Below are 72,089 nucleotides of genomic sequence, written 5' to 3'. Positions count from 1 at the left end.
ATCTTTATTACATAGGGACTTTATTGCTGATGAGATAAATGGCTTGTGCTCTCACTTAAACAAAAAAACTTAGATGGGAATATTTGACATTTCTCAGGTAATCGTCTTGTTCAGAGGTATCTAGTCCATCTTCCGATATATACTCTCCTGTTTGACCCTATTCCAGGTCCCATCTCGTCACACAAAATGGTCATTTAAACTAGAGTCCCCAACAAAATTAATTCTTTTCTTAGGAGAAATAGCAGATGTCATTTTATGAACAATTTTTAAATTTTTGTTTATTTGTTTAAGAGGCAGAGATAGAAAAAAAAGAGATAAGCAGAGAAGGAAAGCGTCCATCCTCTGGTTCTCTATCCAAATGCTTAAAAGCATTGTTAAAACACCTGGGGCTGGGCCAGTGCTGAAGACAGGAGCTGGGAACACTATCCGGGTCTCCTGCATGGGTAGCAGGAAACCAATTACCTCAGTCCTCACCACTGCTTGCCAGAATGTGCATTAATAGGATGCTGTAGTCAAGAACCAGAACAGGAATCAAACCTGAATACTCTGTTGTGGGATATGGGCATCTTAAAATTTAGGCTAAAGACTCATTCCCTTGGATTTTAAAAACACATTTTTAAGAAATAAGTTTTGTACAATAATCTATTAAGTCTTTTAAACTTCACCTGAAAAGTTTTGTTTTTTACAAATATCTTTTATATTTACATAAATGATAAAAATCTAAGCAGAGGCTTAGAGATAATTTGTAGAAATTTCACAAACTCTTTGTAATTACCAGGTGGGATGCAACGAACAGGATGACATGCTTTTTACATCAATTTCTGTGAAGGCAATCATTAAGAGGTGTTAAAAACCAAAGCGTAGGAAGAAAACATCATTTAAAAAAAAAAAAAAACATTTGATAGCAGACAAACCACTCTGGGACATAACAAGTAAGTGATAATTTATCATCAACCTCATTAACAACAAATGTTCACCAAGATCATGGATGGTGTCCAAATGCTTTATACAACGTTCTTTCCATTTCTTGACAATTTAAATCATCTGAGGACCCTATAGAGGGGGAGAGATTTATAAATATCTTAGACTCTGTGATATTATTGATTCAGAGATTTATAACACTTAGCACTCTAAGTAGGCCACAACTATTTCTGGTATATCCAGCAGGATGCACATTTCTTAACAATGAAAAAAGTTTCCTAAAGTTACCATTTAAATAATAACTTTAGTTGATGTCTGTATGTTGTTCATATTCAACAATTTGGGAAAATTTATTTTAACTCATCTTGGTTTATCTTACTTTATATTGTTTTGCCACTTCAAAAGAACTATATGAATACTAAGGTGCGTTACATAACTCAAGTTTGTAAAATCATATTTCCAATGTAATAATAAAATCAGAGCAACTCTTTAAAAGTGTATTGATAGTTGTTGGAGCTTTAATAATTACTCTTATAAAAATATAGTATTTTCACATAATTTTTATTTATTGGTATGATATCTTATATACTGTAAAATAAGTAAAATCATGCCTAGTACTATGCTTGGCTAATGATAGAAAGCTATTAGCATTTAAGTCCCAGAGTTGAATAGTTCTTTTGAAGTGGTAGTCTTAGATCAAAACTGGGAAATAGTGCAAAGGAAACTGAATTAGAGGATTTGTTAAACCTAAATTAATCATAGTTTTATCTAATATGTTCACCAATTTGTAGAACCTGACCATTTACATTGACTTCAAAAACTGGCTGGATAATGTTGAAGAAGAAGTATCAATACATTGGGAGTTAGAAAGTCTCAGTTCTAATTCTTGAGTCTGCTAATATGAGCAGTAGTAGCTTAATTGGAAAATTCCATGATTTCTATGACTTTTAATATCTCATCCAGAAAAATCAAAGTTTAAATTGCATTATTGTTATGCATATGGAGAGGATTCTCTTAAAAAAAGAAAGGTATAAGTGTCATCAGTGTCTTTAAGCGTTATCAGTAATTTGGACTTTTTGCCTCCTACATCTTATCATAAATTTTGTTTTGCTTTCTGCAGCTTTGTTGATGAATTCCCATATCAGCCCTACTTAGACTTGAACTTGTATCTTCATGCAGGATGATATCTTTTCTTCCAAGTTTTGCATAAGCAAAAGACTAAACATTATCATCTAATATCACAACTCTCAAGTCTTCCATCTTCATGTATGTGTGGTATGTTCCTGGTCTACCTATAACCAGCTCACCTCAGCTCCAGTAGGTCCAGACAAAATGTAACCAATAATTCTCCTTCTTGTTCTATTTTTATTTTTTTCTTCTCCATGATAGGGTGAGGGCTGCTATAGCCACAGAGTATTTAATGCACATGAGACTAAAGATTTTAAAATAAAAGCTTAACTGTCCTCAGAGAAAATTTAGCTATAAATCAGCCAAAACTTACAATTTTTCAGGACTCTAGTGGTCAATATAGAGTAGCGAAGAATATTTCAGTTTTATTCACAGAAAGTACTTATTTTGTTTCACTTGGGTTTTGCAAATGCCTACACCAACAGATAGTCCACATGGATAGGACATTACATATCACACAAACACAAGCTCACATTGAAATGAAATCAAGCAATGTTATTAGTCATGTTGGATCTTGACCCTCCAAAGAAATATGGTGCTATTTCTTAATGATAGGCACTCTATCAAAATGTGAAGACACACACATGAAAAATGTTTAACATCACTAGCTCTCAGATACATAAAAATCAAAACCACAATAGGCTACTTCACACATAGCAAGAAGCCTATAAGAAAAAAAGATGATGTTGAAGATGCACAGAAAATGATATCATGCACTTGGAAAACACTCTATAAGTTCCTTAGAAGATTAAACAGAATTATTTTGTAACTCATCAATTTTAAAACTAGAGAAATGAAATCATGTGTCCACAGAAAAATGTATGTATGTATGTGTGCTGATAACAATTTTTTCATAAAAGTCAGAAGGCAGAAGCAACCCAAATTTACAAAAGCAAGATCAATAAGACATGATAAATCCATACAATGTAATATTTTTGGCAATAAATGAAATTAAGTATTGATACATAACACAACACGAGCAAGCTTTACAAACATTGTGCTAAGTCAAAAGACATCAGTCTTCCAAACATATGTATTAGAAGGTTCTGTCTATTTGACATGTGCAAAATAGGCAAATCTAATGAGAAAGTTGATTAGTGGTATGGATTTGCAGTGAGGTGGGTTAGGGAGTAATGGAGAGTGATTTCTAATAAATACAGAGTTTCTTCTAATGGTAATGCAAATGTTTTTTTGTTTTTTTTTTTTGTTTTTTTTTTTTTGACAGGCAGAGTGGACAGTGAGAGAGAGAGACAGAGAGAAAGGTCTTCCTTTGCCGTTGGTTCACCCTCCAATGGCCGCCACGGCCGGCGCGCTGCGGCCGGCGCACCGCGTTGATCCGATGGCAGGAGCCAGGAGCCAGGTGCTTTTCCTGGTCTCCCATGGGGTGCAGGGCCCAAGCACCTGGGCCATCCTCCACTGCACTCCCTGGCCACAGCAGAGGGCTGGCCTGGAAGAGGGGCAACCGGGACAGAATCCGGCGCCCCGACCGGGACTAGAACCCGGTGTGCCGGCGCCGCAAGGCGGAGGATTAGCCTAGTGAGCCGCGGGGCCGGCCAATAATGCAAATGTTTTGAATTTATTTGTGCTAGTAGCTGCAGAACAATGTGACTGTTCTAAAATCCATTGAGTTACACACTTGAAATGGTTGAACTGTATGGTAAGTGATTATGTCTTAATAAAATTTTTATATATTTAAAAATAAAGGGGCCGGCGCCGCGGCTCACTAGGCTAATCCTCCACCTTGCTGCACCGGCACACCGGGTTCTAGTCCCGGTTGGGGCGCCGGATTCTGTCCCGGTTGCTCCTCTTCCAGGCCTTCTCTCTGCTGTGGCCCGGGAGTGCAGTGGAGGATGGCCCAAGTGCTTGGGCCCTGTACCCCATGGGAGACCAGGAGAAGCACCTGGCTCCTGGCTTGGGATCAGCGCGGTGCGCCGGCCACAGCGCGCTGGCCGCGGCGGCCATTGGAGGGTGAACCAATGGCAAAGGAAGACCTTTCTCTCTGTCTCTCTCTCTCACTGTCCACTCTGCCTGTCAAAACATAAAAATAAAAAATAAAAAAAAATAAAGGAAAAAACAAATGAAAAGAAAAGTAAAAAACTGCAAAACACACAGTTGGCAATTACCTCATTGCCTCTCTTGGATCTGGAAATACCAAAAACATTTTCACCACATTTTCATTTTCAGGGCTTCTATGAAATAAATCTTTATTCCTCGCAAACTCCACAAAGATTAAAGGAAGTAAAATGATGCTATGCTCAATTATTGTACTGCAGAAAAGGCAGGACTCACTGAAGCCTGATAGTGAAGAGCAAAATGACCAAATATGCGATTTCTTTAGAGTTTCAAACAATGAAAATGAGTGACCACTTATTTCCCATACACAAGGTTGTCAATTTAAGCACAACAAAAAACTGTAATGTTGGAGCTGCTTTGTTAGAAAATATAAATAGAAAATTTGAAACTGGTGCTTTAGAAAATTTTCAGGAAGATGCATATAGTGAAACTATGCTTCCCAAGATTGGCTAATGAGCAATCAGTAAATAGGATATTCGCCAGAGAAGTTGTTCACCCCTAATGTTTGTGTAGTTTTCCAAAATACCTCAGCATATCTGATTTAAGCTCAATCATGGCCTTTCATACTTGGAAAAACCTACTGCAAAATTTAGGTTGAAATACAAGCTAAGATTGGTATTTTTAGAATCTAAATACAGCTGCCATAAACTTGTATACTTTGCTGTGTACTATATAATAAACAATAACATAGATATTTTATGATAGCTGAATTTTTCCTTTTGTACATTTTTATAGTATTGGAACACTGATATTTATGCTATACAAGTCAATTTTCCTATGCTGAGAATATATTATGCGTTACAAGACCATCACCAGAAAACTAATGGAAATTGATCAAGAATATTTGCAAAACACTTTAAAATATCCTAGCATTTGGCACAAAAAATCTACATCATAATAGTTATAATAATATAAAATAATACATCTTAGGCTGAAGATCTATCTCTCTCTCTATATATATATATATATAGCAGTGCCTTTTAACATGTGTTAATTTGAGATATTATTAAAATGATAAAATGATTTGCTGAGAATAGCTGAGTTCAAGCCACAAAAATATTGTTTGCAGTTTAGTAAATAACAGTTGGTACATAATTATAATCAACAATCCTCAATATTTCACAAATACATTTTGATGCTAATATATGATTTCTCCTTCATAGGGAACTGGCATGATTTCTCACTTGTGCATTTAAGGTCCCAAGTTCTATTCTGTTTTGATATATTCCTCTTCTCCAATATTCTACTGTTCTACTTCTCTCCCATACCCACTGGTGCATCACTATCTGCCTTTGATGGATTCTTCTTATATTGAAACTCATTAGTATTTGTAGGAAATCATTAGTCTCCCTAAATTGATTTCTGTGAAAGTTTACTTTTTCCAATAAGCTCTGTAAATGTTGGCTGCCACTTATACTTGCTATAGCCAAGAAAATAACAATGAAAGTTACAGTAATCTCTCTTTGGTGAAAAAATTCCCTTTCTAATTGGCATGTAGACTGATGATCAAGTCTCTGTTGCCCAGGATATGCTACCACCTGTACTAAGCAAAATGACTCAGAAGCTTTACTCTTTAAACACTTTGTTCTTTTCTTGGCAAAGTTTTACTAACAAGTTAAGAATCATCAGTAACCACTTATTCAGATGGTTTTAATGATCATTTTTATACAAAGTAAGTATAGAACACTAATTTTAAAAGAAAAGAATATAGGAAATAAATGTCTAAATGAATCTGATATCTAGAAAGTTTTGATTATTTTGCATTGATTAAAACAATTGAAACTGCTATTCTTAAAAGATATCAACAGTACATGGTGTATTACTGAAGTAATAAAAATAAAATATTACACATTTAGTGGATTAAAACAGCACACACTTGTTATCTCACAGATTTCCTGGACTCAGCACAGGTTTTGAAGAAGACTTTGTGATGGTCTTGGCCAGGCAACATTCTCACCTGGGGGTTGGGGAAGATTTGTCTGCTTCTAGGTCTGTTTAGATTGCTGGAAGAATTCACTTCTTTGCAGCTGTTAAGACTGAAATCTGGCTTTTTGCTGTACCCTCAAGTCCCATGGACTGTCCACAGTTTTTTGCCATGGGGGCTTCCCCAACATGGCTATTGAGCTCACCAAAGCAGCAAAGCAACAGTAAAATAAGTTGGCTGACAAGACAGGGTCTGATGTAACACAATGAATTACAGAAATGATATCATATTATCTTTGCTGCAGTCTATTGGGGAGGAGCAATTCACAGGTATCACCTACACACAATGGAATGGACAATGCAAGGACATAAAAACCAGGAGATGGGGCTCATAATGGCCACTCTACAGTACCTCTTTCACATATGACCTTTAAGCAGATAGAAAAGTGCCATTATATTAAATATTGTAATATATAATTGTGATTAAGAACATAGCAACCAAAAGTAGCTGGGTATTATATATTTATGGCTGTATTTTTTTAAATATGTTCCATGTAACCCTCATTTGTTGTATGGTATATGGAGATATCATCTTCCTTGCTCCTCTTGCACTCCTACTGCTCTTTTTACAGAGCCATTTCTCAAAATTGTTTTTATAGTTATTAACCTTGAAAAGTTGTAAATCCCCCTTAGACATGTGAAGGATTACTTACTACTCTCAGTGAAAGCAATGAAATCCCCAAAATGAGTGATCCTTAGATATGACACAAGCACATTGCAAAGCCCCTGGGGGATATGCAATTAGGAGAGCTGACATAAATAGGATATCTGGCACCGTGCTACTTACTGTGCCATAAATAATACAACACTGTCTTTCAGACCCAGAACCCCATGCTATCTACCAGCATGTAAATAAGCTAATTTGCTAGCTTATAAGTAGTGTAAGATCAAATTCCAAATCCTTCACAATTCTCATCACTATATGACCTTTTTAGATTGAAAGACTAATTTGAAATTTACCCTGGTTTAAAATAACTAAACGTCTAATAACTATTTTTTTCATATCCTTTCAGTCTCTTTTAAGATACTTAAAATTTCACTAGCAAAAGCTAAATTAGTGAACAACGCTCATAGTAACTTCTACGGTTTACTAATTTGATCTTTGCACTGAATTTGAAATTGACCATTGCTGTTATGGTAGCCATGAATATATTAAAGCTTCTGGGATTTAATGGCATTTCTTGTGAAAGCTTCAAGTTGAGAATAAAAGTAAGGGGAAGTTCTTCATACGCAGTTTTGATGAAACAGATTTTGTGACAGGTTATTTAGGGTGCTCCAGGAACCATGATGAAGACAGGCAGAAGCTTTCCCATATGTAAAATTTTAAGCTGTGGTAGCTTATCCATTTCATACTGTATGATATATGAATTTCTGTACATTCCCAGGGCACATTGCTTTCTCAACAGAGGCTGTGATGTCCAGGTATCTTTCACAACATTGATTCTCCCAACCTATGATTTAAAAGCAATCATTCAACACAACCATTGGGGCTAGAAAACAAATGCAAATGACATCTATTAACATATCAATAATCATAATAATAGCATCACAAGGATACCTACTCTATACACCAGAAACAAAGGTAAACATTTATATACATTATCTCATTTACTTTATAGGGATTATGTTAGGAAGGTATTAAATTAGGAAATTTTAGGTTTAACAAGGTAAAGTCAAACACCCAAGATAATTCAGCCAAGTAGTGACAAGTTCAAGGGTTGAACCCATATCTGTTTGATTCTGAGATCCATTGGTTACTTAACATTTTCTCTTGGAAATATTTTAGAATCTTAGAGCTATAGGTGCATCTTGTATAATATACCTATGTGTGTATGTGTACATTCATGACTTGTGGTGAACAGTTTCTTTGACAATGACTAGTATAAAACCATCTCTTAAGCAGTATTGCTTAATGGGGGTATTAATAATAGGAGACCTTCTGATAACTGAACTATATCCTTTAAGCAATAAATATTTTTCTCTATTTTTGAAAAACAGAAAGCCATTCTTTTAACCATTTATTTACTTGTAACTTACATAAGTCATAGTAAACATATTTTAACTATGTTGGTAGAGCCCTGGTTTTAGAAGTTATGGAGAGATGAATGAATATGATCATCTCTATGTAATAAAGTTAAGCAGGAATATAAAATACCATGCTAGCTCATTTTGACTTTGATTTTGATCATTTCTCTATTTTAAAAGAAAGATAAATGTTAGAAAACATCTGTGTTTCCCCCAGAGCTTTGAACTTGACTTTTGCAGAGTGTATTTTCAATTCATTGGTTACAACTTTCATCTCCTTTGTAATTTCTGTAAACTACAACCTATTCATTATGAGAAGTGAATGATACTTGAGCAGACAGAAATCAACTGACTATTTAAAGTTTTCCTTTAATATCTGACCTAAACTAGAATTCAAAGTAGAAGCAAAATTATGAGTACATCTGTTAATACAAGAATAATGAAAATTCTGTATGTCTTCAGTTGACTGGAACAATTTCATGGTGACATTTTCTGCCAAAGAACATTCTGTTTTGCAAATTTAAAATAATGATCACTCATTAGGGACAAAATGATCATTAGAGACTCACAGGTTTTATATGTATATGTCAGGTATATATGTCTATTAGTGTATACTTACACTGTTCCCCCTAAGACTCAGTTGACAGTGATATGCACAATATTATTTGTATATTCAATTAAATTTTTATTTAAAAAGAAAGAAAAAACTTTAATGGCAAGTATAAACAAATCAAAACCTTGTGAGAAGTTTCATTGCTTTACACTCTATACATGAATGATCTAGATAAATATGCTTTTAATAAAAATTAGCCTATTGTTAGGGAACTTAAACCATCACACATGTAAGAACTAATTTCTTAAGCTGAAGATAATTTGATTTTAAGAGACCTCAACATTTTCCAAAATTTTTTCTAGTATTCAAAATATTAGATTGCATACAGAAAGATATTGTTTTAAAATAAGTGAATTTTAAAAGCAAGAAATTTTAGCAGTAATATCATTATCATTAGAGGAAGCGTCAATGCAGTCTTCCTGACACTCAGAAGCAGTGTTCCTCCCAGAGATAGGCAGTGAAACAGCCCTCAAAGCCTGGGCTTGGACAGAGCTGCTCCTTCTTCAGAGGACATGGAACAAGATACTTAGAGTGTTTCCCTCAGGCCAGAAAGTTGTCATGAGAGCAGACATATCCAGCACTCTGCTAGCTCTGATGTGCCTCTGAGTATTCCAGGGCATTCACTTGATATTTGTTGGTAATACGCAGGATATGTTGCAGAGCACAAAACAGGGATTCCTTTGCTATAGTCTAGCAGTGGTGCTGCTCACAACAGCCTAATGAAGTCAGCACTACTGCTATCTGCATTTGAGCACATGAGGAAACTGGGACACAGATGAGGACAGTGAGGAACAGAATGGTTAAACCATTTACCAAGGATGGTCAGCTAGTATATAGTAGGGACAGATTCAACCCCATCATCAAGATGAATCCAGAACTCAGCATTTCACAACTATCATGGGTAGCACAATGAGCTTTTCAGGATTACTGATGACTAAATTGTATGTTGCTGCCTAGTCCCTCCTCAGGAAGCCCAGAGCTCTTCAATCTTCTACCCTTCTCTATGGTTAGAGAATTGATTGCTGCCCTCTTGTCTAAACTCCAGTAATACCTACTGTGAAATGCGCCTATGTTTATTGTTTAGTTTCTTCTCTACCCTCTCTTATCCTCTCTTCTCCCCTCACATCATGTGGTTATATTCCTTTTTAAAATAATGCATTGCAAGGAATTAAAACAGTTATCTTTTTGTCATTATTCTTGATGAAGACAAAGATTTTCCCTTAAAATTAAATCAAATAATTGCTGAATTATGGAAATGATAATATTACTTTGACTTTGTAAGTCTTTGTATTTTTCTGTCTTCCACATTTTGTGGAAAACATGAAGGTTTGAGTGTATAGCATGTGATTAAACTTTAAAGTCACTTTGGATTCCAGTGGAATTTTCCACATTGACAAAGCTGTTCTTTCATTTATTCAGGTCTCATTTCTGCTTACTATGAAGGAAGCACATATTGATTCTTATTGTCTTTGAAAACCGGATGGTGAGCAGAGTGTTACAGAATTTTCCCCTAAGTACATGAGTTTTGACTTAAGGGAACTTTTAAAGAACAACTTTCTCCCATTTTATTGATCAAGTATTACTGAGTTGTGTTTCCAGTGACATAGGCAGTGCTATGAAGTATATAGCAAGATAATGAAGCAACTTCTATGGCACCCCCCCACAGATAACCTAATTACTTTTTAGTTTAAGGGAATTTTTTTTTTTGACAGACAGAGTGGACAGTGAGAGAGAGAGAGAGAGAGAGAGAGAGAGAAAGGTCTTCCTTTTTCTTTCCATTGGTTCACCCCTCCAATGGTTGCTGTGGCCAGCGCACTGCTGCCGGCACATCACGCTGATCCGAATCCACGTGCTTCTCCTGGTCTCCCATGTGGGTGCAGGGCCCAAGCACTTGGGCCATCCTCCACTGCACTCGTGGGCCACAGCGGAGAGCTGGCCTGGAAAAGGAGCAACTGGGACAGAATCCGGCGCCCCAACCAGGACTAGAACCCGGGGTGCCGGCGCCACAGGCAGAGGATTAGCCTAGTGAGCCGTGGCGCTGGCCGGGGAATTTCTTAAAGTCCTGTTTGCAGATATCTCAGAATGAATGGTAACTAAAATCAACTGCTGTCAGTCAGTTCAAGGAAAACTTTAAATAGTACTTTTATGATTCTGCTACCATGATGAGCAAAGAACCTATTTTACCATGCAGATCCCTATGGGAAATTAGCTTTGTTTAAAATGTACCATAAATGGTAAATAAATTTGGCCACAGAATATAATTTTTATCTTTGAGTATGAGATAAACATCATTTCTTTAAGTATAACCAAGTATTCGTGGTAATAACAATTACTTCTTTTCTCTAAATTTTGTAGGAGAAATGGAGTCTATCAGAAGTATGTTTCCTTTCCTACATAACAATCTCAAAGGAGAGGGTTTGGTAGGGTGCTGATCCTACACTTATGCATAGATGCAATATGGAAGAAAACCCAACAGAAAACATATGCACTCCTGGTGTGGGTGCATATTTTGTATATTTATTTACTTGGTATCTTGTGATGGAGTTCCATCCTAACGAATTTAGCCATGGGAAAAGTGCCAACTGGGAGCCAGTGAAAAGTTGTTATGGCCCCAAAGAGGAATATTAAAGTCACATCCCTCATCAACCACATGTATAACAAGGGAGTTACTGAGCCCTTTCTGCCTAGCAACATGAATAGGATAATGCCGAAGTGAGGGAAGTAGACAAGCATTTGGCATTACTTTCTTTTATATTAAAAATCTGCTATATCCATAAAATAAGGGTGTATACATATAGACACGCACACACAGACACATACACACAGAGTTTTAAGGCCATTGTTTCTAAAAAACAAGTGCATGGGTTGGGAAGTAATTTAGATATGATGATTTGCTCCTTTCAAGTTTCTACAGTTAAAATCGAATTGAACAACTGTTGTCTCATCATTGGTACAGTGTTCTAGAGCCTATTGATCTATCCACATCCAGTGTCCACACAGTGCAGCAAATCTCAAAGGTTTCTATAGCTTCTTCTAAGAATCTTTAGCACCAATGATTTATTTATTCTTCAGTAAGCAACAAAAACATATGGTAAGGATCCCCAAATCAAGTGCTGGATTCCATTCATCTTGATTGAACAACACACAAATAGAGGATTTTATGTTCTCATTGACTGGCAATAGTAAAAGTAAATAGTAAAGACAGTAAATAGAAAAATAACAAAGATAAAATAGTGAGTGAATCCTGTGTCAAGTATCTTACATACTACAAAATCCCAACAAATATTGTGGGTATCACAAAATCTTAACCAAAATAAAGACTCCAAAGCTAGACTAACCAGAATTTAATTCCGGTTTCACCATATCATGATCTGAATGGCATTGAGCAAAATCTTTAACTCTTGGTGGCTCAATTTGTTCATTTGCAATATGCTGCTGTATAATAGCATTTATTGCAAGGGAGTTACATGAGGATTTCTAAGTTGATACTTATAAAATCCATAAAATAATACCTTGCCTACCATAATACACAAGACATAAAACAAACCCCACAGGGGCCCAATGATTTCCTTGTTTCTGATAAATAACATAAGTTGCAGAAAGTCTAATGAACTTTCCTCAGCTTCAGTTTGTGAGGGCCTGCACTGGTAGAAGCAATAGAAATGAAAAGATCCTGTCTGTAACAGACATTGCCAAGTCACTTATTAAGTTATACTCTAGAATTTAATTATAGCTTGAAATTGACTTAGGAGTAAAATACTGTATTCCTGCTTCAGAATGTAGTTTTGCTCAACAGAAAGGCTAACCATGAAAAGCTCCATCTCTTATTTTGGTTGAAGTAATATGACAAGCTTCTAACCATTTTCACAAACAGCTTTTAGAAACAAACATTTAAAAGCCTTAGATCCATTTAGGTCACTGTACCCACAACTTGAACATTTATCTGTTTTTCAAAGCATTCATTTTACAGAATGCAACACAGTTAAGGTAAATAACTATAAACATGAAGTTGTTTTAAAAGTCAGTGTGTTCTGCCCCGTGTCATTTGCTGGGGAAATGTTGTGTTAAGTTCCCCATGCCCCAACTCAGAATCTATGCAATCATATTTAAAGCAAATATTCTTAAGGCCAAAAGTTTCTATAAAGTTTATAAACAATTCAGACTTCATAGCAATATGTTCTGCAGTTTAGGAAGGAATAATTATCTTTTTAGAGAACCCTTTAGCAAACTGTATTGTAAGTCTACATATTTTATTTTGTTGACCTTGGTGTGTATGAGGCAAAGATGATGTATTGAAGAGTCTGCTTCTTTTCATTTGCTCCTTCTCGTTTTCAAGGTATAGTAGCATATTCAACAACTCCTAATAATGAGGCTTTTGTTGACGTCATGTAGGAGAAACAGGGCATTATGGCAACATCAAGAATAGTTCATGTTTTTAGAGAATCCAAAGCATTGCAAGGTTTTCTTTAGGCCCTTTTCCTTCATCTCATGGCCTTCATTGACCTTAAGCGCTCCCAAAATCCCTGATTTTATCTCATACTGGGGGAAGTACCTCATACTGGGGAGGAGTACCTGTGTAACTTTTGATGGATCTCTGTGTGGCATCAAAAAGAGGGGAGGAAAAACAAGTGGTGACTCACAATTAGTGTACTTGGGAACTTATTTTACAGAAATCCTGTAGGATTTTTTGATTTTGGAAAAACATGAATTTTTAAAAAATATTTATTTGCAAGTCAGAATTACATAGAAAAAGAGAGAGCGACAGAAAGAGATAAATCTTGCATTCACTGTTTCACTCCCTAAATGGTGCAATGACTGAGATGAGACCAGGCTGAAGCCTGGAGCCAGTACCTCCATCCATATCTCCCACATGGGTGGCAGGGTCCTAGGCATTTTTGACATCTTCTGCTACTCTTCCAGGCACATTAGCAGGAAGCTGAATCAGAAGTGGAGCAGCCAGGACTTGAAGGAACACCCATATGAGATGCCCACATTGCAGGCAGCAGCATATACCAATGTACCATGACACTAGCCCCTGGAAAACATTTCTTAAACATACTCAGGCAGTCACTTTTATGAAACATACTTGTCTTCTATTACAGATCAATCCTACTGTAAATATAAATGTCGTCTAGTAAAATTCAAGGTGATTGAAAGAATGTGTAACTCTCTTAATAAGTTTCAGGAGTCCTGATAAGTTAAACAATCAGAAATTTTGGCCTCAAATGCCCAGATATTACATTCAATGGATCAGAATAAACCCTAAATAGAGAACTGAGAATTTAATTTTAAGACAAGTCTCAGTATAAATATTTACAAAGACATGGAAATATTTTCTGTAGCTAAATCTTCAAATGATAGAGCAAATTTTCTCAATAATTGTTACATGGAAACCATATCGATGTAAATTTCTAAAATATGACATTTAATCATAAATATAAAAAGTAAAATGACAAAAATAATAACAATCTTAAATGGTTAAGCCATTTAATTGCTTTTCATATTGTATTTAAATATTTCGTATTTTCCAAGTGTATGTAGATTGTAAAGAACTCAGAGACCAGGAGAAAAGCAGAAATTCCAATCCTTATATTTTATTGTCCTATGGCAAATGTTATATGCATTTGCTAGTACAAAAATAATTTTGAACATACAGGAAATAGGGATGAAAGTCATTTATGCTCTTTACAGATTGAGGACTAACCACACTTACCCATTGTTGACGGGTTTTGATGATGTGATTGATTTTGGTACATTAAACACATTCAAAATGTAATGTTAATTTACTTAAAATCCTGAATAATTATGCCCATCCTATCTATCCCAAGGTAATAGATAATATATCATGCAATAATTTTACATATTAAATACTTGCTTGAATGGATTAAATGTTCATATGCCCTCAAAATACATCTGCTAAAATCCTAACCTCTGAGACAGTAAGTTTAGTGCCCTAACAAAAGAGACCTAATAGAGACCTCTTAGTTTTTCACCAGTGAAGACACAGCTAGAAAGCACCATCTATGTCAGAAAACAGGCCCTCGCTGGACATCAAGTCTGCTGGTGTCCTGATCTTACACTTCCCAACCTCCAGAACTGCGAGAAATACATTTCTATTCATAAGCCACCTGGTAGTTTGACAAACTAAGACACATGGATAGAAATCCATGGTTCTATCCATATCATTCTTTGCATGGAGTCAAATTTATGACGTTGAAGTACCAAAAGGAGAGAAAATCCATCAGTGAAAGTTCTCCATATCCAAGTTAATCCTCATACGGACACTTTCAAATCCTCTTTCTCCACTACCTAATTAACCATACTCAGCACTTGTGTGGAAACCATTTACAATTCAGAAAATTTTGCTTTCCTCTCTTTAAGATCTACTCATGCAATTTCTTTTCTATTTTTTTAAGATTTATTTATTTATTTTAAAGAGCTACACAGAGAGAGAAGGAGAGGCAGAGAGAGGGTGGTGGTCTTCCATCTGCTGGTTCACTCCCTAGCTGGCTGCAATGGCTGGAGCTGCGCTGATCCAAAGCCAGGAGCCAGGAGCTTTCTCCAGATCTCCCATGTGGGTGCAGGGGCCCAAGGACTTGGGCCATCTTCCACTGCTCTCCCAGGACACAGCAGAGAGCTGGATCAGAAGTGGAGCAGCCAGGCCTCGAGCTGGCCCTGATATGGGATGCTGGCCCCTCAGGCTGTGGCTTTACCTGCTATACCACAGCACTGGCCCCTAAGATCTACTCATCCAATTTCTATTTAAACACTCTGTCTAGTTCTACTTCCAACTCCAGTAGAAGGCTTCCTCATTCTTTAGCCCAGCTATCTTCTTAAACACTGAGGCATTGCCGAAATCATCTTCCCTTAGGTTTTAAAGAAGAAAAAATCAGTTGCAAATATTGGATAATTTTAATTCACTTTGTCATTGTTGCATACAAAGAGGCATAGAATATGGGAGAAGGAAAATTGTGAACAGTTTCTTGGTAATTCAAATTTATCTTGTCATAGAACTAAAATTTGGAGTTTTGTTGGATTCTACTAGCAATGCCCTATTTGGATGATAAAGCTGAAGCATACTATATTTTATCACTAAAAATAGTAATGAAATATCAGACAAGCCACATTGAAAGCACTGAAAAAAGGTGAACATAATACAAGGGTGTATGTGTTTTGTTTAAGTGTGTCACTGACTATATGTGAGCAAATATGAAAGTACCTCAAAAATTTGTTGAAAATGTACATATGAAAATAATGCATGCATTTAAAAAGTTTTGCAACAAAGCAAACATCATTTAATTACATTTTCCACAAATTTTTAAAGTACCCTTATATTTACCATTACAAAGTTAAACAAAGAGATATGCAGGATAAGAGATATGCAGGATATCCTTTTGCATATGATCCAAAACCTGGCTGAAGATAGGGAAGTTTTCTCACAGGAAAAGACCATAGTGAGTTTTAAATACTTCTGCAGACAAGGAGATTTCTCTACTATTAAAGATTAAAAATCAAACCGAGATAAAATAATATAGGAAAAAGAAAAATAGCAAATTTAAAGAATGAAAGCATCTCTCCATGACACAAGTACATAAAAGGATGATTTGCTAGAATTTCATGCCCTTCATTATCACCTTATATGGAAAGAAGACTATAGATAATAAACATGGAATTAATTTTTAACAAGCAGGATTATATGCATGTTTAATACAGTCCATACTAAAATGTGTGTCAGATCGCTTTTGTGGGCTCTGGAATGACAACAAAAATAGACAAAATTGCAATTAAACAAACATTTTTTTTTCACACATGCTACAGAACTACCCAAGTTATGAAGTTAATTGGATTATAGAAAGCATAATTGAAATTTCTATTCCAAAAAGACAAAAATTTACCTGATTTGATAATTTAATGTGCCTATGAGTCACCTAAAGGTCTTATTGAAATGCCCATTCTAACTCAGTGGGTATGTGGTGGTGATTGAGATTCTGCCCTTCTATCAAGCACCCCTGTGTTGTTGCTGCTGCTATTGTTGCTGCTGGTCCTATTCTTGAAGCATATTTTGCACAGTAAATATCTATACCAGTATTTTCCAACAATAGTTTGATGCTTATGAGAGTGTTCTATTATCTGTTCTTGACTTCTGAGGAGCTGAAATATGACTTCCTCGCCTGGAAAACTGAAGTTTTTATTTTATAAAATTCTAACTAATTTAAATTTAAATAACTACACATGTCTAATAGCTACCTATTGAACAATGCAGAACTCTGCATAACATAAAGATCCAAGAAATTGCTTGTGTATTGTCTACATAATGCACACCATATGTGCTTGTGCTACACTTTATAAATTTTTATGAAAACACAGGTGTGCTGGTTTCAGGACAACACACTTCAGTAAATTTCTTGGGTGAAATTTACTCTCCTGGCAGCTATTCACGGGGAAAGGTCATTCTGGTATGTTCTGAATTTCACCTGCTGGAGACTGGAAAATACAAAATGAGTCATCGAAAAACATTGTAGTTTTCTAAGACTGTTTCATGGCAGAATAAATGGTCCCTGTTGTTCCTTTCTCTTTTAACTGATGAAATCCACAAAGGCATATACACAAAAGAAACAAGAGTCTTATGTAATCAGAACACTATTAAGCCCAAATGATTCCAATTTCAGATAAGCTTTTATTCTATGCATGTTTCCAACAGCATATTGGCAATATCAAGTTCATTTTGAAGCCATGTGACAATGGAGCTACATGTCATGGACTTAAAGCCCAGACGGGAGAATAACAAAGTAAATTCTAGCTTTGCTTTTGATAGCCTTTAAAACCTGTCTTGGTCCTGGGCAAAGTGCTTCTAATCATAATATTCAGCATGTACCCATAAACACATAATGACAAGTAGTGATATGAATATTCATATCAATATTCATATATCAATACTAGTAACACAAAAAGGAATATTTATCCTTGTAAATTACTTTGATGTTTATGAAGTACTTGCAAGGAATTCCTATTAATTTTGAGTTAAATAACAAACAAAATGCTGAAGAGAACAGCTGCCCATGTTTTTGTCTTCGCATTTCTTTCTTCTGTTGCTATGCTTCTAAAGAAAAAAGTTACACTGAAGCTCCTTTGGAGGTGTGTTTTGATGTTTGGCAGCCGCCACTATTCTCCTGCTGCTCCTCATGATGGTCATCATCATCATTACCGTCATATTCATTTTTAGAACAGTATCCCTAAAGCCTAGAAAGACAGTATCAATAGCTTTCCTTTTTTCTTGAAAGATGGTGGTGTTTCATGCAAGAATAAAGGTACCCTTGGGCCAGTTTTGTGGCTCAGTGGTTCGAATCCTGGCTGCTCTGCTTCTGATTCAGCTGCTTGCTAATACACTGGGAAAACAGTGGAGGATGGCTCAAGTACCTGGGGCCCTGCCACCCACATGGGAGACGTGGATGGAGCTCTAGGCTCATAGCTTCAGCTAGGCCCAACCCTGGTTATGTCTTCCATTTGAGGAGTTAACCAGCAGATGGAGATATTCTCTCTCTCTCTCTCTCTCTCTCTCGCTCTCGCTCTCGCTCTCTGTGTGTGTGTGTGTGTGTGTGTGCCTTCCTCTCTCTGTCACTCTGCCTTTAAAATAAATTAAAAAATAAAATAAATATTTTTAAAAAGACTTACAGATACTCTCTAGTTTGTAAGACTTGTTTTTTCTATTTTAAACCCAACTCCTTACAAAAGGCCTTCTCTGACTAGGTTGAGGAAAAGTAGATCCCAAAATCCATAAAACAACGACAAAAGTCAAGAGGTACTTTGGGTTGCTAATAAGCATCCAAAAACCAGAATAATATTAAAAACAAATAAATTCAACTGAAACATATTACATAAAACAATATCCCTAAATAAATTTTATCTATAAAATTCCACCTTTGAAAATCAAAACTAGAATTTGATCTTTTGGCCGGCGCCACGGCTCACTAGGCTAATCCTCTGCCTGCGGCACCAGCACCGCAGGTTCTAGTCCCAGTTGGGGAGCCGGATTCTGTCCTGGTTGCTCCTCTTCCAGTCCAGCTCTCTGCTGTGGCCTGGGAGTGCAGTGGAGGATGGCCCAAGTCCTTGGGCCCTGCACCCGCATGGGAGACCAGGAGGAGGCACCTGGCTCTTGGCTTTGTATCGGCATAGTTCCAGCCATAGCAGCCATTTAGGGGGTGAACCAACGGAAGGAAGACCTTTCTCTCTGTCTCTGTCTCTCACTGTCTAACTCTGCTTGCAAAAAAAAAAAAAGAAGAATTTGATCTTTTAAAAACCTACTCAGCAAAAGTATATGATTGTGCTATGATTTCTAAATTATAATGTTTAATATAATAAAGTAGATTTATTTTTAAAGAGATATCAGAAAAATTTCTCAAAGTTTTATGTTTATAATGAAGGAAGCAAAACCAAATATATGTGCATTTTTTGTTTTAAAAAATTCCAAATGTAATCAGAATTGTTTCAGACAGATTCTTCTTTAAATTTTCCTTAACATTTTAAGATTTTTTTAAAAACATTGTATTGATAGAGAAAATGTTTCATGTATTTCATGGATACGATTCTAAGAATTGGAGCCCATGTCTCTACTGTTGAGGAACAGTATTTTTTTCTTCGTACTATTTGTTCAATTCTTAGTGTAGGGTTAATATTATGAGCATAAAATAAACTGAAAGTAAATAATTATAAAAATTAAAAGAAAGAATAACAAAAGAAGCCATAATTTAGTGAGAAGATAGACACATCCATGAAATGCAGCATCAAATGGGCAGTGCTGCAATGAAGGCCTGGGTGCAGGAGAATGTTCCCTCCCCATATGGTTGCAGTAGTAGGGGATTCCTGAGATGTTTCATAGGAGAGGAAGTTTTGAGCTACTTAGTAATCAGCTCAGATGATATTCCATGTCACTGGGGCATTTATTTATGTATTTAGTCCACCATTTTTTAATGAAGTTACCTTAGTATTACTTAGTATTTACTTATTTGATTTATTTTTATTTATTTGAAAGGCAGAGACACAGATAGGGAAAGAAAGAGACAGAGAGAAATTTTCTATCCACTAGTGCCCTGCTCTGAATGCCTATAACAGCCAAGCTGGGCCAGGCTGAAGCCAGGAATCAAGAAATCGATCCTGGTCTCCTACATAGGTGGCAAGGACCCAAGTGCTCATTAAGGCACCATCTGCTGGCTCACAGGTGCATTAGCAGGAAGCTCTATGTGAAATGGAGGTGAGGTTTGGTCCCCAGAAGTTATATATGGGATGCATGTGCCCCGAGTGGTAGCTTAACCCACTGCATCACAACACCCTCCCTCAATGCACTGTTCTTTTTTTCCTTTCAGGAAAAAAATTGCCAGTATTTATTAAAAAAAAAAAAACTCACTATACTATAAGCATGAATCAAAGGAGATTTTTGGAAGGGACTTAATAGATTCTCCACTGCTATGGATACCAGATGCTGGGCTTCTGGACTAACAGCATAACAGCAATTTCTGTATGTTCTGTTCACAATGCCTGTGCTCCTGATTTCCTTGGAACCCACAAATCACAATGCACTGTTCTTAATACTAAAGGCAGAATGTTGACCTAGTTGTAATGTTGAACACACCAAGGTATTCTTAGCCCTGGAACTTTGTAATCTAGCATTCTAAAAGAATTTCATTCTGAAAAACACAGGTTTTTCAATTACTTTTGCATTAATTGAAAAATTGTATATTAACATTTAGTCAAGATCTTCCCACATCTCACATACATATCTCACCTAACTCACATGAATATATTTACATTTAACAGAATGTTGGACAAGATTTTTCCTCTTGACTTAGCTTTGGCTGAATTTCTAACACTGATAATATCAAGTAAGTATCAGTCTTATATGCTAATGAATGTCTGTAGGCTCTTCTTTGTAGGACTTAGAAAGATTGCAGAAGTATTCCAGAATCCATTAAGCTCCATCAATCACTTCTAAACTAAATAGGAGAAGACCAGAAATCTGAAGAGTGACTGAAAAAAATATTCAACATACAGGATTATTTGTCTAATGCAAGGAGTGAACGATGCTTTTTTCTCCATTGAAAGAATCTCATTCCGAGGCTGGAAACTCATTGCATTAGCTTTCTAGGGTCCCCTTAACAAAGTAGGTGGCTTAAAACAGTAAAATATTTTCCCATAACTCTGGAGGCCAGAAGTTTAAAATCAAGACGTTGGTACAGTCATGCTTCCTCTAAAGCCTCCACCTTCTCTGAGTCTTCCTTCCAAAAATTCCTTCGTTGTGGCAGCATAATTCCAATTTTGCTGTCTCCATGTTTATATGGTATTTTTCTCTTTGTGCCTGATCATCTGCTCCTGTAAGGACACCAGTCATGCTGGATTATTACTCACACCACCCTTAATCACCTTGTCATAACACCCTGTTTTTGAAATGAGATCACATTCACAGATACCTGAAGTTAGGATTTCCATTTTTTGTGGAAGAGACACAGTTCGACCACTAATCATTTTTTTTTTTTTTTGACAGGCAGAGTGGACAGTGAGAGAGAGAGAGACAGAGAGAAAGGTCTTCCTTTTGCCATTGGTTCACCCTCCAATGGCCGCCACTGCTGGCGCGCTGCAGCTGGCGCACCGCGCTGATCCGAGGCAGGAGCCAGGTGCTTCTCCTGGTCTCCCATGGGGTGCAGGGCCCAAGGACTTGGGCCATCCTCCACTGGACTCCCTGGCCACAGCAGAGAGCTGGCCTGGAAGAGGGGCAACTGGGACAGAATCCGGCGCCCTGACCGCCGCAAGGCAGAGGATTAGCCTAGTGAGCCGCGGCACCGGCCTCCACTAATCATTTTTGAATCAAACTTTTTCACTGAATTTACAGCAACATTTCCAATAATATCAAATATTAAATGTTTTTAATTTGACTCAAGGCTTTTACATTATTTTCAAAATCTCCTTTATTCTGCAAATTGCTATTCATTGCACTATTTCTGAGAAAGTGGGCTAAAAGAGAGATCAGTTTGCTTTGGTCCAACTGAACTACTAAAGCAAAGTAACATAGACTAAGTGGCTTATAAACAACTAAATTTTGTTTCTCACTGTTTTGGAGGCTGGTAGGTCCAAGATCAAGGACTCATGAAATTCAATGTTTAATAAGAACAAGATTGCTGATTCATTTATGGTCATCTTTTACCATGTCCTCAACATGCAGGAACTGGCAAGAGAACTATTATAGTCTGAAAGTTTGTAATGTCCATACCTCAATTCATAAGTTGAAACTTAGTACCAGTGTGATGCTGTTGGGAGGTTGGACCTTTGGAAGATGAGAAATTCATGAAGGAAGAACCTATGAATGGGATTAGGGCTCCATAGACGAGGCCCCTTCCGAGAAGTGAGGACATAGCCAGAAGCTACCATGTTAACGGAACAGAAGGTACTGAATATTCCAGAGCTTTAACACTGGACTTCTAAAAGCTCTCATGAATCGATCACCTATCAAGTCTCACCTCTTAATATTATTGCACTGGAAGTTAGAATTTTAACATATATATTAACATATATGTAAACATATATATATATGTTTTATGTGTATATATATATATATGTTTTATGGGATGGGGCACATTCAATGTATAATAGATTTACTGGTTGTTTTCAGGCTTGAAAGCTGTGTATCAACTAGGTATGTCCACTTATTTATTAGTGGCAGAAGGAAAAAATACAGATGCCCACAAATTCTCAGCTCATAATTTTGTTAACAATAGGAGAAGGAGAAAGAGAAAAAGGAGGAGGTTGTAGGGGATAATGAGAGAGAAAAATCTAGGGTAATTAACTAAATTGGAACTCTCCCTACAAGTCTTGTATGTATGATCGCTAGACCCGTACCCTATCAAGGGCCCACATCCTTTTCCTGCCTGCTCTTCCACACTATGCATTCCCATTAGCTATTATAGGATTATTTTTTATTTTTAATTTTCATAACTTTTACATTGTCAGTTCTTTTGGTTTCATTCCTCACCTTTTGTGTCTCTTTCATCTCATTCCTCAATGTTGTCTAATTCAACATTTACTCTAATTCAAATATAATTCTAAAGATTAGCACTAATAAGGCGTTTATAAATCCCTTTATCATTCACCATTTTCCAGTTAGTTTGCATTTAAAAAATTTTAAAGCATTAAGTAAAACATAATTTCATAATTACTAATCCATAAAACTATAATATTTTCTTACAGATGCTCAGAGATAGCTCTACTTTCAAATTTCTCTAACCCATTTCAAAATTTTGCCATCAAATCAACATTTCTAATAGCTTCTGAGAATCTCATCCTTTAACACATAATACAATGTTTGTAGTCTCTTATGATTTGGACCCCAAATTTTTATATTTGTTAATTTAAAAAAAGTGTATATACTTAATGTGAGATGCAGAGAGAAACAAAGATACAGAAATCTCCCATCCACTAGTTCCATGTCCAAATGCCCACAACAGCTGGGCCTGGACCAGACCAAGTCTGGCATCTGAGAATTCAATTCAGGTCTCCTACATGGTGGGCAAGGACCCAACCCTTTGAGTCATCTCTTATTGGCTCCCAGAATATGCACTAGCAAGAAGCTGGATTAGCAGCAGAGACAGGACTCAAACCCAGGCACTCTGATATGGAATATGGGCATGCCTATCAGCATTGTGACCATGTGTACCAAATGCCTGCCCCTAACTTTGTCTATTTAAATGAGCAAATAAACAATCCATTCATAATTCTATCAAGAGGTTTGATAATTACTGTGTAAAATCTGTATATTGAGCAAATATTTGATGAACTTAGCAGAGCCTGCAATGTTTTTGTTTAGTTGAAAGTCTCAGATATTTAAAAACCGAGGCATTTGTCCTGGTTTATTTGCTATTAAATTCTCAAATAAATACTTTTTAAGCAATAAAGATGGATTTATTTTTCAATTTTCTACAATCAATGAATTAAAACGTCTATCTTGCAGAAGATTCCATTTTTGCAAGTTAAAGTATAAGAAGTAATTTTTAAGTGGATCAAAATGTCCTTGCTTAACATCATTACTTTAACACACAACTATGATTATATTAGACTGTTGTGTAGCTAATAGGTTTATATTATTGATGTGTATCTGAAGACAGAGAAAATAATATGTTCAAAAATAAAAAAAATTTTCAAACTATACATTTCTTAAATGCTATCTTAATCTGTTCAGGGTGTTACAACAAGTGACTAAAGATCAGGTAGCTTATAAACAACATAAATTATTTTTTACAACTCCAAAGGATGGAAAGTTCAAGATCAAAATGTTGTCTAAATTGGTGTCTAATAAAGGCCAATGTACTGGCTTGTAGACACCTTTTAATTCTGTCCTCACATGTGAAAGGACAGACAAGCTTTTATAAGGGCACTTTCATGAAGTCTCTTTTATAAGCACACTAATATAAGGCCACCTTCATGACTTCCCAAAGTTCCCAAAGTTCCCATCTCCCAATATTATCACCTAGAGGGTTAGGATTTCAACATATGGATTTGGAGGGAAATAAACATTCAGGTAATAGCAAATATCATATTTTGTATATTGTTTTTACAAAAAGAATATTGAGCCACAGATGCACAAATATGAAATCAAATTGCTGTGAAGATAGACATTAGCATTACACTAATGGCTATTATTAGGTAGTGGAATTAAGAATTCATTGGCTTTATTTCTCTGTGTTCCCTTTGGAGTTGCAAATATCAATTATGAACTCCTTTCTAATTGGAAAATCTTATTGTAAACATACTTACTTACATATATGTAACTTCTTTTTCCCTCAGACATTTTCTCTAACATCTACCTCCCAGTATAGACTTTGTATTTAGCAAATATTTAATCATAATAAAAGTTAATAACCTCCTTATTTATTACAAACTGAATTTCTGCTAAATTATGAACCCTCAGTCTTTAATTCTTGTTAACACAAAGAACTGACTTTAACGTTAACCACAGATATCAAAGTGAGAGGGCAAAGACCTTATTATGCAATTAAGTTTCTCTAACCTAATAAAATTTTCATGGATAAGGTAATTTGCCTTTTAAATGCTCAAAGATATATTTGACATCCGTGATAAACCATCCAAAAGCATTGCTCTGAGAAAGATAAACTTTAGCCTGTGAAGGCGGAGATGAAAGAATTTTTTTACTGTTTGTTTACCCCTTCAAGGAAAACAAAATACCACTGAGTGGATGTATTAAGCAATTTAACAATTGACAATTGGAAAATTAGGCAATTTAGCAGCATGATTCACTAGATACTTTTCCTGGGGGAGAATAATTTATCCTGCCTTATTTTGTAAAACACTGAGAGCCAAGTTAGCTATCAAAGTTGATGGCATTCATGACTATACACAATCTGAAATGATCAATTCAGTTCAAATCAGCAAGTACGCAAGAACAGCTACTTAATTTTGCCAGGCTGTGCACCTAGATGTGAGTACTAATGGCTCTGGAGACAGAATTCCCATATAAACTCTGGATTCTAGTACATTATAATTCTGTGACATTGGACAAGTTATACAACCTCTGTCTGCCTTGTTTTCCTCAGATGTAAAATGGAAATTATAACTCTAAAACTCTAACTTTAAAATTATAACTTTAAAACTCCTACATAGGGTCAAGTTAGAAACATGGGTATCCAAGCACATTTCACCAACAAACTTAGAAATTCCACCTTTTCAAAAAGTATTTTTTTTTCATATTTCAGAACCTGTGTGATCTGAAAAGGTGATTTAGAAATGAGATGATGGAAGATATTAAATTAATCCCAAATTGACATTTTTTTTCAAAAAAGCCCTCTCATATTTGATCAAGGAATCTAATGTGCCATGGTATTTATCAATTATGTCATATTACTGTAACATGCATGAGATATATTTGTGCAGCTCTTTGATTTTAAGAATTAAGGAATGAAATTATGTCATTGTATCTGTATGCATTGTATGAGTCAGTATTAACCTAGAAACGGATAAACATAAATGATTTTATTTTCTTTCTTCACTATCATGAAAAGACTTGGGTAAATCCTGTAACTTTATGACCAGTTTTAGGCTCCATACTCCAGACCACTTCATTCCAACTTCAAAGTTCAAGTTCATATCCAAGCTGTTGCTCAAATCATCTCCTCCTCTTGTGCTTGTGACATGTGCAAAGGAATCTGAAAGGCAGAGAGGACATGGTCTGCTCTTCTGTGTTCCTCATTTCTCCCTCTATTCAGTCCATGTTCCCCCAGTATTTGGAAGATGAAGATCAGTATAAGCAAACGGAACAAAAGCTTCTTATTTGATTGGTTTTGTACGGCTTTCTTGTCTTCCCTGGCTTCGCGGGGTAACCTCACCTGACTGTGCCTCTGAGGTGGCAGGAATGCCAGTAGATATACACTTTGGTGTAGAGAAAGCAGTCAAGTTATAAAACTTTTTAATTTCCACTGTGGCAACTTGACCTTCATCCTCAATACACACTATATGTTCCAGAGGGCAAAACATCAAGTCAATTACATCAAAGGATGTCCATCCAGATAATGAATTGCCAGTCTCTTTTATCAATTTTTTTTGAAGCTAGTCCTCATTTGGTTTGTTAGGAGGAGTGGGAAGAGAAGTCAAAACGTCTTTTCTCATAAGAAAGACTCATTCCTGGAATGTGTTGAATTTTTTAGTTTGTATAAGAGGAGAACTCAGGAGATGGTTGGGAATAGCAGAGCTTATATACTCATTTTCAAAGGTAAATCTAGGAAGTACATTTATCTTCACTTCTTGATTTTGATATATAACAAATTACTGAAAGCAAAACATATACTGGACCAGTGCCGCAACTCACTAGATTAATCCTCCGCCTGTGGCTCCGGCACCCCAGGTTCTAGTCTCAGTTGGGGCGCCAGATTCTGTCCTGGTTGCTTCTCTTCCAGCCCAGCTCGCTGCTGTGGCCCAGGAATGCAGTGGAGGATGGCTCAAGTGCTTGGGCCCTGCACCCGCATGGAGACCAGGAGGAAGCACCTGCTCCTGGCTTCAGATCGGCGCAGCGCGCTGGCCACAACACACCAGCCGTAGCGGCCATTTGAGGGGTGAACCAACGGAAAAAGGAAGACCTCTCTCTCTCTCTCTCTCTCTCTCTCTCACTGTCTAACTCTGCCTGTAAAAATAAAAGAAAGTAAAACATATATAAAATATTCACTAATTTAAAGTATATAATTCACCAGTTTTTAGCTTTTGTTGAGCAAATATTACCATGATTATTTTATAGCATTTTTTTATTGCTTCAACAAGAAACCCCATTCCAATGAAGAGTCAGTTCCCATTCGCACTTACTCTACCCTAGCACAGGGCCACACATACTCAATCCATGGTCTCCCACATGAGTGGCAGAGGCCCAACTATTTGGGCCATATTCTGCTCCTTCCCAGGTGTTTAGCAGGAAGCTGGCTCAGAAGCACAGGAGTTGAGACTTGAACTGGCACTCTGACATGGAATGCAGGCAGTCCATGCAGCCGCTCAATCCGCTGTGCCACAGTGCCCACCCCAAGTGTTTAATTTTAAGTACTTTCTTTGTCTTGCCTGTATTGTATTTCTTTCTTAAATATTAAATTGGATTGACATATGATGCCCAATTCAAATATTCTTTGGTAGTTATGTGACTATAAAAATTAATCAGTTCATCTAGCACTCAAAACCCTAAAACTTTCTAACCAAAAGTTTGACATTGTACTATCAAAATACTAACTGATCCGCATGTTAATGTTCCTACAGCACAGAACTCCTTCTGAACTACCAGACTAAATCTATAGTAATATGAAATGTATACATCTTTATGTTCCCTAAAAGTGTCCATTTCAGAGAAAGGGTTTTGTTTCCAATTAACTATTATAAAATACAAAAAGAGAAAATATTATACTGTATATACAGTTCAATAACTTCATTTACAAAGTTGGTACAGCATTCCTTTCCATATGATTTACCATCATCAAAATTTTACATTTAAATTTTAAGGTTAAAGTTAATATAGTGAAAGTTCATCTCAAATACATGCCATCCCAGGTTGGAAAGGATTTTAAGACAGGAAAAAATCTAACTGTAAAACTTACATGGAAAAATAAAGGTCCTATAACTAAGACTACTTTGACACAGAATAAATTGGGAGTAGTAACTCAGTATTTTGTTTTTTTTTTTTTCTTCATGCTATTTGCTGAACTCTTTTACTTAGTGTAATGTTAACTTTACATCACTAAATAAACTGAGAGTAAATCTTTGTAAAAATTAAGAGTGGGAATGGGAGATGGAGGAAGAAAAAGGGTTGGAGTGTGGGCAGGAGGAAGGCTGAGATGAGAAGTATCACTATGTTCCTAAATCTATATATATAAACCACATGAAACTTGTATAACTTTAATAAAATTTGAAAAAATAAAAGCACTTGATATCATCATTGATAAAAGAAAGTTCAACCTTACCAAAATTAATAAATTTATCTGCACAAAATCCTGTCAAATGGATGGAAGGAGAAGGTGTAGTGTCAAAAAGAGTATATGTAAAACAAACACCATATTCAGCAAAATATTTGGGGAAAAAATCTCAATCCCTCTCTCTCTCTCCATAGGTACCTCACTTTTCAAATAAGTAAAATAAGTAAAGTTTTGAAAAAAGAGAAACAAGAGCATTCTTGAATCATGCTACAACTTCCTTTCACTGATTCAGAAATCAGAGTTCAAAGTTGTAAATCCACTTTAGAACATGAGACACAGCCCAGAGGAGAGGACAGATCTACAGGACGCATGAGGGGAAGACACAGCTGGAAACTGCTAAACGTCTGCATTGTGCCAGGATCTGTTCACACCCATCTAAAGATTTAATGCACAACAAAAAATGATACAAGTCAGATAATGATTAAAAAGAATGGATGTGGAACTGGAGCAAACAGAAAAAAAGATTTATCCAAGATAAATGAAATTTCCATTTTATATTGCTAATAAATAACCTGCAGCAACTTTGAAGCAAAAACGTGTATCTGACCTGTTATTAGCTAGTGACCATTCACAAGTATGATGATGATGATGATGATGACAATGATGATGAAGAAGATAATTGTATTGAATATTCCATGCAGGCACTCCTTCAAAATCAAGCCTTTAAAAATCATTAGTTATTTCTAAAGAATATGGACATGATTTGGTTCGTATATTAAAAATCATTGTCAAGACTTCTACTTTGAGTGTTCCAGTGCTTTCCTTGGCCCTGTGCATCAGCACTACTCTAATTTGTGTTGACTGAATGGAAGAAAAAGTTCAAGTGGTTTTAGTTGTTTCAGTTCATGTGAAGAATGCAGAGTACTCTTCATCTGGAAAATAATTAAAATGTCAAGTATTAATCTTGCAAAAAGTTCTGTGACCTTTCAAATTTCTCTGCTGTACTTCAGAAATGGTTACTTCCAATATATTACACTTGGCTGTACATGACTTTATTCTTCAATAAGAAATAAACCACTGTTCATGACCGAGAAATTTTTGAAAGCTGTTGTCATCTTTGGAATTTATAAAATTAATGTCTTGCTAATACATTATAGTCTTTGAAATGTATAATTCCTGAGAGAATAGTTCAAAGAAAATCTGACAGCGCCAAAATACACTGTTTTGAAGAAACGTCATTAAACCAGTTAAGAACATCACCCCAAAGTGGGCTGAGGTTGCAGGAAATGGAATGGCCATAGCAAAGACTGAATGAAATTTGGAAACAGTTTGCCTGAAGAAAGCATATTAGTATAGTAGTCCTTGAAATGCAAAATATTTTTCTAGAGCTAATATCTTTTGTTTGTTTCTTTAATTTCCTATTTTCACAGTTCCTAAAAACACCCAGGATTAGGTAGCAAATTATTTCATGGAAAGAAATAATCAGTCTCTTCCTAGTTTTGACAGATCTCAAGGCTAGTAGCCGTTGTGAGGTTTCTCAATAGGAGAAGATTTTTCTAAAGTCCAGAGTCATGGGGCTCTGGAATTTACTAGATAAATGTATACATTAAAAATAAAAATCAGCGGCTGACTTTGGAAAGTTAAGATGCTGGTTAAAAGGCCTACATTCCACATCAGGATATTTGGGTTCAATCCTCAGCTCCATTTCCTGACTCCAGCTTCCTGCTAGTGCATCCACTGAATGTAATTGCTCAAGTAGCAATTGTTCAAGTAATTGGGTTCCTGCCTCCCAAGTGGAAGATCTGAATTGGGTCGCTGCTTCATCTCCCTGGCAGTTACATTGAAAGCATTTAGGGAGTGAGCCAATTATGTGATCTCTCTCTCTCCTCTCTGTATCAAATTACAATGCTATTAAATCATTATTATATGTCAATTTATGTTGTTTATAGAAATATTTAATCAAATACATTTCAATTTTCCTAGTTGTAAGGCTTTGTTTAGGTAGAAGAGACTCTTCTTCATGCCCCTCACTTTTCCTAGAGTCTGATTTCATTTATTTTTTGCAATTTATTACAAAGATAGACACAGATACGCACACACACACACACACACACACACACACAGAGGGAGAGAGGGAGAGAGGGAGATGGGGGGGAGAGAGAGAGAGAGATGGAGAGCAAAGAGATTATTTTTTTTGACAGGCAGAGTGGACAGTGAGAGAGAGAGACAGACAGAGAGAAAGGTCTTCCTTTTGCTGTTGGTTCACCCTCCAATGGCTGCTGCGGCCGGCGCACTGCAGCCAGCACATCGCACTGATCCAAAGCCAGGAGCCAGGTGCTTCTCCTGGTCTCCAATGCGGGTGCAGGGCCCAAGCACTTGGGCCATCCTCCACTGCACTCCCTGGCCACAGCAGAGAGCTGGCCTGGAAGAGGGGCAACCGGGACAGAATCCGGCACCCCAACCGGGACTAGAACCTGGTGTGCCAGCGCCACAAGGCAGAGGATTAGCCTAGTAAGCCACAGCGCTGGCCAGCAAAGAGATTTTGATAGTTCATTTCCCATAACAGCCAGGGTTTGGTCAGGTCAAGCCAGGAGCCAGGAACTTTATCCAGGTCTCCCCACGTGGGTGACAGGGACCCAAATACTTCAGCTTTCATCGTTTGCCTCCTAGGCTGTGCATTAACATGAAGCTAAATTGGATTGTTGTTAATAAGGGAGCTGAGACTGGAAGCAGACACTCAAACATGGGATGTGGGGATCTCAAATGGCATTTTAACCAATGCAATAAATGCTTTTGCCTTAAGACTTTAAACTGTGGAGCTCTATCAGTTACTGTAAAGAGCTTTGTGTTGCTAAAATGCATGCTGCATACTTCAAGCTCACAACCTCAGTGAGATAAGAGGTTTCTTTAAAAAGTTCATGGAAAAATACGTTAAAAGATAAGTTTATTTTGGTGCCCTAAATTTTAAAATGCATGCATATTGGGGTTCTTCAAAATGTTCATGGAAAATGTGTATTATTAAAAACTATGCAAAAATTTAAAAATTCTTGGCACCAAAGTAAAAAAATATTTTAGTTCTATTTTGCCACAGACTTCTTCACATATCCTCTTGTTATAAAATTTTGAGATTGAGAGTTCATAATAAATTATATTGTGGCATCTACTGGCAATATGTCTTCATCCGCAATTTTCTTATTGTCCAAGCTCTGGTTATTTTTCACATAAAAGTAGTTATATGTCAATAAGACAAAACTTCACTACCAATCTTGTAAGATAAAATGTGTTTTAAATATCCAGTTGTTAAAACATCATGCTGAGTGAAATAAGCCAGTCCCAAAGGGACATATATCACATGTTCTCCCTGATAGGTGACAACTAATTGAGCACCTAAAAGGAAACCTGTTGAAGTGAAATGAACACTATGAGAAACAATGACTTGATCAGCCCTTGTCCTGACTGTCGAGGAATAACTTACTATTTTATTCCTTTTAGTATTTTTTGTTCTACTTAATACCATTGGTTGAACTCTTTAATTAACACACAATTATTCTTAGTCATTTAAATTTAACTGAAAAGTGATCCCTGTTAATATAAGAGTGGGAATAAGAGAAGGAAGAGATGTACAGTTCAGAAAATGCTCACTCGGACTCACCCCTAATGGTAGAGCTAGAAATGTGCCAGGGGATCCCAATTCAATCTCATTAAGGTGGCATGTACCAATGCCATCTTACTTGTTAAAGTGATCAGTTTAAATTCATAATTGATCAAAAAGATAGGATTAAGTGTCAAAGGGATTACATAAATAAGACCAGTGTCTGCAAATAACAGTTGATAAAATTAAAAAAGAGAGAATGATCCTACATGGGAAGCAGCATACACAGCAGACTCATAGAATGGCAATTGCCCCAAACAGCACTCTGGCCTCAGAATCAGCCCTGAAGGCATTCAGATCTGGCTAAAAAGCCCATGAGAGTTTTGCAGGCATGGAAAGCCAAGACACTGTGGCAAAAAAAAAAAAAAAAAAAAAAAAAAAAAAAAAAAAAAAAAAAAAAAAAAACTAAATGAAAGATCTCTGTGAGTGAGATCTCAGTGGGAAGAATGGGCCATCAAAGAAGGAGGTACCTTTCTCTGAAAGGAGGAGAGAACCTCCACTTTGACTATGGCTTTGTCTAAATAAGATTGGAGTTGGTGATCTCAAGAGGCTTCCATAGCCTTGGCAGCTCATGACAAGATCCTCTGGGATTACTGACGTCATAAATAAGAGTGTCAATTGTTAAATCAACAACGGGAGTCACTGTGCACCTGCTCCCCATGTAAGACCTCTGTCCTTAATGTGTTGTACTATGCAAATTAACGGTAAAACTACTACCCAAACAGTACTCTATACTTTGTGCGTCTGTGTGGGTGCTAACTGTTGAAATCTTTACTTAGTATATACTAAGTTGATCTTCTGTATATAAAGATAATGGAAAATGAATCTTGATGAAGAGTGGGATGGGAGAGGGAGTGGGAGATGGGATGGTTGCGGGTGGGAGAGAGGTTATGGGGGGGGGAAGCTGCTGTAATTCAAAAGTTGTACTTTGGAAATTTATATTTATTAAATAAAAGTTTAAAAAATATCCAGTTGTTAGTTCCATAAACTTGATTTTATTTGTCATCTATGTTTAATTGTTCCAGTATTGGAATTAAGATTTTAGGCGTTTCCATGCCACAAGGAGAAAGGTGGCTTTAGTTCTATAAGTAATCAATTGTATTCTCAGTTCTAAAAATTATTTTAATTTTTATTTATCTATGTGAAAGGCAGAGTTAGGAGAGATGAGGGAGAGAGAGACAGAGACAGAGAGAGAAAGCATCTTCCACTGGCTCATACTTGAAGGCCAGGGCTGGGCCACACTGAAGCCAGGAGCCAGGAGATTCATCCAGATCTCCCACTTGGGTGCAGGGGCCCAAGGACTTGGGCAGTCTTCCTCTGCTTTCCCAGGTGCGTTATCAGGGAGCTGGATCAGAAGTGGTGCAGCCAGGGCTCCAACTGGTACCCATATGAGATGCCTGCACTGCAGGCGGCGGATTTACGAGCTACACCATAGAGGAGCACCTGTTCTAAAAACTTGATTGTGAATTAAATGATACATTAAACAACATAGCACATCACTCTAAATATTATTTGTTAGCTTAAGGCTAATATACAATTAAATACATTTGAAATTTTTGATCACTTAATATTTCTTAAAGTTGAAGGAGCTAATCTACAAAAGTCAGTTTTTAGAAATATTTACATACATTTCAGAAAAAAACAGAAACAAGATCTTACAAGGCTTTTAAAGTGAATACTCTAAGAAAATTTTTGAAATTCCTTTTCCTCATTTTTCAATGAGAACAATTGGGCCTTGTTTTTAATTTTCTAAGTTTTATTTGCTTATAATCAACAAAAAATGGTTTTATAATTCCATGTTGAGTTAATTTTTTTCTGGTTTCTGCTGGTTAGCTCCTCAAAAATATTTATTTTGGAGATAAATTATAGTTGTGTGACTTTTATAACTGGAAAATAATGTAATTCTTGGTAGATGTGCTTATTTCCACATTAGAGCCAAAGAAACAAGTAACTGAAATACTTAATTTATATTTAATTTAATTTAATTTAAATATAGACAGGCAAGTCTACTTTTTTTTTTTTTTTTTTTTAGTGCCATTTCCATTTAATAAGCCAGTAGTATTGCAACCTAAAGATCCAGGCGTGATTCAACCAGAATGTTCTCGCGGAACTGTTCTAGGAAGACATGATTGGCAGCTGGCATCCTCCGGCTCCCTGTGCTCCATGCGCAGCTTCAGCCCCGACTTCTCGGAGACTTAAGGCTGCAGAGTGTAGCAGAGGTACTTCTTGCCAGATGGGAGCTCTTTGGTGAAGACTCCTTTGGGGAAGAGTGTTTTGGCTTCCTCTTCAGGGATGGTTGGAAGAACCATCACACTATTTCCATCCTTCCAATCCACGGGGGTGGCGACTCTTTTCTGCTGTCAGCTGGAGAGACTTAACTACTCTCAGAATCTCATCAAAGTTCCTGCCAGTGGTGGCCGGGTAGAGGATAGACAACTTCAGTTTCTTATCAGGCCTGAAGACAAACACCACACGAGCTGTCACAGGCATGTTCTTCTCATCCCCCTCTGCTGGGTCCAGCATGCCCAGCAGGATGGCAAGGTCCCGATTCTTATCGTCAATGATGGGAAAAGGCAGCTTTTCTGTGGGCTCATCTCCATTGTAAGCATTGCTATCCTTGCTCCAGGCAAGATGGTCCTCAATGCTGTCTACGGACAGGGCAATCAACTTCACATTCCTCTTGGCAAATTCTGGTGCCAGCTTTACAGCTCGGCCAAGTTCCGTGGTGCAAACTGGGGTGAAGACCTGAGGGTGGGAGAAGAGGATGCCCCATGAGTCTCCCAGGAAGTCGTGGAAACGGATGCAGCCAATGGTGGTGTTGGCCTCGAAGTTGGGCGCCTCGTCCCGAGAAGGAGACCTCGCGGCATGGCGGCAGCGGCGGAGCGGGAGGGACAGTGTAGGCGCAACGGCGGCAGCAACCAGCCGGCGGCTCGGCCGCAAGTCTACTTTTGAATCATGTCCATTTCCACCATGAACATATTTTCTTATTTTCATAAAGTATCATCAAATTGTCTTCAATCACTAATATTAGTTCTTATTTAATTTGTTGGTCTCTTTGACACACTTTTGCATTTTCCAATGAGTGGTACAGACTTTTAATTTTTTCTCTAATATTCAAAACTCTCAGTTTTTTTCGGTATTTATACATCTGTATGTGTATATAGCGAAGGTGTTCAAAAAAGTTCATGAAAAATTTCTATATGAAATAATTTCTGCATGGATTTCAATAAAATTTTACCTAAAATAAGCTTTCCTTTCAATTCTGTTTCATGAACTACCATCCTATGAGGATATCATGTATGTATGTATACACACACAAAAGAAACACACGCTTCTATGCACACACACACACACACACACATACAACAGGGGTATTCAAAACAGTGCACATTTTCTGTGACTATCTTTTTATTCCATTTTTCCATGTATTCATATGTATACTTGACAGGCGGTAGGTGGGCAGAGGGAGGGAGAGAGAATAAGTATTTCAGTTTAATCTCTTCACATTGTAGTCTACATATAAGAGATTGACTAAGAAATGTAAATTTTTAATTTTATATCCATATTCCAATCTCTGCTTTAAATTTCTCAAAGATTTTCACATGGATTCTTTTTTAAACTTTACTTATTTGAGAGAGAGAGTTACAGAGAGAGAGAGGGAGAGACAGAGAAAGATCTTCCATCTCCTGGCTGGAGCTGGACCAATCAGAAGGCAGGAGCCAGGAGTATCTTCAGGGTCTCTCATATGGGTGCAGGAGCCTAAGCACTTGGGCCATCATCTTCCGCTGCCTTCCCAAGCCATAAACAGAGAGACGGATTGGAAAAGGAGCAGCCAGGACACAAACTGGCACTCATATGGATTGCCGGCGCCACAGACAGAGGTTTAGCCTACTACACCGGCCCCATGGATTGTCTTAAAGAGTGACCAACATTGCCTAATCTGTACTTGTCCCATCAAGAGCTGGATTCCATCATTCTCCTTTGGAATCTGGGCTGGCCTTGTGACTGACTTTGTTCAGCAGAACACCGTGGAAGTGATTCTGTGCTAGTTCTGTGCTGAGTTACCAACAGGACTGCCAGCTTCTCCTCTCTGGGGGAAGTCGGCTGCCCTGTAAAGCTGGTTAGCCTGACTAGAGAGATAAGCCCTGGGGCTGAGCCACCGCAGAGAGAAGCCACCTGAAGAGAAATGATGTCCCATTTAACTGTGGCCAAGGAACTCCACGAGAAGACAGACTACTCATTTGAGCCACTCAAAATGAACTTCGAAATGAGAAACAGCGCTTACCTGAAGTTGAGCTGCCCTACCTAATATCATCTGAACTCTTCCTGGATTCCTGGCCCATGGACTCACAAGTAATGGAAAAAATGTTTTTAACCACTAATTATTGAGGTTATTTATTATGCATAAAAATATCACTGACAGGTTAAAACAATATGTAACAGATAAGAATCGGCAATCATCTAATGAATTGGGTTTTAAAAAACTACTGTGAAAATTTACATTTGGTGGTACAAGGGGTCTTTAAAAAGTTTATGGAAAATGTTTAATCCCAGTGAGAGTCAAGTTGGGAATTGATAATTTCTTTTTTTTTTTTTTACAGAGGATCAGTTTAGTATGCATTAAGTAAGGATTTCAACAGTTTGCACCCCCATAGAAACACAAAGTGAAATATATTGTTTGAGTACTCGTTATAGCATTAAATCTCAATGTACAGCACATTAAGGACAGAGATCCTACATGAGAAGTAAGTGCACAGTGACTCCTGTTGTTGACTTTACCAATTGACACTCCTGTCTATGGCATCAGTAATCTCCCTATGCTCCAGTCATGAGTTTCCAAGGCTATGGAAGCCCTCTGAGTTCTCCAATTCTTATCTTGTTTAGACAAGGTCATAGTCAAAGTGGAGGTTCTCTCCTCCCTTCAGAGAAAGGTACCTCCTTCTTTGATGACCTGTTCTTTCCACTGGGATCTCACTCACAGAGATCTTTTGCCAGAGTATCTTGGCTTTCCATGCCTGAAATACTCTCATGGGCTTTTCAGCCAGATCCAAATGGCTTTAGGGCTGATTCTGAGGCCAGAGTGCTATTTAGGACATCTGCCATTCTATGAGTCTGCTGAGTATCTCACTTCCCATGTTGGATCACTCTCCCCTTTATTTACTCCATCGGTTACTAGACTTGTCTATGTGCTCCCTTTGACTCCCAGTCCCTCCACCATGACCAACTGTAAACTGAAATTGATCACCAGGAACAGTGAAATGGCATTGGTACATGCCACCTCGATGGGATTGAATTGGAATCCCCTGGTATGCTTCCAACTCCACCACTTGGGGCAAGTCAGCCTGAGCATGTCCCAAATTATACATCTCTTCCCTCTCCCATTCCCACTCCCATGTTCAACAGGGATCACATTTCAGTTAATTTTCAACACTTAAGAACTTGACTCTCACTGGGATTAAACATGACAATAGGTCTGATCTGATTTCATCATCATTTAAAAAAAATCATCTATTATTTTTCACTTTATGTTTCTGTGTGGGAGCAAACTGTTGAAATCCATACTTAATGTATACTAAGCTGATCTTCTGTATATTAAGATAATCGAAAATGAATCTTGATGTGAATGGAAGGGGAGAGGGAGTGGGAAAGGGGAGGGTTGTGGGTGGGAGGGACGGTATTGGGGGGAAGCCATTGTAATCCATAAGTCGTACTTTGGAAATTTATATTCATTAAATAAAAGTTTAAAAAAAAAGTTTATGGAAAATGTATATTATAAAATAAGAGATTTCAAAAACATTTCCACAGAAAATAAACTCATTTGTAGTTCAATTGTTCTGCAAACATTTTGAAGTACCTTCAAACAATCATATTTAAGTACTGCTGATTTGTACTGAAATCTGAGGATGCTCAAGTCCCTTATATAAAATTGTATAATATTTCCACTTAATCTATGAACATTCTCCAATGTACTTTAAATCACCTCTAGATTATCTATAATTCCTATCTTTTGGAGCAGGCTTTTGATGTAGTGGTTGAGATGGAATCAGTTTCTGGATTGGAGTCCCAGTTCTGCTCCCTATTTCAGCTTCCTGATAATGCAAACCTGGGAAACCACAGGTAATGGCTCAATTACTTGTATCTCTGCCACCTGTGATAGAGAACTGGTTTGCATTCGCAGCTCTGAGCTTTGGTCTGGACTAGCTCCAGATATTTTGAGTTCTTAGGTACTAAACCAGCAAATAAGAGTGCTGTGTCTCCTTTAAATAAATAAAAAATCCCTAGCTGTTATATTGTGTTATTTATGGAATAATTACAAGAAAAACTCTGCACGTGTTCAGTACAAACTCAGTTGTTCCCCAGATATTTCTAATTTGTGGTTATGGAGGATCTGCATCTATGTAGGTTTGATTGTGTTTATAGCTTTCTACATATAAGACACTTTAATAAAGATTTCATATGTGTTATATCTAAATCCTTTATAAACCTATTTTAGTATTATAATGATTATAATGGAGGCAAAAGGAGATGAAATTATTTGCACAAAATCACAGCTATTAAATCGTAGATCAGGGACTCCATCACAAGCTGTATAGCCCAAGTTTGGGAACTTAATCTTTCAAACAAATAATTTGGCATTGATCTTATTGTTATACGTAACAATATGAGCCACAATTACTTAATAATGTATTTATGCATTCATTCCACAAATATCTGTGGACCTATTGCAAGCATAACAACATTCTAATTGCTAGAATAGCAAACAAAATAGAATACAGCCCAGCCAAATGAAATTTTCATTTCAATTAAGGTAAACAGAAAACAAATTAAAAAAAAAAAGATAGAACGAGCTAGGCTGGGTCAAGTGCTATGGAGTTAAAGTGATAATGGAGACAGGAATATTAGGAAATATAGATGGCAATTCTATTTTTAAATAGGATGGGCAGAAAGGAAGTAAGAGAATGAGTGTTATCAACGCCTGGGAGCAGAATACCAATCAGAGAAAATAATTAAAGAGGTCCTAAGGTACAGTCACGCTTGGAGGAAAACAGTAAGAGCCAAAGTGCTGGGCAGAGTGATGGGGACATTCATGAAGATGTAAGGCAGCTCTCGGAATCTCAACTTCCTAGGGTTACACTAAGTATTACTCTCTTCCTTGACTATGGGTGGAATCCTTGTCTAGCTTCTCACAAAGTACAACAAAGATTATAGTATACCACTACCTTAATTATGTTACACTATATGTCCAAGGTGGTAGGATGTGGCTCCTATGACAAAGTCAAATTGTGTAAGATTCTGTCATAGTAGACTACAGTGAATGACCACTCCTTGGCTTGGAAGTTATGTTGTGAGAAGGCCACATGGAAATGAACTACAAGTGCTGTCTTGGGGCTTGGTGTGGCTCCTATATGATGCCTAAAAGAAACAGGTATCTCAGTCTTGTATGAGGTGAATTCTGCCACTAAATCAAGTGGATCTTTCCACGAAAAGTCACCAGAGGAGAATACAGCCTTAGTTAATCTCTTGATGGATCCGTTAAGTGATGCCCACATTCCTGACCCACAATGACAGTGAAGAAATAAATATGCATAGTTTTAGATAGTAATTTATTCTGCAAAAAAAATAGGAGACCAGTACATGAGGAAGGAGGAAGTAACATTATAGGCTGAAAGGAGGACCAGTTTAAAATATGTAAATCATAGTAAGATCTTCAGCTTTTAGTGGGAGTGCTATGGAAAACCATGGCATAGTTGTGAATGAAGAGATGATATAGTGTGACTTAAGTTTTATAAGGATACCTTTGATAGCTATGTGAAGGAAAGTAGAGTATTTAAGAGCCTATTTTACTAATAAAAGAAAGAACAGTGGCTTAAAAGGCAGTAGAGGTGGTAAGAAAGCAGTGGGTTTTCAAAGTATTCAGAAAGGAGATCCTACAAGGTAGGGGAAAAGGCAAAAGAAAGGAGATGATGGTGAATCTAAGTTCGTTGGTTTTTTAACCTAAACAACTTTACAGAGAGTGCATATGTCAAAATAACTGGAAAATTAACATATTATGAAGGGAAAAATCAGACATTTGGTCAGGTACATGATGTGTACATGATATCTGGTTGTGTACATGATAAGTATAAAAACAAATTAAAGATACTAACAGAGTGCGCATTTGGCATAGCAATTAAGATGTTTCTTGGAATGTCAGCATCCTATATAGGAGTGCATCATTGACGTCTCTGCTAATCTACTTCTGATCCAGTTTCCTACTAATGAATGGATCAAGTAATTCAGTCCCTGCCACACACATGGAAAATCTAGATTGCATTTCAGGTCTCTGGCTTAAGACTGGTCCAGCCCTGACTATTGTGGGCATTTGAGTGAGTGAACCAGCAGGTGGAAGTAGTTGACCTCTGATTTTCAAATAAAATAAAAATGTTTTTTCAGAAAAAGATCTCAATGTAGATGTTGAACAAGCAGTTAGATTTGCAAGACTGGGATTAGAAGAGCAAGTAGCTATAAACAAATGTTAAATAGCTATCAGCATGCGGGGCCAGCACCATGGCTCACTTGATTAATCCTCCACCTGCTGCGCCGGCATCCCATATGGGCGCCAGTTCTAGTCCCGGTTGCTCCTTTTCCAGTCCAGCTTTCTGCTGTGGCCCAGGAGGGCAGTGTAGGATGGCCTAGGTGCTTGGGCTCCTGCACCCACATGGGAGACCAAGAGGAAGCACCTGGCTCCTGGCTTCAGATTGGCACAGCGCCAGCAGTGACAGCCATTTGGGGAGTAAACCAATGGAAGGAAGACCTTTCTCTCTGTCTCTCTCTCTCACTGTCTATAACTCTACCTGTCAAAAAAAAAAAATAGCATCAGCATGAAGATAGTAATTAAAGGCACAGAATTTGTTGAGATAACTAAAAATGATGAATCGTTAAATCTGGTATCATAATAAGAATATAAAGCAAATGGATCAGTTATATATCAAATGTTCAATGGTTAACTGAAGAAATCATTTTTTAGTTTCAATCTTACCAATTTTAATTTGTATTTTAAAAGTATTAAGAGTGAAGTAGAATGTTATAATTTTGCTTTTCTAGAATTTGTTCTTTCTTATCAATTTTGAAGGATATTTATAATTAAAGTTAAATCCACTCAATGAAGACACTTTGAATGAGTAAATAAACAAGTAATTTTAAATGACAAATGAATTAAAAAAAACTAGTGATAAAGCCAAATGCCGGAAGGATGCAGAGAAACAGAATTACTCATACATTGCTGCTGGGAATATAAATAGTACAGCCACTCTGGAAAATAAATTTTCACTTTCTTATAAAACTAAATATGTTTTTACCATGCAACCCATAATTACAACTCCTGGGCATTTGTCCATGAGAAATATAAACTTATTTTCAACAAAATCCTTAAACACATGTTAATAGATGCTTTATTTGTAATAGGCAAAAAAACTGGAAACCATCCCAATAATCTTCAACAGATGACAGGTGCAATACTATGAAATACTTCTCAGCAATACAAAGATTGAATTACTGACACATGCAACTAAATGAATCGTGGAGAATTAAGTGAAAAAACCATTCTCAATGGGTTACATACTGTATGATTCTATTTACACAGTGCTCTTGAAATGACAAAATTATAAAATATGGATTTATGGCTGCTAAAAATTCTTAGTAGTAGGACATGGTGGGGAGTGAAAGTGAGAAGATTTCTGTGGTTGCAAAAGGATAACGTGAGGGAACAACTGTGATTAAATTGTTGTCTTAACTGTGAAATCTAAATGAGATCTATGGATTATGTCAATGTCAATTGTCTGGCTATCATAGTGTACTAAAATACTCAGCCAAAAAAAGAAGGAAACGCTGTATTTTGCAACAAATGGATGAAACTGAATACTGTTTTGCTTAGTGAAATAAGCTAGGCCCCAGAAGACAAATATATGCTTTCTCTGAGTTGTGGTAGCTAATTATATAGAGTACAAAACAACAGTATAAGTGAAATTGACATCCTATGATTTAAATATTGTTTATAGACCTTGTATATATTCCTGTGGAACAGTTGTACTTTTACCTTTTATTTATTGCACATTATATTTAGTTGAGCTTTAAGCTTGTAATTATAAAATAAATTGAATATATTATCAAAAACTAAAAGAAAACACAGGAATGCAGGGGGGAGGGATGGGGGAAGAAGGAAGTATCATTATGTTTTTAAAATTCTATCTGTAAAATACACAAAATCTGTTCTCTTTATATTAATAATAAAAACTTTCAAATAGAAAAATATATTAAAACTTGAAATAAATTAAAAAGTGTGAAAAAAAGATGTTACCATTTCATGAAGCTAGGTCAAGTGTATATGAAACCTCTTTGATTATTTCTTGTATCTTCATGAGAATCTGTGCTTATCTTTAAAAATGTTTAAAATGATGAATATTTTTAAGGATGAAAAAGGGAGAATAAAAGGCAACTAATTGGATGAAGGAAGTGATGAGGTTGAATATATACCTGGTTGCAATGAGAAACCATAAACTTTTGTAAGGAAGAGAGTGACCTATTTGTTTTAGGAAAGATCTTGGATTTATTATTCTCACATTCATGATTATTTTCTTTTGTAATCATCCTGAAAATTACATCCCCTGACAACAATCTAACAGTTACCTAACAATCCACGATTTCAACTTTCCTTGAACAATTCAATCTTTCTCTTATCCTTCTGAGTGCCAATGTAAATGCTAAATCCCACAATTGTTTTATAGCTGAGACCCCAACATCTGTAAACAATCTTTGGTGCTCATAACATCCCTCTAGTTCCTGGACCAGGCTGGGTCTGATTTGCTTTATGTTAGGAGAATGCTCTTGTAGCTGCAAATTTCCGGCTCATCTTTACAAAGGCCAAGCTGTACACAGTTCACCTTCCATTTCTGCTCCCAGTTTTCACTCTCATGGACTATCTTATAATAATCCTCTCACAGTTAATTAGAACAATATTTCCAGAAGGCAGAAAAAAATCCTCTTTTGAGTATGACCTCTGCCTTCAAATAAATGCAGGTATCGTGGTATTCCCTTTCACCTTCTCCCTATGAGCTTGTGGCCTCTTCATACAATAATTTTGACATCTTTTTCACTTGGGCTCATCCATTTCCAACAGTGGCAGGCTGGAAAATTATTTTCTAAAATTTATGAATTCTATAGTGCACTAATAAAGTCTTGGGAAAATATAGAAAGGTAAAAGGACTTCTATTTTAATATAAGGTAATGTTTCTGTCTAATAGAAAAATAAATACTAGAGAACTATACAAGTGAGCAATGAGGGAAATATATCAACTAGAACAAATTTGAATTCACCCAAAATACCTCTACTTATTTCAAACTGAAGCCAAACTCAACAGTTGGTAGCCAATTCTGCAAACCTCAGCTCAATATGAATGTTGACCTTCTAGCTCTATTCTTACTGGTCCTTGTTGCTTTTTTGCTTGTTTTCCTTTGGTTGCCTTCCGTTTCACTCTGTGTGCACAAGCTTCCAAAATGTAGACAGAAAGTTTTCTGGACATTTATGCCATTTTCTTCACCATGAGCCTTCATCTCTTACTTATTAATTTGAGATTTACATTGTCAGAGTCATGTCATTAGCACCATTGCTAACTCTGAGCTTTCTTCCTGAGTTTTTATACCTTAAATTTCTAGAATCTTCCTTCTTAATAGCTAGACTACATTTCTAATGAATATCCCTCCAAATATACTCCAAACCTTGAAATAGCACTGTAGGTTTTTCCAAAGACTCTGTCATCTGCATGCTATGGATCAAATTATGCTTGCTGGTCCAAATTAGGCAAAAAACATTAGCTTTTATAATCATTTCCTTTACCCTCCAAAGCATGAATGTGTCAGAATGGCCAGGAAAGGAGTGTTTAGCTTATGTGGAATAGACTTCCAGAAGACAAGCAAATTATTAAAAGCTCTTTGTCACGTCTGTATTTTCCATTATGACAGTTTCGTTGTTGTGTAAGACATACTGCATCATCTGATTCTCTCTAACCAGACATATGGCCACAGGTTTTTGACATATCTAAATTATGTTTGTTATTCTTTCTTTTTTCTCACTTAAACACACTCATCAACCTCCATCCTTATTAAGGTATGTAGATTTCTCTGTGAAGTATAAAGTTTCCTTTGTGAAATGATGTTTTACCATCACTTCTGACTCATGATTTTGAAGTTTGGAGGAGTTAGTTAAACATCTATGAAATACAATAGTACATAGAACATATTAGGTGTTAGTTAAATATTTGTGAAAAGAATATGACATTATAAGGATAATTTAGACAAGGCCATAGTCAAGGTCAAAGTTCTCTCCTCCCTTCAAAGGTACTTCCTTCTTTGATGGCCCAGTGGGTGCAAACTGTTGAAAACTTTACTTAATATATACTAAATTGATCTTCTGTATAGAAAGATAATTGAAAATGAATCTTGATGAAGAATGGGATGGGAGAGGGAGTGAGAGAGGGAATGGTTGTGGGTGGGAGGGTGGTTATGGGGAGAAAAAGCTGCTATAATCCAAAAGTTGTACTTTGAAAATTTATATCTATTAAATAAAAGTTAAATTTTAATATTTATTTATTTATATAAAGGAAATGAATTTCACAGTTTTCATATATACAGTTTACTGGGAATTCTCTTGCATCTCTCTGCAGCTTATCACTCATGTTTTCAATCATCACTAGTGTGCTTCTTTTTTTTTAAGTTTATTTATTTCAGAAAGAAAGACAGAAAAACACAAGGAGAGCTCCCATCTTGTGTGTATTTGGTTCACTCACCAAATACACACAAAGACCGGAGCTGGGTTGGGTCCAAATCCAGGAGCCAGAAATCCAATCTAGACTTCCCATATATGGGACAGGGACCCAAATACTTGAGCCATCACTACTGCATTCCAGGATTTATATTAGCAGGAAGCTGAACTCAGGATCCAGAACTGGACTTTAAACTCAAGCACAAAGGACCTATTTGAAAAGGTGCATGGATCTGCGGTGAAAAATCACAAATGATAGGACAATGCTCTCAGATTAGGAAGAGTAGGGTTCCTAGAACTCACTGTGTGCCCAAATCATTTGAAGTGTGATTACAGAAGAAAAGACACTGTCAATAGATGTGCAGAAAGTAGCTGTAGGATATGACAGTGGTGTGAATAGTGGGTTGCAAGGATAGGAGACTAAACTTTATGTGTTTGTACTTGAAGGCAACCATGATGAATATATTACCAAATTTATGGGAAGACTTGTAAAGTAGATTTTTAAAAATATTTATTTGTTTGTTTGTTTGTTTGTTTGAAGTAAGAGAGAGAGAGGGAGAGACAGAGAGAAATGTTCCATCTGCTGGTTCAGTCCCGAAATGGACACCATGAATGTCCCGGGCTTACCCAGTTCTCCCACGTGGGTGGCAGTGGCCCATACACTTGATAATCTTCCGTTGCTTTTCCATTAGCAGGGAGCTGGATCAGAAATAGAGCAGCAGGCACACGAACTGTCACTCATTTGGGATACTGGAATCACAGGCAGTGGCTTTATCCCCTAAGCCACAATGCTGGCCCCTTGAAGTAGACTGTTTTAGAATGATCATATTGCATATTAGGCATCAGAGAAACATCTGACCAAAACATTGTGATATGCAAATTATGATAAATATAAATTCCTCTATTTAGGTAAAGAATTTCAAATAACCCAGTAATGCTGATTTTTTTCATTTACTCACAAGAGAGAATTCAGGCCGGTGCCGTGGCTCACTAGGCTAATCCTCCGCCTAGCGGCGCCAGCACACCGGGTTCTAGTCCCAGTTGGGGCGCCGGATTCTGTCCCGGTTGCCTCTCTTCCAGGCCAGCTCTCTGCTGTGGCCAGGGAGTGCAGTGGAGGATGGCCCAGGTGCTTGAGCCCTGCACCCCATGGGAGACCAGGAAAAGCACCTGGCTCCTGGCTCCTGCCATCGGATCAGCGCGGTGCGCCGGCCGCGGCGGCCATTGGAGGGTGAACCAACGGCAAAGGAAGACCTTTCTCTCTGTCTCTCTCTCTCACCACTGTCCACTCTGCCTGTAAAAAAAAAAAAAAAAAAAAAAAACAAAAACAAAAAAACAAGAGAGAATTCAGATCCAATTTATTGAACCATGGTTGATAACCCTAAAGACTATGAGGCAATAACACATAAATCTGTTAGAAATCATAGCAAATCTAAGGCATTTGACAATTTCAGGGTTTGGTTTTGCATGAATGGAAATGGATTATCAAAGTGGCTCTCAAAATACTGTGCATTTTGGCCATGGAATTGAAAAACATAGAGGATGTTTTCCTAGCTTAAAAAAAAAAAGCTGTACAAATACAAATATTAACCATGCAAGACAATTGTAATTAAAACTTTCTGGGACTGGGACTGGTGCTATGGCGCAGAGGGTTAATATCCTGGCCTGAAGCGCTAGCATCGTATATGGGCGCCAGTTCGAGACCCGGCTGCTCCACTTCCCATCCAGCTCTCTGCTGTGGCCTGGGAAAGCAGTGGAGGATGGCCCAGGTCCTTGGGCCCCTGCCACCCATGCAGTAGGCCTGGGTAGAGTTCTTGGCCCCTGGCTTTAGCGGATGGAAGATCACTCTCCTCTCTCCCCTCTCCTCTCTCCTGTCTCCTCTATCTGCCTTCTCTTCCCTTTTTCTCCCTACCCTCTTCTGTTTCTGCTACTGCCTCCCTCTATCCTTCTCTCTCTCTCTCTCTCTCTCTCTCATATTCTGCCTTTTAAATGCATAAATAAATAAATAAATAAATATTTGTTACAAAAAGACCATGACTATAAAAACAGAAACAGCTCACTGGCAACTTATTTTGCTGTAGAATCCTTATTCTTCAGTAATCAAATTTATTCTGAATTATTTAAACTAGATTTAGCAATCCCAAGAATGGCAATAGTAAAGAGTAGTAAAATGGCCAAAAGCTTAGACTCTGGACTAGACTTTTGGTAAGACTTAGATATATCTAAGTTCCTCTTAGTTTATTTGTAAAATTAGGACTATAATATTATTTAATATGGCTTTCATTAGGATCAAGTAATATTACATATATTTATAATTAATCCCATTCATGACACAATCTAGAACCTGGGAGAAATTAGCTATTATAAGCAGCATTGGAGGTAACAGTGCTTGGCACACCTGCATACTGCATCTGAGTGTCTCGTTCTAGTCTCAGCTCTTTTTCTGATCCAGCTTCCTGCTAACAAACACCCTGGAAAGCAACAGGTGATGACTGAAACATATGTGCTACTTTGAAGGCTCAAATTGAGTTCCAGGCTCCTGGTATTGGCCTGACTCAGCTCCAACAATTGTGCACATTTAGGGAGTGAAGGAGTATGAAACCAGTAGATGGAAGATCTTTATCTCTCTATCTCTCTTTCTTTCTCTCTCTCTCCCTTTCCTCCTCTCTCTTTCAAATATATAAAAATAAATAAGTTAAAAATATTTCAAATAGGTAGTAGCATTGATAATAGGTCATTCCCAATTGATGTAAGATACTAAATTACTTTTTATTCATATTTTTCCTCAATTACTCTTCAAAAGTGCCTGGACTTATCTAATTTTGCTCCACATTATATTATAATTTTAATTATGCTTTATCCAGAAGTGATATTTAACTCCCTAAAAATGGACTGCTTCTGCTAATCAAAAAATAAAACAAAACAAAATTTTTAAAAAAGTAAAACAAACAAAACAGAAACCAGGAAAGTCTTTCCTCAATCATTTAGGTAACTGCCCAACTCTGGTTTGTTTTTCCTAGAGTCATGATCACTAGGTTATCATGATCACACTGTCGTCTTGAACACCTGTATTCTTCTTCCTGTCTCCCCATGCCTTCATCCTGACTCATGAGTTCTTTCTTTTTGCATTATGTTGCTTTTCTTTACTAAAGGGTCCAGTGAGTTTCTAAGCAGTGAACTGTAAAGATTTCACAATAGACTCTCCAGGGAGGTAAACAACAGCATTTGTAGCATTTACAGTTTTTATGTTCTGAGTGGGTGGGAGGGCACACACAGTCAACACCAAGACTTGATTTGAACCAGCTTAGCACACCATTGGGTTAATTCATCTATGCCAATATTGAACGCAAAGACTCATCTATGTCAATCATCCCCTTCTTTCTGCTCATCCTCTTTCTCCAACTCCTCCTGCCCCCACACCCCTTCCATAGCTGGGTCTCTTCCTTTAGGAGCTCTCCCTGAACTTGCTAAGACCATGTCAATGACCTTTCTCATTGCATTGAAGGAAGCCATAAGAAAAAGTATCTTTTTTTGCTCCTTAACACCCCAGGTCTGCACTTGTGAGTGCTTACAGAGATCCCTCAATTCACCAACAAATTAAACATTGTAGTATAAAACTAGCCTTCAGTAAAGATTCAAAAATAACTAGGGAAAAAAACCCACAATCTAATGTTAAGGAAAAATATGAAATCTCTGAAAACATATGGTTGCAAAATTGCTCATGACAATTTGACTGTTCCCACAGAGAGAATGTGGTTAGGAAAACTCTGGAGAACAGTTTGTTTTTTAGTTTTCTTTTTTTCAGGACAGAGGGAATTGTCAGAAAATTATCTAATATTTTTCTAGAGTAAAAATATATTCTGTTGTTTGATATTTGAAGAGTTATTTTGAAGTGAGATAAATTCCCTTAGTGAATGATATATCAAAAAGTTGAATTCTAAAACAAATGTCTTTTCTGTTCTAAATGAATGACGGATCTATCCTGGCCACCTTGGGAAAGGCAAATCTATCTTAGCTTGTCTTCCTCTCAAATCTTTGCAAGTATCAGCCTATAGTCTTTAGATCTGTTGCCAGAATAACAGATTAGTCAGGACGTTTCTATTTTAAGAGAAGGTCCTACACCAGCCTACGTTCACCAGCATGGGTCCTATTTGACATCATTCTCTGTATAAATAAAACTATAGCTTTTCTGAGCAGTGCTCAAAGTACCTAAGCTCGTCTGACAGCATGGAATGCATCACATACCATTTGAAAGCTTTTCTTATTTTGAAATTGTTTTAAAAATTTTAAAAAGTCTTTGCTGAGTGATAAAATTATGTAAGAGAATAAAGCCTTGTCAGTGTATATTTATTAGCCATTATTGAGGGAGAAAATTATCCTGCTGTTTTAAATAAAAGCTAAGCTCCCAAGGGCAATGACTGAGCTGTGGTCCCCTTTGACTCTCTTTATACTCCAAAGGAAAGCCTTCAATCAAATTGAGTAAAAATTATAGTATCTGACATTTATCTTGGCACATAGAGTTCACACACATCATGTCATTTATCACTGAAAGCAATGACTTGAGGTCAGTATTGATAGTGTTGCCGTTCTTTGTAGCCCAGAAGCTTCAGTAATGGACATGAAAGACAGTGAAATATTTTCTAACCTGTAATGTCTAGTTATCAAGGTAATATATATTAATTAAACAAGGCAAAATCTAGCAAGGGGGCTTAGGATGAAATGTTAAAAAGGCATTTATTCTTGGGGTCTTAGGGTCCAGAATCCTGATCCTGTCCCTGTAATTAAGACACATTAATGAGAAAGTCCAAATGATAGTGGCTGTTACCTCTGTCACCTGTCAATGCAGGCTGTAACCACATGTAAAATGCCCCTTGAGTATTGCTGTGAGCTCCAGATGTGTTACAAATGACCAGGAATTCACTCCCTGCTGCAGAGGCAGTATCAACTATTACTGTGCTTTCTTGTTTAGTAGGGAGAAGGTTTTTTCCCCTTTCATCTTCAATGTATGTAAGCATTGCTGAGTTTTTCAAGTCTTACTGAATTTTTCATAAAACTGGTTTTATAGTTATCATTCATAGCTCTCCTGAGTTCATTCCTCTCAGGGTTGGAAGCAAATACCAAGGACATATGCTTTGCTCAGTTAAGATCCACCTTGTGGTAATCAAGAAACAGATTCCTTAGTTACCTCTACTCTGGTTTTGCCGTTCACAATGAATTCTCCCTTTCTTTTTTATCCACCCATGCCCCATCCATCAGTCCACTGACTTACTTGATTCAACAAGTATCAATGGGGAAAGTTCTATAAGAAAAGATAATAATAGGTGCCAGGACTCAGTATTGCACCAAGACTTCATATAGCCTTCTTACAAGGTCATTAGACTTTTACACCCACTCCATTAATTATCCATACCCACCAGAATATTTATATTCAATTTGAGATCCTTGTTTTATTTCTGCAAAAGTTAAAAAAATATAAAAACCAATCATAAGGGATGGGTGTTGTGCAACTGCAGATTAAGGCCTGCTTGGGATACCTACATCCCACATTGGAGTGCTGTTTTGAGTCCCAGCTCCTTCTTGCTATCCAGCTTCCTGTGAGTGCATACCCTGAGAGGCAACCAATGACAGCTCAATTACTTTGGTCCCTAACATCCACACCAGAGGCGATTTTTGAGTTCCTAGTTCCTTATTCCTGGCTCCTAGCTTCTTTCTGGGCCATCCCTGGCTGTTACTGGCATTTAGGGAGTGAACCAGCAGAAGGAAGAGTCTCTCTCTCTCTCCCTTTGTGTCTATCTCATTCTATGTTTGCTTTGTCTTCCAAATAATATAAATAAATAGACATTTAAATAAATAAAATAAATAGACATTTCAGGACTTGAAGTCCTGAAAGCTTTGGTTTTGTGGAATATCCAAAAAATTATGTTTATTAACTTTATTTTTAAAAGTTCTAACCTGCTGACTAGGGGATAAATTAAGGAAAATATTTACTTCAAGGAAATAAAATACACGAAAAAATATTCATCTAGTAAACTGCATAATTGGTTCTGTGCCAGATAAAAATACCATGCAACAAAAAACTTAGAATACTTGTTTCTTGAACTACATATTTTAAAATGCTTCAAAACAGGGGCCACCACTGTGGAGAAGTGAATTAAGCTGCTGCTTGTCATACTGGATCAGAGTGGTCAATTCAAGTTCTGGTTGATCTGCCTTCAGCCCAGCTCCCTTCTAATGTGCCTTGGAAAGCAGTGGAAGATGGCCCAAGTATGTGGGCCCTGCCACCCATGTGGGAGACACACATGAAGTTCCATGATCTTCTGTCTTTGGCCTGGCCCAACTCTATTGTGGTCATTTGGGGAGTGAAGCAACAGATGAAAGACATCTCTCTCTCTCTCTGCCTCCCTTCCTTCTTCCTTGTCTCTGTATCACTCTGTATTTCAAATAAATGAGTCTTTAAAAAAAAAAAAAAAGCCTCAAAGCATCCTAACTGAAGCAAGTACACACGCTGACTGTGAGATCCACTAAATCATCAAAAAGTTCTGTGCTTCCACCTAGTGAGTCTCCTCTGGTGGGTCTTAGCCAGGGAAGCCAGTCTTGTCACTCTCTGCTATAAATCAGATCGGTGTTGGGGAGTGAGGAGAAATGAAAATTTCACATCTGTAACCTGTACTTGGACCTTTTGAACTTAAATGCTAGATATTTCTTCTCTGATTCATATTCTTTCAGGTCAAGAGATCTTTTAAGTCAAAAGTTTTAAATGGGGTATGATCATTTGATAAAATATGACTTATAGGCAAAATATATAATTAAATGCTTGAAAATATTTCTATACTGACACACAATCTCTACATGCTTTTCTTCACTGAAATTTGTTCTGCTAATATTCTCTACAACTACCTTAATGTTGTTCAAGCCTCTCTCATGAGCTGCAGATTTAGTCTTCCTCTCTGAACCTGTCAAGTTGTGAAGTTAAGAAAAAGATTAAATGAAATAATAAATATCAGCTGCTAATAATAACAGAACAGCCACAAATAATAATACCTTCAAAAAACAATAGCAACAGAGTTCAGATGTAGACTGTGTAGAACTGGAAGGCTTGGCTCTGTGGTTATCAAGGGCTTCTCCATCCTAGGCCCTAAGAGAACGGCTCAAGGGCCAATGAGTTACAGGAGAGAAAAAGGAGGGCATGAAGTCTGCTTCTGCTATGTCTTATTGAACAAGGCTAGCCTCCTAGTCACAAGATCTCTCTGTCCCAGATTTCACAGACACAAATCAGAATCCCATCCAACAAGGCCGGAGATCTGCAGGAAACACATGATAAGCAATTTTGATGATCTTGGTGAGAACTTCTCTGCAGTTTTGAGGAAGAAGATCAGTCATCTCCCTTCCTTCTCCTGGTATGGGAGATGTGCCTGAGAACACAGATTTTTCTGAAGCAATCCTCCTTGCCAAATCCTGCTGAATCTCCAGCACTCTGACCGTTTTAGATCTGTGATGGAGATGACTCATCTAGCAGGTTCACAGACACCTTCTTTGAAATTTCAGCTTGTTGATCTGACTCATAGCACATTGTAATTTGGAGTTCAGTCAGAACTTCCTAGTTAACATCCTGTTACTCTAGTACAAAAGCAAAACTTTGTTTCATACGTAACTATCTTAATAAGTTTTCTTTTTAGTTAGACTAGATTTTTACTTAAATTTCCTGATTTTTCTTATATAGTCAATTTTCTCCGAAAAGGAAACATCTCCCCTACCATATTTATGCCACACAGTGTCCTATTCTGTTACCTAGAACCACTTAAACAAGACCAAATAATTGTGGTGATTATTTGAATACTTACTTTCTTAATTTAAATAAGGATGCCTAAAGGCATACATCAACACATGTATGTGCAGTTGATTCCTCTTATGCATTCTTAAGGGTGTATGATTGTTTCACACATTAATATGGCCATATTATCATTTCTTGCTTTGCCATGAGATTAAATTTTCTATATCAAACCATCTTTGTGTAACTGTACTGTGGGGATTTTCCTTTTGAGTAAACTACAATTACTTATTCCCTTCCTCAACATCTCTGCTAGCTTTCATATCAACAGTCTACTCAAACTGCACCCCAAAGATGACTGAAATTCCCTTCCTCCTTCAACTTGAATAAAATTTTTAAAAAATCCTATGTCTGTATTGATAGGTCGATTGATCTATTTACAACAGGGACTGAAATATGTTTGCAATCACCCCAGAAACTATCATAATCCCTGCATGAAACAGATGTTCAGAAAACACCAGGACTTCTAGGACACTGCTTTCTGAACTTGCCATCTAAATAATTATAAAATGTAGCTAAAATATTTAAATGTCTTTTATTGTCACCCAAGTTTCCTAAAAGTTGACACCATTAATGTACTCTTTCTATATGACCAGTCCTATACTTAATGTAGCATACTGAATATTATTGATGTGGAATAAATATTTATGGAATTGATGTAGAATAAATGTTTATGGAATTGAATTAAACTAAATATACATGTACTTTTAAAATTTCACTTATTTGTTTATTTACTTATTTATTTGAAAGTAAAAGACACATAGATAAACAGAGATCTCTGCCAGATATCTCTCATCCACTGGTTTGCTTTCCAAATGTTCACAGTGAGAACTCACTCCACATCTCCTATACGCAGACTCGTGATGTGTCCCAGAGTGTGCATTAGCAGGAATTTGGAATCAGGAATAAAGCCAAGACTTGAATCCAGACACTTCAAAATGAGATGTGGGCATCCCAACCTGCAACCTAACCACTATGCCTAATGTCAGACAAACAGATACTTTAGTACAGAAAAGCACAAACATAAACACAAATGAACCTAACACCCAAAACTAATGAAAAATGTCTATTATATTTACTGTAATATATTTTTCTCTCTTGAAATAAATAAAGCAACGTTTTTTATTTTGTCTTATCTGTTCTATTTCAGTCACTCTCATAGAATCAGGAATTCACTATTGATTACATTACTTTGCCAATTATTTTAAAATATTATGTAGTACTTTTTGTCCTTAAATTATATAAGAGGTATAAGACTGTATTTCTTCTGAAATTTAGTTTGTTCACAAAAATTGGTTCTTTTTTTTTCTTTTTTTTTTTTTTTTTTTTTTTGACAGGCAGAGTGGACAGTGAGAGAGACAGAGAGAAAGGTCTTCCTTTGCCGTTGGTTCACCCTCCAATGGCCGCCGCGGCCAGCGCGCTGCGGCCGGCGCACCACGCTGATCCGATGGCAGGAGCCAGGAGCCAGGTGCTTTTCCTGGTCTCCCATGGGGTGCAGGGCTCAAGCACCTGGGCCATCCTCCACTGCACTCCCTGGCCACAGCAGAGAGCTGGCCTTGAAGAGGGGCAACCGGGACTAGAACCCAGTGTGCCGGCGCTGCAAGGCGGAGGATTAGCCTAGTGAGCCGCGGCGCCGGCCGACAAAAATTGGTTCTTAAATTCTCTCCCCATTGTATGTAAAATTCCTGGTTCTTTTCTTTTTTTTTTTTTTTTTTTTTTTTTTTGGACAGGCAGAGTGGACAGTGAGAGAGAGAGACAGAGAGAAAGGTCTTCCTTTGCCGTTGGTTCACCCTCCAATGGCTGCCATGGCCGGCACACTGAGGCCGACACACCGCGCTGATCCGATGGTAGGAGCTAGGTACTTATCCTGGTCTCCCATGGGGTGCAGGGCCCAAGCACTTGGGCTATCCTCCACTGCACTCCCTGGCCACAGCACAGAGCTGGCCTGGAAGAGAGGCAACCAGGACAGAATCCGGCGCCCCAACCGGGACTAGAACCCGGTGTGCTGGCGCCGCAAGGCAGAGGATTAGCCTAGTGAGCCACGGCGCTGGCCTCTTGTTTCATTCATTTTAACTACTAGATAGTATTCTGCTACATAGCACTTGGGTTGCTTCTGGTTTTTACTACTAAAGCGATGCTTAAGTGGGTAACCTGTACATGTCACTTTGTGTACTTGTGCGGTAATTTCTCTAATGGTATGTCTAGAAGCATACTTATTTAAAAATTCATAGAGGATCATCAAGTCTCCAATGATAAAATATGCCAAAGAAGAGAATGTTGATCACTTTGATTTGATCAGTATGTATTATATTCATATATTGAAGTGCTTCACCATACTCCATAAATATGTGAAGTTTTAATTATTTATTTATTTATTTGAAAGGTAGAGTTACAAAGAGAGTAGGAGATACAGAGAAAGAGAGCGAGAGTGAGAGAGAAAGAGAGAGAGAGAGACTTGCCATCTGCTGGTTTGCCTAACGGTCACGAGGGCCAAGGCTAGGCCAGGCCAAAGTCAGGAGCCGGGAGTTTCATCCATATTTCCCACTTAGGTACAATGGGACTTGCACTTGGGCCATCTTCTGCTGCTTTTCCCAAGCCATTACAGAGAACTGGGTAGGAAGTGGAACAGCCCAGACAGGAATCACTTAATGAGGCTGACACTGTGATGTAGCCAATAAAGCTGTCACCTGTGATGCTGGCATCCTATATGGGCACTGGTCTGTGTCCCAGCTGAAATACATTTTGAGGTCTTTCGATTTAGTGTTACTAGCTTATTCTCAGAAACGTCTATGCCAATTCATACTCTCAAGAATCACTGTCTGAAAGTCTTTTCAACTTCAGTAGCCTTTTACAATTTTCTGGTCTACCTCTTTGTCAGTTGCTAAAACAGATGAATTAACATACCAGCTGTGGTTACAGATTTCTTAATTCCTTCCTACTGTTGTGCTTACTTGGCTTTATATATTGACCATTTGGTTGGTACATACAAGTTCACAGTATTGCATCTCATGAGGAAATATCATACTACTTTGAATTCAGTTTAACAAGTTCTTTTTTTTTTTTTTTTTTTTTTTTTTTTTTTTTTTTTTTGACAGGCAGAGTTAGACAGTGAGAGACAGAGACAGAGAGAAAGGTCTTCCTTCCATTGGTTCACCCCCAAAATGGCCGCTACAGCAAGCACGCTGCGCCGATCTGAAGCCAGGAGCCAGGTGCTTCCTCCTGGTCTCCCATGCCGGTGCAGGGCCCAAGCACTTGGGCCATCCTCCACTGCATTCCCGGGCCACGGCAGAGAGCTGGACTGGAAGAGGAGCAACCGGCACAGAATCCGCCGCCCCCACAGGGACTAGAACCTGGGGTGCCGGCGCCGCAGGTGGAGGATTAGCCAAGTGAGTCAAGGTACTGGCAACAAGTTCTTTTGAATTTCTACGTATCTCTATATATTTCTGATAAAATTACTCTTTTAGTTAGTGTGTATATAGAATTACTTTTATAATTTCTTAATTTTTATCTTTTGTGAGGCATTATAATTTACAAACAGCACATATCTATTTGTCTACATTGATTTTTTAAAAAAATTTCAGTCTCAGCTGGCGCCGCGGCTCACTAGGCTAATCCTCCGCTTTGCGGCGCCGGCACACCGGGTTCTAGTCCCGGTTGGGGTGCCGGATTCTGTCCCGGTTGCCCCTCTTCCAGTCCAGCTCTCTGCTGTGGCCCGGGAGTGCAGTGGAGGATGGCCCAAGTGCTTGGGCCCTGCACCCCATGGGAGACCAGGAAAAGCACCTGGCTCCTGCCCTCAGATCAGCGCAGTGCATCGGCCACAGCATGCCGGCCGCAGCGGCCATTGGAGGGTGAACCAATGGAAGGAAGACCTTTCTCTCTGTCTCTCTCTCTCACTGTCCACTCTGCCTGTCAAAAAAAATAAAATAAATTAAAAAAGATTTCAGTCTCTTTTAATGGGGATAATTACTGTATTAAATTAAGCGTATGTATATATATTTGGATTTAGTTTTACATCTTGTACTTTATAATTTACTCTGCTTTTCTTTTTTTAAATTGTATTTAAAGTCTGCTGTTCTTAGTAGCTTTTTCCTTGCCTTCTGCTAACAAGATAAAATTTCCTTCCTGATTTGAAAATTAAACAGTCTATTTCTATTGGGTTAGTAATTTCCTTTCACTAAGTTTTCAATATTCATGTAATTATAGTTCTCCCTAATAAATCGTAAGATTAATCAATTCCATTATTTTCTTTCAAATGATTCAAGGATGTATAGCAAACTATATTTCCTCAGATACTCCAGTTTAGTCATTGTAATTACTATTTAATAGCAAAAATTAACTATTCCAAAAGTAATTATTAGTATAATTCTTAGTAAGAGTTAGAGCAATTGCTTTGCTACTTCTTTTTTTTATTCCTAATTGTCCTTATTAACTCAATATTTTTCATTATGAAGTATATCCCTTAGTATATCTTTCAATGGGAGTCTATGTGCAAAACTTATTTTTGTTTTTATATTTATGAATATCTGCATTTTGAACCCTTGGTTTTGAATAATAGTTTGTGAAATATAGTATCTTATTATCCAGCAATTTGAAAAATTCATTCATCTATTGTTCCTAATGAGAAATCTGATATCCATCCAATTATATTTTTTTCTAAATAAATTGTCATTTCCTTCTATTTTTTTCAAATCTTTCTGTCTTCTGTCTTCTTACAGACTTTTTTTTTATCTTCCTAGGGATTTGATGATATTTTTTCCATCTAAGAATTCACATTTCGCTTCCAATATGAAATATTTTTAAACAACATTTTTATAATAGTGTCTGTTTATTTTTGTCTTGCTTAAATTTGAATTTGATGAATGATAAAATTACAATGATTGTATAATTTCTCTCTTCCAGGTGAATCCTTTTATTCTGCGTGGTATTTGATTAATATTTCCTTTAGCTGTATATAATTTAACCCAAATGTGTAGGTTTTTATGATTTTTAGAACTTTTATTTTGTACACATATCTTTTTAGGGAACTCAGAGATTTTCAGGCTGTGGTACTCAAAACAATCACTGCTCACTGACATTAAAATGCAACCATCTTTGATAATACATATTTCATATGTTCCTTTCGGCTGGAATAGTTTATCTACTACTCACCTTTTCACCCATAACTCGTGCAACATGTCTGCCACTTGGTAGTTTTATATTGAATGTTCTTTTATTTTATCCAGTTTTTATATGTCTTCTCTAGGTGAAACAATGAACACATATCCAGATATTTTTGTCAACTAAATTTAACAAAATTATTCTCTCATAGGTTTTAAGATATTTTTCTTTTTGTTTGTCTTTCATACTATTTCATCAGGATAATCATTATTGATACATGAATATATAACTATAAGTTTCCTAAGCTAAGTGTAGGATTATAATAGACAGCCAAAATTTTTTTTCTTAGTAAAATGTAAGGCAGATCAAACATTTGAAATTAAACAGTAAAGTGACTTAACCAGACTAGTACAAAAATCTGTGAGAGCAGTATTCATTGTAATCAAAAGTTAAAAACAAGTGCATTTTGTCATTTCTCTTTATCCAATGTCATATTGAGGTCTTTAACCACATTAAATTAATACTTGATTTATACAAGTCTTCATTTTGTTGGGGCAGTCGTTTTAATGAGTTAAGGAATAAAACTAAAATAGACCAAGATCAGATGGATTTTCTAGTTGAACAACAAACCATGACGATGAGTTAATTCTATCGGTAAAACATTATACTAACATCTTGAATTATTATATGCTAATTTATTCTGCATTATTAACATAAAGAATTACCTGTAGTTACAATTGGTAAATCTTCTTTATCTTAGAAGCAATCCTAAACATTTCTGTTTAAATAATTGCTCAGCATAGTGAATACCTCTGCTAATTACTTGTTAATTGACTGAAGTGGGATTACATAACGATGTCATCTGTCACAAATACTCCCTATAAATACCAATTGATCCATTAGTGCAAAACACAAATTAGCCTGTTCATTCAAGTAGTAAATTTAATGTATTTGATTCAATTATATCATTTTACTACTCTTTTGTATTCACTAAATATCTGGATTTATTTTTTGTCACGACAGTAATTGTCAATACACATTAAAATTTCTATCACTCAGCTACCATTCTTTTATTCACTGTGAAGACAGCTTTAAAAGAGATATATTTTATTGTTAGAATTTGGCTTGAAGCCAGTGTTGTGGCACGGTGGATAAGCCACCACCTGCCATCCCATATGAGCAAAGGTTCGGGTCATGGATCTTCCACTTCCTATCCAGCTTCATGCTAACACGCCTGGAAAAGCAGCAGAATATGGTCTAAGTGCTCGGGCCCTTGCCACACAACTGGGAGACCTGGATGGAGTTCCAGGCTCCCAAGCTTCAGCCTGGCCCAGCTCAGATTATTGGAGCCAACTGGGGAGTCAACTAGTGGATGGACGATGTCTCTCTGTGTCTCTCCTCTCCCTTTAACTCCACCTTTCAAATAAATCTTTTTGAAAAACAGCAACTTACAAAAATCACATATAAAATCTTACAAAAAAGTAATTTGGCTTTATTATTTAATAACCAGAATAGTTTTAAATGGCTATGTTTGATAGTAATGCACTGTTAGGAGTAAAATGATGAGCGGATGAAAAATCTTTAATGCTATTTTTAATAAAAGCTGCAAACAAAACAAAAATTAGTATTAAATGCTGAAATAAACAAAGAAATATTCAAAGCTTGCCATGTGGAAATGTTTTTACTCTTTTGTTAAACACATGGGATTCTGTACAAATTATCCTCATTAAAACTAATGACAATCTTGGCTTTACCTACCCAAGGATCTCAGCAGGAAATTAAAGGCTGGCATTTCCAAAGATACCAAAAGAAAAGGGAACAGTTCCATAGAATAATTGGAATGTTATCCATCAATTATGAGCAAAAGCATACCTAAATAGTTTTAATATTCCAAATTATACCCAAGTTAATCATCACTCATAATTGGTGTTATAAATTTCATACCAAAAGCTATGCATCTCGTTATAGTGGATCCTACAGTGTGTTGCCTGGATCCATTCCTTAGGACTGAAGGGCCACCCCTTCAGATGCAGGGTTTCCTGTGTTTGAGGCTGCTGTTGCCACTGCATCATAGCTTGCGTTCTTAGGCTGAATATTGCTTCAATCAATTTTCCTCCTTATTTATAAAAAACAATCCCCAATAAACGTCCCGCATGGAAATATGTTCCTTGAGTACCTGTCCAACGGCATTAATTTTCCTCCACCTACATGACATTTTAGTGAAAGCGATGTAGCATCTCACGTCCTACACAAAAAATACTTGACAATCAATAAACGTAGCAAGAAAGAAAAAACTGAATGACGTAGGTACTATAATCTGGTTAAGTGGGTGACATTTCGAAAGACATTTTCAGTTATCAGGAGGAATCTGTTTTGACTCTTTTAGTTTTAGAAGCTTTCACAGTAACTTGTTTTTCCAGGACAGGGCTTGAAACGTCTATAAAGGGAATGTAGCACAATGATGAGACGAGCTAGAACTGTTCATGCTGAGCATGTAGTTGATTTTAATTAGCTACAGTATATACTTTTACCCTGAAAAAAGGTCATGATTTGTCAATAAAAAATTCTAATTTGTTTTCTTTTTAGAAGAGGATGAAATAAATATCATATGCACAATTTTAATACTAAATTCAGGGGTCCAGCACTGTGGCACAGCAGGTTAATGCCCTGGCCTGAAGTGCCGGCATCCCATATGGGTGCCAGTTCGAGACTCGGCTGCTCCACTTCCTGTCCAGCTCTCTGCTATGGCCTGGGAAAGCAGTAGAAGATGGCCCAAGTCCTTGGGCCCCTGCACCCACGTGGGAGATCTGGAGGAGGCTCCTGGCTCCTGGCTTCGGATCGGCACAGCTCTGGCCATTGGGGCCAACTGGGGAGTGAACCATCAGATGGAAGATCTCTCTCTCTCTCTCTCTCTCTCTCTCTCTCTCTCTCTCCCTCTCCTCTTTCTGTGTAACTCTGACTTCCAAGTAAAATAAATAAATCTTTAAAAGAAATACTAAATTCAAGGCAAGATAATGTTAACTTAGAAATATGGAAATGCACTAACACAAAAAAATTCGAGCTCTGGGAATGAATCAGGGTGAAGAGAACAGAGTTAAACTGAGGTCCGTTCATGATGGCCTGGTGTTCTTCAGGGCTACTGAAATGGAAGATAATTTTTGTACTTGCTGAAATGCAAAGTAAAATAGCAGACCTATTGCAAATTCCATATAAATAATCCTAGATTCTGGGATACTTCAGCACCTGCATCTTGCACAATTCAGGAATCTCTGAGGAAGTAGCTCATTTTTACAAAGCATCATTTCGGTCATAGATTATGCAACTACAATTTATTATATAAATGAGGTCCATCAAGTCCAATATAAACATACAGAAATTTCACTGATTTTAGACACTGGGAAAGCATGAACTGCCCATGAGTGAATCGTAATGCTGATTCGTCAGGTTCCACACATCCAATATCTGCTTACTCAGGTCACACATACACATTAAAAATTACTGCAGTTTTGATCTTATAAGGAATATAGAACAAACTCACTAGCCGTTATAATCTAATTAATCATAAACATCTGTGCATTATATAACTGTATATATGAGCCAGAAGATATCATCTCAAAGAGTCCAAAATCTTACTAATCAAGCTTATTAAGTTCTCAGAGTTTGCTGTTTAACATATTTATCCTGAAAATGAATATATAATCCAGTGAGTTAAGTATCCTATAGCTGAAATTCAACTTCCTTTCATTCTTATCTGCTGGGAAGAGAAAAATATAGCTTTGCGAAAAGTGCCTGTATGAGAATTCATTCTATAAATATGAAGTTACATTTTACTTATAATAGATCTGTTCTATGTATAAGTGTAGTAGTGCTATATTAATCCTTGGATCTACCAAAATTGTAGTGATGTGTCTATAATTTATAGTAGCCACTGACTTATGTTCTTATATCAAACTATGAAGAGTGATCAGATTCTTGAGTAAACAGATGACTACCCTAATATTGGTCATGGCAACCAGACGAGGCAGTATGATTGGATACATTTAAATCTATCTCTATTATTAAAAATCAAGATAAAGCATTAGCTTCAAACTGTGTGAATAGATAAAATCCAATCAGTAAGAACAACTGAAATGCTTTATTTATTTGCATTATTAGTTATTTAATGAGATTCTTCCTACAAAAGTCAGAACACCAACTTGTGAGGGCAAATTTCACTCATTAGAGCAAAAACAGATCACAGGTAGCCCTGGAGCTGAGGAACAACAGCCTTGACTTTTGGCAATATTTTTCTGATCAACCTTGCACTGTTCTGTTGTCTCCTATTTCTCTTTTCTCTGTGTCAAAGATTTCACCTTCCTGGTGTCTGGGCTCCTGCAGCTTCTTCTTGCAATAAGCCTCAGTGAGGTGCTTTGGGATTTTCATGCTGCTGATGTCAATTTTTGTGGGGGTAGCAATGACAAATTTTTGGTATGTTCTATGAGGGAAAGAGGTCCAGTCTCAAGCAGGAAACCACTTCTCAGCTGATACAAGAAAACCACCACCACTTGCCTCTGTGGTGCCCAGGGAGCGTGATCAGAATGGTCCCAGGGGTGATGCTGGCCCACAGTTTCCTCTCGTGCTGACTGAAGGGTTTTTAGCCATGACCAACTTTCAAGGAACATCTTCAGTGAGATAACATCTAGGCATTTTGTGAAGCTTTTCCACCTTGGTGCCACCATTCTTGTCTCCAAGAACTGGTTTTGTGACCACAGCAAGAACCTTCTCCTTCATTTTCTTTTCAGTCCTGGATTTGGAAATTCAGTATTTCCTCTTGTACAGGCCCTTCCTGGAATCCATGGCAGACCAGGAGTATCTGCCAAGCGTTCTCACAAGCGCAAGGTTGCACTGCAGTGAGGTTTCCCTTTCTTGGGCTTTTTATCCTTGAGGCTCTTTTTTTTAACTTTGTCATTGCATTATCTGACTTCTTGGCTGGAGATTTCTTCTTAGTGTCCCTCTTTGGAGCTTTTTTGCCTGCCATCTTGCAAGACAGGAAACAGAATAAGCCAGAAAGTCTTTAGTGATATTTATCTGTCATAGGATGTTACAACACTAATTCTCAGACTTTATTTTAGTGTTGCTTTGAAACACCACAATTTGCAAATATTTGATTCAAGGGAAATATTTCTATAGGCTACCCACCACTGCCATGTGCCTAGCATTATGTCATCATAGAGGACAATGAGATGATTGAGACAAAATCTTTGCCTTCAAGGAGCTTCCAGTCTGGAGAAGGAAACATACCTGGAGAAAAAAAAAATGGCAATAAAATATAGATAGCACCATAATAAAGGAACAGACTAATGCCTGTGATAGAATGGACAGCAGAGTATTAATTCTGCCAAGGCAAGAAAGGTGTGTGTAAGGTTAAAGGGGAGAGCAATAGGATTTTTCAGACATCGAGACATGGAAGGGAATTCCAAATAAAAGAGCACAAGGGACTAAATCTTGGAGTCTGGATGTAGATAATTCCAGAAAGAAGCAGGAAGAAGGGGATAAAGATGGTGCCATGAAGGTATTCAGAAGCCAATATGTTTGTATTGATGATCCCATGTCAAATGCCGTTTTTCAAATTTCTATGGCCTTTATATTAAAAATGGGATTCCAAACAATAAACTAGTAGTTATGGCTCCAAATCAACTAGGTCACTAAATTCCAAAACCAAAAATATAAATTATAATTTATCAATTTCATGACTGCTTGATCTGAGCATCTCATTAAGATGCAGCATATCAAAGAATTTTACCAAGAAGTATGAGATATGAGTTCATCCCATAGACTAGATAAATCATGTCACTTCACTGAATGTCAGCTTTTTAACTCATCGGTAAAAGGAGAGCGTGAAGTTGAATTTTGCCTTAAGGTGTTTTGCAGTTCTAAGGGTCTGATTCTTATTGAACTTAGTTTCAACCCTACAAGAAAATTCATTACAAGGAAATGATTTTTCTGAAAATGAGAAAGGCAAGTTAAGTGGAAATACAACAGGTAGGATTCAGAAGTCACACAGAGAGCACACTGAATATGAGTTGGAAGAGCCATAATGCTCAAAAAGGTGACAATTTCTATAAAACAGCAAATTCTGCTATTTTCCAGAGGCTGTGTGCAGAAAGTTCTTTGAAGGTAATTTTAAGTATATTTGCAAGGTTCCCTTTCATACAAAGGAGTACTTTAAGATGTTCATGGAAATGGCATTAAATATAAATATTTTTGGGTAAAAATATACTTTGAAATCATGTGTATCAACCATGCATTTTTTGAAGACTCTATCTCTATCTCTGTGTCTGTGTGTCTTCTGCAAACTCTGTTTTAAGACGTTGATAAATAAGATGATTAAGTATTGATAAATCATTCATTTTTTAAAGATTTATTTATGAGAGGCAGAGTTAGAGAGAGAGAGAGAGAGAGAGAGAGAGATCTTCCATCTACTGGTTCAATCCCAAAATGGCTGCAATAGCCAGGGCTGGACCAGGAGCCAGGAATTTCTTCTGGGTCTTCCATATGCGTGCAGGGGCTCAAGCACTTGGGCCATCTTCTACTGCTTTCCCAGGTCATCAACAGGGAGCTGAATTGGAAGTGCAGCAGCCAGAACTCAAAATGGCATCCATATGGGATGCCAGCACTGCATGTGCAGGCTTAATGTACTACGCCACAGCAAAACAAAAGTCATTCTTTTTATAAGTCTTTACATTAAAAATGTAAAAGGCATTGTCTGTGGAGATAGATGCACCTGTTCTTCCATTCTGGTTAATTGACTTTTCAGTTATGTGGTCATAGGCAATGTGGGGAACAATCCGGACTAGACTGAGTTACTGGAATTAAGACTTATTCTATGCATCTGCTCTCCCACAATATGGCGCTGGGAGAGAAGAAAACAGCTTCTACACAGGTGCCTCCAGTTCAACCAATAAACTGTAGGACTCGCTCCTGATTGGAGGAGAGCAGCGTACTCGGCGTGTGGGCAGCCGAGTTGGGATTGGTGGAGGAGGACTATAAAGGAGGAGAGAGACGGCATGCACCAGGAACATCTAAGGGGAACACCCGTGCAGCCCCCGAGAAGAGCCGGCCGGCGGTGTGCCGCTCCCCTGCGGAAGTGGGGAATGTGGCCAGGGGGAACTGCCCTTCCACGGAGGTGGAAGGGATAGTAGCCAACCCGGGAAGAACCAGCAGCAAACCCGGGGAGGGCCGAGCAGACGAAAGAACAGCGCAGGGTCCTGTGTTGCTCCTCCACGAAGAGGGGGAGCGACAGGCAAACACTTCACTCTCTTTCTAATTAATTCCTTGATACACAATAATTATCTAAAAATGTGGAAATGACTGCATGAAGTTAAGGTGAGGATTATAACAGTCTATGTTATCCACTAGTGGATGCCTGCCAGAGTGGTAGGCACTAAATACTAATTGCTTTGTAATGCATAATGATGTCTGCACAATGGGTTTCCTATGTTGCTGTGTTAGACTATTGCCCAATTGTAATAATTGTCATCTTTAGATGAAGCCTAACTTAAGTTCCTTTAAAAAACCATTTAAAAGGTCAAAACTTCAAAACACTGATAGGCTTTTCTCATACCTACCATTTGTTTTCTCAAAACAACATCCAGGTAGTTACTGTTTCATTGATTTAACTCTCTGCATGTGAAAAATGTACGTATATTAATCTGCATATTTCCCCATATTTTTCTAGGCAAACAAGGTTTTTCTCACAATTAGGCATTTACTTTGAAGAAGAAAAAAGTCTAATACCTTGTATTAAAAAAAAAAAAAACTAAGTATCTGATCCTCAGGCTAAAAAGACCCTAGCACAGTGCCATAAAAGTCATGGACAAAGACAATTGTTCTATATAGTATTTAATTCGTGAGCAACTAGTCGCGGTTTTAAGAGTTTATCTTTTTAGTTTCATATATAGGAATGATTAAACCAAATCTTAACTATCTGAACTTATTTTTATTAAATAAAGCCATGTATGTATCATCTTACAAAATGATTATCTAAAAACTACATCTAGTTAGAAAAAGTCTTTTCAGACAATTTTGAGTAACCACTATGTCCAAAGTACCATGAGAAGAACACAAAACTAAAAGAGCCAGTTACTGACTGAAGAGTTGATCTTTTATTAGGACAAATAGATATTTGCTGAAGTTAAGAACAATACAAGACAGTGTGATATCATAAAGAATTCACATGCTTTGTGATCAAAATATTTCTCACAAGTGTGACAGGACTAGAACTTGGTTTGAAACAGTGTATATGACTTTGATCAATGATGAGGAGGGGGAGTGATGAGCAACACAGGGAAACAGGACTTCAGAAACTATTTCATGATATGTGTGGTGACTTGCAAATTATAAAAAAGATTTATATGAATAACCAAGGCTGCCTACTAATTAATTTTTCTTGAATGTTCAACGTAGGAACCTACCAATTAGAACTTGGGAAAATACCAAGTTCTTGTGAGGACTTAAACGGTGACAGTTTAAGCTACACATTTTACACACAAGAATAATAAAACTTAAAACACCATTTTTGTACCATGCACTGAAATATCTTTTCTGAGGATACATGTATGTCAACTTAGGAAAAAATTACTTTCCTGACTATGAAAAAGGAGCAGAACCTTTATGTCACCCTAGAGACAGATGCAGTATTTGTTAATATCTTTCTACAAATTCTGCATAAGCTTAAGAAAGTGGATAAATAGGCCATTGATACTATGCCAAAAATATGCATTCCTCTTCCAAAATAAATAAGCATATGGTTCTGAAGCTTTTTCACCTTTTCTCTTTTCTCCCTAAATTTTTTCTAACTACCACCCATTAGGCAAATATGGCAATGGAGCAACAATTGAGAATATTCAGAGGAAGATGATTCTTGCCACTTAATCTAAAAGAAAGTTTACTTAAGAATAAATATGCACTTCAAAGAAAGCTTTTCAAAAGCCTTCTCTTAAATATCAGAATCACTGTAACTTTATGGCAAGTTGACATCAAAAGCCTAAGATCACTGAATTGTTTTTCCTGTTCGGAGCATCTCAGCTAACAGTCACTAATATAGTTTGTTTCAAAGACACATGAGACAAATAAAAGAGATCTAGTTAGCCTAATTTTCTCCTCCAAGGACAATGTGAATGAGTCTTGCCCAAAGATAATAGACAATGTCTACAGAAGCCAATGTACCTTTTTAACTTGAGCAAAATAATGAGTATACCCATGCAGAAATAATCCATCTGTAACCTGCTGTTTTAATTACTGGGAACTGCAGTACAAATGGCAAATAACATAATGTTATAGGTAAGAGAAGAAAAATTGTCTTAATTGACCTTAGAAGAATTTCTCTGTCTTAAAATACATATACCCATTTTCACAGGTAATAATAATTCATTAGAATTTTTCTATTCTGAGAAATTGATAGTAAACAATGCAATAGGAAAGCTTAAAAACATGTTATTTGACAGATTTCTGTAATTATTTATGATATTTTTGTTCATTCTGTTCCTTATAGCTTCATCTATGATTTATCAATTTTATCTATATTTTTAAACAGAGGGACAGAGGGGAGGAGTGAGAGAGGGAGGATGTAACAATCATTATATTCTAGAATTGCATCTATAAACTACATTGAGTCTGTTCTGTTTGTATTAGTATCACATTAATTTCTGTAATTATTTATGATATTTTTGTTCATTCTGTTCCTTATAGCTTCATCTATGATTTATCAATTTTATCTATATTTTTAAACAGAGGGACAAAGGGGAGGAGTGAGAGAGGGAGGATGTAACAATCATTATATTCTAGAATTGCATCTATGAACTACATTGAGTCTGTTCTGTTTGTATTAGTATCACATTAATATGAGAATTGAAAAAAATGATTTAAATACATAGAAATGATCTACCTGTGGTCCTGTGCTCCTCTTTTGCCTAAATCCTCCACTCTTGGTTGCATGACCATTCTAAGAGATTGTTAAAAATCCATATGCCTATACTCCATCCCATGAAATTCTGTAAGCTTCTTAACTGTGAAAACCTATTCAGTGTTGCTAAGATGATACCCTCAGTGCCTGGAAGAGTATCTCTCAGGATGGTTGAAGAAGGAAGAACATCCTTGTGAAAGTCTCTTCTAACATTCAAGAACAGAGGTAACATGGTAAAAGTGATTGGAGTAGAAAGGGTGAGAAGTGAACAGATTTTTCTACTTTTCATATATATGTATATATACAAAATATTTTATGTTAAATATTAATTTTTTTTTCAAAATATTCTTTTGGCGGGGGCAGGGAGTGGTTCCTGTCAACATTTTGAAGGAGGCAGTGGATGATGACTCAAGAGCTTGGGCCCCTGCTAACTGTGTGGAAGACTCAGATTGGAGTTTCAGGATCCTGGCTTCTGCCTCACCCAGCTCTGGTTAGACATTTGGGGAGTGATCCCGCAGATAGAAGATCACTCTCTGTCTCTTTTTATTTCTCTTTCTGCTTTTTAAACAGATGAACATAAACAAACAAACATTTAAAAAACATTATCTTTTCTTATTAACATCATTGGTACATACCACCTGCTTTGCATTTTCCAAATTGTAGGATATATTTTAGAAGTAAAACTTTGCTTTACTTTCCAAAATAATATTACAACCAGTGTCATAAATAACACAAAGAGCTCAAAGAAAAAAAGACTGTTGTCACCACAGTTGTGTAATAATTAGAAGTACCATTATACATCACAAACACAAAGACTTAAGAAAATTTGTTCTAAAAATAGTTTACAAATGATAAATCTTAGACTAGTGCATATTGCAGTTTCATAGAGGACAAATACATATTGTTAAATGATTAAAGAATTATAAAGATGGATAGATATTTTTATAGTGGAATAAATAACAACCTTCAAAAAGTTTCATCATTTACTCACATAACCTCAAAATTAGCATTTATGATACAAATAAAGCATGCCTTTCTTTTAAGTAAATATAATTATGCAGGAATGAAGATAGATATTTTGCTATTGTAATATAGCACATAATGTGAAAAAACATTCTTTTAAAATTTACAATTTTGATAAAAATGTTAAGATTTTTCATTAAAAAATGACTAAACACATGTATAAGAGTTACTTATTGAATTATCCACATCAATGCAACTATTAAAGCTAAAGCTCATTATTGTCATGCTCATAATCATAGTTTTTCTAATCCAATAAAATGTATTTTTTAAAGATTTATTTATTTATTTGAAAGTCAGAGTTAGACACAGAGAGAAGGAGAGGCAGAGAGAGAGAGGGGTCTTCCATTCGCTGGTTCACTCCCCACATGGCGCAATGGGCAGAGCTGCACCCATCTGAAGCCAGGAGCCAGGAACTTCTTCCAGGTCTCCCACTCGGGTGCAGGGGCCCAAGGACTTGGGCCATCTTCTACTGCTTTCCCAGACCATAGCAGAGAACTGGATCAGAAGTGAAGCAGCCAGGACTCAAACCAGCACCCATATGGGATACTGGCACTGCAGATGGCAGCTTTACCCACTACGTCACAGCACCAGCCCCACAATGTATTGTGTAATAGATGCTAACCACTGCAAAACATTATAGGCTTAAATTTATTAAAGTGAGCTTTAGAAATGTGAATGCCTCATTCAATAGTCCTGCAGTTATGAGATTCTAAAGTGAAATGTCATCATTATTATTTTTATTAACTTCTTGGTACCTCTAATCCAAATAAGCATGTTGGATATAAGCACGCATTTTTTAAAAAGAAGTTATTCACTTTTCTTACTTAAAACTGCATCTCTATTAAAATAATTATACAGGGACATTTAAATGGAATTAGAGTATTCAAATAGAATTAACTTAAAAAGCATGCTATTGAGAAAACAAAACAGAAAACAAGACTTTTTCATGTAAAATTTTAAGTACAAAGGTCATCTTTTAATTAATCTTTAAAAAGCCATTGTAATCCATAAACTGTACTTTGGAAATTTATATTTACTAAATAAAAGTTTAAAAAAAGACCCTTCAACAGACATAATAAATTTTCAAAGATGAGCAAAACAACTCTTTTTCTAATTTTCAAATGAGAAAATTGAAATGAAGAGAAGTTAGGTTTCTAGGCAAAGGTGAAATTCTTAATGATGGGAGGAGTTGGAACTTGCACTCAGATTTTCTGCTCCAAAACCATAAATTATACCTAAAGGAAAATTCATAGTAGGCTTCTATAGACATATTTTTAAAAATAAAGCATTAGACTCAGAATCCAATCACTATATAGTGCATAATTTAATGAACTTGAGTTTCTAACAGCTTTGCAAAAGGTTAAACACCAAAGCCTTAAAAAGACTTTTCCATATTTATCTTCATATTTTGAACCAGGACTCCCCAAGAGAAATTTACATGATGACAGAAATGTTATATACTTGCCCTGTTCAAAATAGTTGATAATAGGCCAGTGCTGCGGCTCACTTGGCTAACCCTCCACCTGCGGCACCAGTACCCCAGGTTCTAGTCCCAGTTGGGGCGCTGGATTCTGTCCCGGTTGCTCCTCTCCCAGTCCAGCTCTATATTGTGGCCCGGGAGTGCAGTGGAGGATGGCCCAAGTGCTTGGGACCTGCACCCGCATGGGAGACCAGGAGAAGCACCTGGTTCCAGGCTTCGGATCAGCGTGGTGCGCCAGCCGCAGTGCGCTGGCCCTACGGCCATTTGGTGGGGGGGGGGGGGGGGACCAATGGAAGGAAGACCTTTCTCTCTGTCTCTCTCTTTCTCACTGTCTAATTCTGCCTATCAAAAAACAAATAGTGATAATAGTCTCCTGTGACTATTGAGAATTTGAACTATTTGAACTATAAGACTAAATAACCAATTTTAAAATGTTATTTAATTTTGACTAATTTTATTTAGATCACCACATGTAGCTAATGGCCTTCAAACTGGATGTGCCTCTACAGACAATGTAAGCTACAGCTCTTTATTTTAAGGCCTTGTTCATCTAACACACAGCAACAGGAAAGACAAATGTTAAAAAAACAAGATTGAAAAATAAAATGAAGTAGCTCAGAAAGAAAATAAGATGGCTATCTCTGTAACACAAAAATGAAGTCAAAGCACAGTGCAACAGTGGGCATTTGGCCTATCAGTTAACATGCCTGCATCCTGTATTATAATAGCTCAATTTGAGCTCCAACTCTACTCCTGATTCCAGCTTACTGCTAATTCATGCCCTGCAAGTCAGCAGATGATGGATCAAATATATGAGTTATTGCCACCCATGTGGAACACCCAGATGGAGTTCCTGGCTCCTGGTTATCTTCCCAGTCATTGCAGACATTGCCCCCAGTCATGGCAGACATTTGGGAGAGTGAGTTAACAGATGGGACTCTCTCTCTCTCCCCCAGCCCCCACATTCCCTGTATCTCAAATAAATAAATGGATAAATAAATAAAATACAACACACTGCCATAGCAGAACTATAAGCATAAGCCAGTCAAGCATGGTTTCGACAGAATCAGCTAGGAATCCCCAGATCAGGAAATAAAACTTTCCATGGAGAAGTGAACCATGCCAGATTAGGAAATAAGACAACATCATCACACTCAAAGTTTATTTCTGATATGGAAATTCAGGTGAGTTTGGTAGCACAGATTGTAAAATTGCCATTGATAAGGGGGTAAAAAGTAGATGAGATAAAAGTAACAGCTTCCATTCAATACAATTTCATAAATAATGAATAGGCCAATTGCCTACAACAATTAAAAAAGACAAAAAATTTATGCCAGAGAAAATGAATATATCATGACCTGAAAATAAATTTAAATTAAGTTCAGTTAGTGCTCTTACAGAGCAAAAGCAAGACATATTTTCATTAAAACAAAATAAAAATTACAAAATACACCTTACAAAATGTTGTAATAATGAATGTATTTAAAGAGCAAATGAGAAATATGAATAAATTATCATATAAATTCACTAAAGTCAAAAACTTTAAATGTGCAATAAACTCCAATCTTTGTATTGTGAAGAAGAGATTAGTAAATTTGACAATGGTATTGTAATACTTAACTAGAGTAGAGCCTAAAGAGATAATATAGAAATCTTACAAAGCGATTCAAAAATAGTAGCTTGGGAGGCTCCAGTAGACATCTAACAATAACTTCATGAAAGAAAGAATAAAGTGCAAACTTAAAACAAAATGATTTTATAAAGTCATAAACACAATAAGCAAACAAAATCTAGCTAGAAGCTTGCTTTCATAAACATGCCTTTAAAATGACATGGAAAGCTTAGCAATAAAGAGATTGGTAACAATTCTCCAGGAATATAAAAACCAGTAGCCAATAAAAACCTAACATAATAAAAGTGGAATTATACCAAAAGTAATTAATGAAGAGGAACTTCATTTACATGTAAGCATATGAAAGCATTACCTCTAAATATATAAAGTATATGTTGAAATCCTTGCTTAGTATATACTAA

General features: G+C 37.0%; 2 pseudogenes; both read right to left on the bottom strand.

The window, feature by feature from the left end:
- Positions 1 to 34,083: 34,083 nt before the first annotated feature.
- LOC138843384 (peroxiredoxin-6 pseudogene) lies at positions 34,084 to 34,758 on the bottom strand (annotated as a pseudogene).
- A 26,163-nt stretch (positions 34,759 to 60,921) lies between these two features.
- Positions 60,922 to 62,887, bottom strand: LOC149122381 (large ribosomal subunit protein eL6 pseudogene; annotated as a pseudogene).
- Positions 62,888 to 72,089: the final 9,202 nt, after the last annotated feature.

Source organism: Oryctolagus cuniculus, chromosome 14, assembly GCF_051225735.1.
Source record: "Oryctolagus cuniculus isolate XC-2025 breed Fujian yellow rabbit chromosome 14, ASM5122573v1, whole genome shotgun sequence".
NCBI classification, from domain to species: domain Eukaryota; kingdom Metazoa; phylum Chordata; class Mammalia; order Lagomorpha; family Leporidae; genus Oryctolagus; species Oryctolagus cuniculus.
Note: the sequence above shows the minus strand (reverse complement) of the source record. Positions and strands in the feature narration are given on the sequence as shown.